Here is a 72089-nt window from a genome sequence, read left to right as displayed (position 1 = left end):
TCGGCTTCGGAACCAGTTTCCTTTTTTTTGGGATTTGAGATTCCACAGCAGTAAAAAAATCAGGTAGTTATCTATGTCTATCCCTCCTTGGATACCATTGATTACTTTATCTTTTGGATAACAATATATCTTTTGTATGTCTTTCCAATTCAGATTGGATCTTTTTTGGGATAATATGAGATATTCCCGCCCATCAATCTGTTAGGCCGCGTACACACGATAGGTTAACCAGAGGACAACAGTGTGAAAAAAACGAAGTGCAATGCTTTCAAGCATGCGTCGACTTGATTCTGAGAATGGGTGGATTTTTAACCGATGGTTGTGCGTACTAACGATCCGTTTTGACCTATCGGTTAGCAATCTATCAGTCACGATAAAAATCGTTCATCGCAGCCATTACTAATAAAAACAAAATTAATAATAAATATGCCATAAAACTATCCCATATTTTGCAGACACTATAACTTTGGCGCAAAACAAAAATATGTAGAAGAATACGTATCGGCCCAAACTAAGAAAGACATTTTTTTTTTATATATATATTTTTTGGGGATATTTATTATAGCAACAAGTAAAAAATATTGCTTTTTTTTCAAAATGGTAGCTCTGTTTTTTGTTTATAGCGCAAAAAATAAAAATCGCAGAGGTGATCAAATACCACCAAAAGAAAGCTCTATTTGTGGGAAAAAATGGATGTCAATTTTGTTTGGATACCACGTCGCACGACCATGCAATTGTCAGTTAAAGCGACGCAGTGCCGAATCGCAAAAAGTGCTCTGGTCAGGAAGGTGGTAAATTCTTCTGGGGCTGAAGTGGTTAATAATTAGAAACTGGGACATTCTTTTTATTTTCAGGTAACGCATTACACTTATGCATCATACAAAAATAACATTCCAGTATATTATGACAGTGTAATAAATATAAAATAAAAAACTCTGAGCTATAGTGTACTAGAAATTCAAATTTCCTGACGCATTCATGGCAGCACACACTGGTTGTGACTCCGCCCCCACAACCTGACAGGATTGGTTAGCTATAAATTTGAAGGGGAGACGCTCCGCACCATTCTCTTTTTTTATCCTCACCTGACAGATTGGACGGACATGCAGCAAATGCCTCTACCGCACATCGCCCCAGCAGGTTCAAGCCTCTCCTGTTTGCAAGTCCCTCCTGTACAGTCTCTAAATGAGCTTTTACGGAGGGAACCCCTGTTCTGGTGATCTCAGGGGCACATGGAAGTATACTGGCACTACTTTAGTAAGCTTTAAAGAAGCTTAAATTTTCGCAGTGGCCTCCACTTTTTTTCCTTTCCTCTCCGTTTATGTAATTTACATTGGCCATCCAGTGTTTTTATGCATGTTTGGTACCTTTTGTATATTGTGTCAGCTCTTGCTGAGCTTTGTGGTCCTTCTGGCACCCCCATATCACCACCGCGTCCTTCTCACCACTCTGCGCATGTGCGCAACACAACAATGACACCGCCTGTCCCTTCTGCCCTCTTCCAAGATGGCGCCGGGCGAGCAGGACGCTTCCGCGAGTTTAAAAACACAGCCCTATGGCTGTGTACTAGAGTCTGCTGCTCTGCATTAGTCAGAGTAAGGATCTTCACAGGTACGTACCATGGATGTCCTCAGTGGCCAGACTTTTATTAACAGCCAAAAAGGGAAAATATATATAATTAAATAAATAAATAAATTCCCAAAATAAAAGTGAAAATATTTTTAATTAACCACTTGACCACTGGGCACTTAAACCCCCTTCCTGACCAGACCAATTTTCAGCTTTCGGTGCTCTCACAATTTTAATGACAATTACTCAGTCATACAACATTGTACCCATTTGAAATTTTTGTCCTTTTTTTCACACAAATATAGCTTTCTTTTGGTGGTATTTGATCACCTCTGGGTTTTTTATTTTTTGCGCTATAAAAGAAAAACGACTAAAAATTCTGTAAAAAAAAAAAAAAAAAAACTTGTTTCTGTCATATTAGCAGGTTATTTCTCACACACAGCATATGCATACCACAAATTACACCCCAAAACACATTCTGCTATTCCTCCCGAGTATGGCGATACCACACATGTGAGACTTTTACACAGCGTGGCCACATACAGAGGCCCAACATGCAGGGAGCACCATCGGGCGTACTGGAACACCCAAACCATTTCTGACATTCCTCTCCTACATGGAAAAATCATCATTTATTTGCTAGAAAATTACATAGAACCCCAAAACATTATATATGCTTTTTTAGCAAAGACCCTAGAGAATACAATGGCGGCCGTTACAACTTTTTATCTCGCATGGTATTTTCGCCGAAATTTTTTGAACGCATGTTTTTTAAAAAAAAAACTGTTTTGTGCTTAAAAAAAAAAAAAAACAGTAAAGCTTGCCCAATTTTTTTCATAATGTGAAAGATGAAGTTACGCCGAGTAAATAGATACCCAACATGTCACACTTCAAAATTGCGCACACTCATGGAATGGCGCCAAACTTCGCTACTTAAAAATCCCCATAGGCGACGATTTTATTACTTTTATTGGTTACATGTTTTTAGTTACAGAGGAGGGCCAAAAGTATTGCTCTCGCTCTAACGCTCGCAGAGATACCTCACATGTGTAGCTTGAACACCTTTTTCATATGTGGGCGGTACTTACGTATGCGTTCGCTTCTGCATGCGAGCACACGGGGACAGGGGCACTTTAAAAAAATAAATAAAAATTATTGTTCATTTTACTTTATTTACTTGATTTTGACACTTTTTCCCCCAAAAATACATTTTTTTATCACTTTTATTCCTATTATAAGGAATGTAAACATCCCTTGTAATAGGAATATAGCATGACAGGTCCTCTTTACAGTGAGATACGGGGTCAATAAGACCCCACATCTCACCTCTAGGCTGGGAAGACTGAAAAAAATATATCCTGGCTTCGATCGTAGCGGTGAGTCTGTAAAAGCACCGGAGGGTGGCAGGAGGGGGGGACGTATTGCAGAGTATTGGGGTATTGCAGAGTTTTGGGGTATTGCAGAGTATTGGGGTATTGCAGAGTATTGGGGTATTGCAGAGTATTGGGGTAATGCAGAGTATCGCGCAGGGTATTGCAGAGTATTGTGGTATTGCAGAGTATCGCGCAGGATATTGGGGTATTGCATAGTATCGTGCAGGGTATTGTGGTATTGCAGAGTATCGAGCAGGGTATTGCAGAGTATTGGGGTATTGCAGATTATCGCGCAGGGTATTGCAGAGTATCGCTCGGGGTATTGCAGAGTATTGGGGTATTGCAGAGTATCACGCAGGGCATTGCAGAGTATTGGGGTATTGCAGAGTATCGCGCAGGGTATTGCAGAGTATTGGGGTATTGCAGAGTATCGCGCAGGGTATTGCAGAGTATTGGGGTATTGCAGAGTATTGGGGTATTGAAGAGTATTGCGCAGGGATAGCTGAGCTGGGATGGATGGATGGCTGGATCTGTGACTGCAGTTGTCACAGATCCAGCCCTCAGTGCTGCTGCCACCCGCTCCCCCCCCCCCTTCCCTCTCCTCTCGCATTGTACCGATCGGTACAGAGAGGAGAAGGAGGTTTGTTTACAAGTGATCGCTCCGTCATTTGACGGAGCGATCACGTGGTAAACGGCCGCTATCAGCGGCAATTTACCGCGATCCGTGATGCGCCGGGTCTTCTAGACCCGGCGCTCACGAATGATTCCAGGGGGCGCACGAGTGGAGGATTCTGGGAGGACGTCCCAGGGACGTCCTGTCACAGTAACTCGACCGTGCTGTAGCAGTAAAATGTCTATGGCGCGGTCGGCAAGCGGTTAAATAAATTAAAAAAAAAAAAAGGGGGGGGGGGGAAATATATATAATTAATTAAATAATTTTAAATTTATAAAAAAAAAATATATATATAATATAGGGGGGGGGGGGTGGGGGGGCGGGGGATATATATATTTAAACGTCTTCCTTCCCCTCTTCTTTCCTCATTTTTCCAGGCTGTCTCTCTGCTATCTTCTCATGGAGGCCACTGCCCTCGCAGACCACCACCAGCAAACTAGGTAAGAGGACGTCCAGATGGTGGTAAGTAGAGAAGAGACAAAAAAGAGAGCCTGACCACTAACGCTGCATTTTTTGGTAGCCCTATCAGGTCAAGAGATGCAAGTTCGCGGCACAGAGGGAGATCAAGCCATGCTTCCAGCAGAAGGTCACGCAGAAGTCGCTCAAGGTCACCCTCTCGCTATCATCGCTCAAGACATAGCCGCTCGCGTCACAGCCGCTCTCGTCATAGTCGGTCTCAGGTCAATTTTGGGAACTACGGCTCCTCTAGTGGATGATCCTTCCGCCAGCACCTGGCCGTTACGCACAGGTTTCAGAAACTCTCTCTGAGAATGAGGATCATGAGACAGCGTCAGGCTTCCACTTCTGTCTAGTCGAACCATTTGCCCGCTCAGTCAAGGAAGCGATCGGCTGGGAAGAGGATAAGGCAGAACCTCAGAAGGTTCGGAAATATTTCCCGGAAATAAAGCGGGATCCTGAATCGTTTCCCTTCATCGAGGAGCTGGAGGACCTCATAAAGGATGAATGGGAGAGATCGGATAAGCGGCCTAGTCTTAGCAACAAGTTTGCAAAATTGTATCCCAAAGGAGTCAAAAATCAACTCCTTGATCAATGCACCTACGGTCGACTCATCTTTAATGCGTCTTGCTAGACACATTACCCTGCTGATTGAAGATGGTAAAATCGATCTAGAACCGAAAAAGACAGGAGGTGCTTGTAGGCCGGCTATCACCATGGCTGCAGTAGCAAAAGCCATCTCTGCATAGATGGCTAATGTTGAGAAGTCCATTCTAGAAGGTGCTGACCAGGAGAAAGTAATTTTCTCCCTACAGGAAATTCAGTTGGCGGGCGACTTCATGGCAGGAGCCTCAGTCGACATTATCAGATCTTCAGCAAGGGCAATGCTAGCCTCAGTTATGGCAAGAAGAGCCTTGTGGCTGAAGCCCTGGATAGCGGACGCAGCATCAAAATCAAACTGGTGCAAGATTCCATATGACGGCTCAAATTTATTTGGCGCAAAGCTGGATTCAGCCATCTCCAAAGTTACGGGAGGAAAATCGGGGCTGATCCCCTCCGATAGGAAACCTAAATCCCAGAAAGGTCCCGCTTTCAGGCGTAATTTCCCTGACAAGTACAGGGATGTTAGATCCTACCGTCCCGGCAGGGAATTCAGGAGGGACTGGAGAAATACTCGACGCTCCTTCACGAGGGTACAGAAGGCCAAGGCTATCACAGCTGGGGAACAGAAGTCGTTTTGAGGGTTCGCCCACCCAGCTCAGGTGGGCGCCAGGCTCAAGAGATTCGCTCAAATAAGGGCAAGTCACATATCAGATCCATGAACACTATCCACTATCAAGACCGGTCACAAATGGAAATTCATGGGCACATTGCCGGAGAACACATTCCAGCCTACCAAAGTACCATCTTCCCCAGACAAAAGAAGGTTACTTCTACAATATGTAACAGAGCTGTTACAAAAGGGGGCAATAATGGAAGTACCACTGCATCAAAAAGGGAGGGGGTTTTATTCCCCTTTATTTTTGGTACGAAAAAGATCAAAATGTAGGCCTTCAAAATGGAAAGCCTTCAGTCCATTTTGTTGGCAGTGAACGTGGGAGACTGGATGTTATTGGTAGATTTATCAGGCGCTTACCTTCACGTCCCGATTCATCCCACCTTCCAAAAGTTCCTTCGGTTCTCAATCAATCAGTGTAATTTCCAATTTCGATGCCTCCTATTCGGCATCTCCTCAGCATCCAGAACATTCACCAAAGTTCTCTTACCCCTGATCGCACTTCTCAAGACGAAGGCGTTGCGAGTGCATCATTATTTGGACGACATCCTGCTCCTGGCAGAAAATCAGGAGACCTTGACTCATCACTAGGGATGAGCTTCGTGTTCGAGTCGAACCCTCTATAGTTTGCACCTAAAGCTACTTGGTGTGTACTGGCCGTGTCCTCTGTAGTTTGCACCTAAAGCTACTTGGTGTGTACTGCCCGTGTGCTCTGTAGTTTGCACCTTAAGCTACTTGGTGTGTACTGCATGTGTGCTCTGTAGTTTGCACCTAAAGCTACTTGGTGTGTACTGCACGTGTGCTCTGTAGTTTGCACCTAAAGCTACTTGGTGTGTACTGCACGTGTGCTCTGTAGCTTGCACCTAAAGCTACTTGGTGTATACTGCACGTGTGCTCTGTAGTTTGCACCTAAAGCTACTTGGTGTGTACTGGCCGTGTCCTCTGTAGTTTGCACCTAAAGCTACTTGGTGTGTGCTACACGTGTGCTCTCTAGTTTGCACCTAAAGCTACTTGATGTGTACTGCACGTGTGCTCTGTAGTTTTCACCTAAAGCTACTTGGTGTGTACTGGCCGTGTCCTCTGTAGTTTGCACCTAAAGCTACTTGGTGTGTACTGCACGTGTGCTCTGTAGTTTGCACCTAAAGCTACTTGGTGTGTCCTTTGTAGTTTTGAAGGCTCCGATGATGGTACACAGATAGAGGAAGGCAGTAGCGTGAGCCCAGAGAGAGGGGGTGCCCAAGAAGGACAGCAATCTGGCAGTCATGTTCCCCCAGCTGCAGCATACTGCCATGTTTTCTACAGTGATGAGGAGGGAGGGGATGATGAGGTCACTGACTCTACGTGGGTGCCTGATAGGAGAGAGGAGGAGGAGGCATAGGCACATCTCCAACGAGGCAGGATGCCCTCCAGGGGCCAGCTTAAGGGCAGCACACCAACTGCATCACAACGCAGAGCTACGCATGTGCAGGGCGCTGCTGTGTCTCAGCGTTATTCCAAAAGTTCTTTGGTGTGGGCCTTTTTTGAGACGAGTGCATGAGATCGCACCGCTGCGATTTGCAACATATGTCTCAAGCGTATCTCGTGTGGCCAAAACATCACCCGCTTGGGCACCACATGCTTTACCAGACATATGTCGACCTGCCATGCAGTTCGTTGGCAAGCGTACCTCAAAGACCCACACCAAAGAACAAAGCGGACCTCCCCTTGCCCCTCATCAGAAGGCTTACAGTGTTGTGGCAACACCAACACCTAGGGCCCAAATTTATGAGTATATACGGCAGGCCCCTACTTTCAAACATCCAACTTACAAACGACTCCTACTTGCAAACGGAAGGAGACAACAGGAAGTGAGAGGAAATCTACCTCTAGGAAGGGAAATTCTGTTCTATAAGAGTTGTCTCCTCCACTGATGCATTATCACAATCCTTGTTTCACAAAAAAAAAAAAAAATCATTTGTCATTGGGACAGAAAGTGAGGTGCAATCTTCTGAACAGATGCACACAGACAGCAAAACAAATGTTACAGGGGTGATAACCCTTCTCTATGTTTTCAGAAAAGCTTAAAGTGGAGGTTCACCCAAAAACGCAATTTTTAACATTAGATTGAGGCTCGTTTTGTGAAGGGGAATCGGGTGTTTTTTTTTAAATCGAAGCAGTACTTACCGTTTTAGAGATAGATCTTCTCCGCCGCTTCCGGGTATGGGCTGCGGGACTGAGCATTCCTATTTGATTGACAGGCTTCCGATGGTCGCATACAGCGCGTCACGATTTTCCGAAAGTAGTCGATTTTGCGGCGCCGCACCGATTTGCAAAAGTAGTTCCTGCACTACTTTTGCCGATTTCAGGTGCGATTTCTATAGACATCTCTGTATGAAGCCACACAAATGTCTATCAAGTAGCACCTGAAATCGCGCTGACCTTGCTACTTTGAAATCGTGCTACTTCAAGTAAAGTAGCACGATTTCAAAGTAGCATCAGTGTGAACCAGGGCTTAAAGGGGTAAAACAGGCAGTGAGGAGACTTGAGGTTGAGCTTTGGGGTGCACACCATAATGCAATAGGCTGCCCACACCTATGGCAAATGCACATACATGAATAACGATGATAGGAGCTACATGAGGGCATAGATTAGTTAAATGCTCAGGGGTTTCTATAATCACTGACCACTTCACCAGTAATTAGTATTAGGTGAAGTTAATTGTGTTTCCTGGCAGTGGAAGCGAGCAGCACCTATCTGTTGTATGTAATTCAACAGAACAAGCTTGCTTTTGATTTTAATATAACTTCAAGGCTTTAGTGACATCTAGTGGTATACAAGCCAATTGCATGGTTGATTGTCTAGTATTTTCCTAATTTAAGAAGACTATTCATAAAGAAGCATAGTGTTTTATTGATAATTTATCATTAGAGATACTTGACTGTTTCCTTTGCTGGCTAAATACCACTTATACAGTTAGTTGTTTGTCATGCTGATCCTTTGGCTTCCATACTCTGTCCCTAACTCAGCAGAGGAATGTTGATTAGAGTCTCTGCCTTTTTTCTCTGGCTTTTTCGATATACATACATGTCGCAAATCAATGACCAAGAACATATTGAAATTAGTGGAGCGGCATAACTGCCAGCCAACATGTATTTTCAGATGGAGGTCCGCAATGGCAGCCCTCTGTATTTCTATTATGACAGGTTTACTTGTTTAAAGTGTATGGAAGTTTTGTTTTTTGTTTCCTGCAGAGAGATTTCTCTTTAAAGAATTAAAGTATAATGGAATTAAACATATACAGTATTAGTACTTTAAAATTGATTTAAACAGTAAGAAAACATGCAGTAAATCAAAGACTTGTAAACAAAAAGGGCACAGAAAGGAGGGTGCAGAAGGGCAGAGTACAAGGGGAGTCAGGAGGGCGCAATACTGAGATTCGGTATTCGAGTAGGGTTGCCACCCCATCCCTGTAAAAGCAAACACATATGAATTACACAGGTTCTGTGGCTGATTAAGGTGGTAATTAAACACACTTGGTGCTTTTCCTGCATTCAATTAGCCTCAGAACATGTGTAATTCATATGTGGTCGTGTTTAAAGGGATGAGGTGGCAACCCTACTTAGCAGGGCACAATACGGGTTCTGGGACGCTGCCTGGGATAGCTTAGTAAAAAAATGTGACTGTCCTGGCAAATCCGGGACAGTTGGTAAGTATGAGGTAATGCAAGATTATCATGGGGGCCCCCATGCACCTGGGGCCCCTGCTTATGCATTAGGACAGCCCTGAGACCCCATGCTGGGTGGAGGAGAGGGGGAACATATGTTTACTGCTCTCCCCTAGCTAGAATGAACGTGCTCCATAAACCTCAGTGGAGTGTAGGGGAGACATCTGGGGTCTAACAGTTCCCTTATGTCTTATTAAATAGAAATGCAATCACATGGGGGCCTTTTGTTTCCCCAGGTGATAATGTTTATGAAAATAAAATGAAAGTTACACCCAAGGACTTGAACCCCCCACCACAAAATTTTTTGAACCCCTTGTGTGCATGTACAAATGTAAAGACACTCTTCACGTTGATTGCTCTACACATACCCCTATATAATATGGTGACCAGTAGGGTTGCCACCTCATCCCTTTGAAACAGAACACATATGAATTACACAGGTTCTGTGGCTGATTTAATTTAGATAAGGCTCCACTTGAGTTCAATTACCACCTTAACCACTTACCCCCCGGACCATATTGCTGCCCAAAGACCAGAGTACTTTTTGCGATTCGGGACTGCGTCGCTTTAACAGACAATTGCGCGGTCGTGCGACGTGGCTCCCAAACAAAATTGGCGTCCTTTTTTTCCCACAAATAGAGCTTTCTTTTGGTGGTATTTGATCACCTCTGCGTTTTTTATTTTTTGCGCTATAAACAAAAATAGAACGACAATTTTGAAAAAAAATGAATATTTTTTACTTTTTGCTGTAATAAATATCCCCCAAAAATATATAAAAAAACATATTTTTTCCTCAGTTTAGGCCGATACGTATTCTTCTACATATTTTTCGTAAAAAAAAATCGCAATAAGCGTTTATTGATTGGTTTGCGCAAAAGTTATAGCATTTACAAAATAGGGGGTATTTTTATGGCATTTTTATTAATATTTTTTTTTACTAGTAATGGCGGCGATCAGCGATTTTTTTTCGGTATTGCGACATTATGGCGGACACTTCGGACATTTTTGACACATTTTTGGGACCATTGCCATTTTTATAGTGATCAGTGCTATAAAAATGCATTGGATTACTATAAAAATGCCACTGGCAGTGAAGGGGTTAACACTAGGGGGCGGGGAAGGGGTTAAGTAGGCCTGGGTGTGTTCTTACTGTGGGGGGGGGGGGGGGGGGTTGCCTCACTAGGGGAAACACTGATCTTCTGTTCATACATTGTATGAACCGAAGATCAGCATTTCCCCTGCTGACAGGAACGAGAGCTGTGTGTTTACACACACAGCTCCCGTTCCCCGCTCTGTACCGAGCGATCGCGTGTGCCCGGCGGCGATCGCGCCCGCCGGGCACACGCACGGGAGTCGGGGGCGAGCGGGACGCGCGCGCGCCCCTAGTGGCGGCTAATAGACAGGACGTCATATTACGTGCTCTCGCCTAGGAGAGCCACCTTGTGGACGTATTTCGGCGGTGCGCGGTCGGCAAGTGGTTAATCAGCCACAGAACCTGTGTAATTCTTATGTGTTCTGTTTTAAAGGGATGAGGTGGCAACCCTAGTGACCAGATGTCTCCAGTTTCAGGGGAAAGTCCCCTATTTTACGTGGCTGTCCCCGGGAAAAAAAGTCCCTGATTTCATACCCAGGTAAAATAATGTGTCCCCCATTTCTTCCAGCTTTAACCAGTTTAGGACAGCCCACCACACTTTAAAGCAAGACCAGCTACTTGCACCCCTCTCCCCCCCAAGAAAAACAAAAACCATCACAATTCATTCAATAATTCTAGCATCAGAACGCCTAAATAATGCTAAACGGATGACCTGTAGAGTTTTTTTTTTAAGTGTTGCCTATGAAAAAATATAGGGCACTGAAGTTTTTTGTCATTTCATGGGCGCACATATGCAAAGCCCCCTACAGCTCATCAGTTTAGTGCAAAAGTTCTGGTAATAGAATTATTGAATTCATTTTGAAGTAGCTGGTCTTGCCTAGGGCCACAACATGGTCTAGCACCGGCCCTGCTTCCTCCCAGAATTACCAAATAACTTACACGTACGTGATTTGGCGCATCGTGCCCTCTCTGCCACCGTATAAGTGCGCTGGGCGATCCTGAACTGGTTACAGCTGGAAGAAATAGAGAACACATTCTTTTATCCGGGGATGAAATCAGGGACCCCAAATACTGCAGCTGCTGACTTTTAAAATAAGGATACTTACCTGTCCAGGGCACCTGCGATGTCGGCACCACCAAGAACAATCTGAGAGCTGGTTCTCAAATTTTCAGACGGAAAAAGTTCTTGTCGGAATTTCCGATTGTCTGTATGCAATCCTGACAGAGAAAAATCCTACGCATGCTCGGAATCAAGTCGACGCATGCTCAGAAGCTTTGAACTTCATTTTTCTTAGCTTGTTGTAGTGTTGTAAGTCACTGCGTTCTTGACGGTTGGAATTTGGTGTGACCGTGTGTATGCAAGACAAGTTTGAGCCAAAATTCAGTCGGAAAAAAATCCACGATTTTCTTGTCGGAATTTCCGATCGTGTGTACGCGCCATTAGACTTCTTTTGTCACACCATGATCTCTGTCAGAGATGGGTTTCTCCAACTTAAATGTTTGCAAAGGGCCTATTATATGCTGCAGCTGTTGGCGGCCATCTACCCCTCTATACTCTCTTCTTGCCCCCGATGTGGTATACCGGAGGCATCTTTTTTGCATATGACGTGGTCCTCCTGTCCTTCTCTTCAGTCCTTCTGGATGGCAGTATTGGCTGATATTAACCAGGTTTCTAATCTAACCCTTGAGCTGGACCCCAATTTTTTTTTATTGAATATTTTGATCACCAGGCTTTGGGCATTACATGAGTTGTTTATCTGTTATGCTACCTTTTATGCACGCAGGGAGATACTTCTTCATTGGAATTCTACTGTATCACCCATGGTCGCCGCATGGCGTTCCACCCTCATATCTGTATATGTATAAGATTAGTTATAGTAACAGAAACTGCCTGAAAAAGTTTGACAAAATATGATGCGATTGGATTGATTCATGTGGCTCTATGTTACGTTTCTACACCTAGGTTAGATGATGAGCCCAAACTCGAGATTCTCATTCTTTTCAGAGCTGCTCCCTGCCAACCCCCCTTTGGAGTTCGATTGGATGTCTGTTCTTTTGTAATGTCTTTACACTATATACAGTATCCCACAAAAGTGAGTACACCCCTCACATTTTTGTAAATATTTTATTATATCTTTTCATGTGACAACACTGAAGAAATGACACTTTGCTACAATGTAAAGTAGTGAGTGTACAGCTTGTATAACAGTGTAAATTTGCTGTCCCCTCAAAATAACTCAACACACGGCCATTAATGTCTAAACTACTGACAACAAAAGTGAGTGCACTCCTAAGTGAAAATATCCAAATTGGGCCCAAAGTGTCAATATTTTGTGTGGCAACCATTATTTTCCAGCACTGCTTTAACCTTTTTGGGCATGGAGTTCACCAGAGCTTCACAGGTTGCCACTTGAGTCTCTCCCACTCCTCCATGACGACATCACAAAGCTGGTGAATGTTAGAGACTGTAAGGCTGCATTCACACCTGAGCATCGGTCGTTCGGCGTTTTTTTCTGCGTTTTTTTCCGGCGTTTTGTCGCGCGTATTCATGCTTATTTGCGCGTTTGCATACAGCGTTGTCCGACGTTTTTGTACTATCATCTTTTCATCACTTGTTGCTATGTTGGTAGATTTTTTTAATCTTCTGCATGGGCGACAAGTTCTATTGATAAAAGCGACAAAACGCCCGTAGCAAACGCCCGTTGTCGCGCAAGTCGCTTGAATCGAGCGTTTCCATTACTTTCTATGGGAAATGGAAACGCTCAAATACGCCCAAACCGCCCGATACGCGCGACAAAAAAGGGTCTGGAATTTTTTTTGGCTACAGGCGATGGGCGTCAGGCGCATCAGCGTTCAGATGTGAACCATCCCCATAGACTTTAATGTATTTTGGTCCCTCTGGCGTTTGTGAGCGTCGCGCTACAGGCGACAAAACGCCTAGGTGTGAATGGGCTCTTACGGTCAGGGGTTAACACCATTTACGATTTCCCATTCCACCAACCCAAGACAGCTTATCCGACACTCCAACAATCCAGCAGGCACGATCCATAAGAATTCCCCCCAGAAAGACGAGACACAAGCTCTGTTCTCTTTAATGGTAACTCAGCCTTGTTATATACAGTTTAGAAACCAAGTGAACAATGAATCAACTCCACCCACCACTTTACACAAGGAACTTCAATACACATTCTTTTAGATAATGACATTCAGATGAGTTAATTATTAGTCATTACCCAGACATTCTGCCTCCTTGACAAGCTATTCACCTGATACACAATACACACTCCTATGCATTACAGAGACCTTGCACTTCTCCACCTTCCATTTGAGGATGCCCCACTGATGCTCAATAGGGTTTAGGTCTGGAGACATGCTTGGCCAGTCCATCACCTTTACCCTCAGCTTCTTTAGCAAGACTGTGGTCATCTTGGAGGTGTGTTTGGGGTCGTTATCATGTTGGAATACTGCCCTGCGGCCCAGTCTCCGATGGGATCATGCTCTGCTTCAGTATGTCACAGTACATGTTGGCATTCAAGGTTCTCTCAATGAACTGTAGCTCCCCAGTGCCGGTGCATTGCCATGAAATGAGATTTGCCATGGAATGAGATGGTCCGCCTCCATCTCATCCTATTGGCTCACTCATGTCACGTGACAAAACATCAGTCACAGCTAGGCTATCATAGGGAGAGGATCTCCTCTCCCTGTGATAGCCCGATAGCACTGTCAGCAGCGTGCCTCCCGCCAGCGCTAAGTACACCCCGCGCCCGCAGCTCTACTCCCCGATTAAGTACACCCCGCGCCCCCCGCGCCCGCAGCTCTACTCCCCGATTAAGTACACCCCGCGCCCGCAGCTCTACTCCCCGTCCCCCGCGCCCGCAGCTCTACTCCCCGATTAAGTACACCCCGCGCCCGCAGCTCTACTCCCCGTCCCCCGCAGCTCTACTCCCCGTCCCCCGTTAAGGCTCAGGGAACGGGGCGAGTCTACGCTATTAGCGTAGACCTAGCGTTGGCTACGTTAGTAGCGTAACGTAGCCAACGCTAGGTCTACGCTAATAGCATAGACTCGCCCCGTTCCCTGAGCCTTAACGGGGGACGTGGAGTAGAGCTGCGGGTGCGGGGGACGGGGAGTAGAGCTGCGGGCGCGGGGTGTACTTAATCAGGGAGTAGAGCTGCGGGCGCGGGGTGTACTTAGCGCTGGCGGGAGGCACGCTGCTGACAGTGCTATCGGGCTATCACAGGGAGAGGAGATCCTCTCCCTATGATAGCCTAGCTGTGACTGATGTTTTGTCACGTGACATGAGTGAGCCAATAGGATGAGATGGAGGCGGACCATCTCATTCCATGGCAAATCTCATTTCATGGCAATGCACCGGCATAACTCATGCAGCCCCAAACTATTACACTCCCACCACCATGCTTGACTGTAGGCAAGACACACTTGTCTTTGTCCTCCTCACCTGGTTGCCGCCACACATGCTTGACAACATCTGAACCAAATACGTTTATCTTGGAATCTTCAGACCACAGGACATGGTTCCAGTAATCCATGTCCTTAGTCTGCTTGTCTTCAGCAAACTGTTTGCAGGCTTTCTTGTGCACTATCTTTAGAAGAGGCTTCCTTCTGGGATGACAGCCATGAAGGCCAATTTGATGCAGTGTGCGGCATTTTGTGTGAGCACTGACAGGCTGACCCCTTCAACCTCTGCAGCAATGCTGGCAGCACTCATACGTCTATTTCCCCAAACAACCTCTGGATATGATGCTGAGCAACTGTGCGCAACTGCTTTGGCCAACCATGGCGATGTCTCTTCTGTCTTGGCCATCGTGCTGCAGCTCAGTTTCAGGGTCCTGGCAATGTTCTTATAGCCTAGGCCATCTTTATGTAGAGTAACAATTCTTTTTTTTAGATCCCCAGAGTTATTTGCCACGGGTGCCCTGTTGAACTTTCAGTGACCAGTATGAGAGATTATGAGCGATAACACCAAAATTAACACACCTGCTCCCCATTCATACCTGAGACCTTGTAACCCCTAATGAATCACATAACACCGGGGAGGGAAATAGCTCATTTGGCCCAATTTGGACATTTTCACTTAGGGGTGTACTCATTTTTGTTGCCAGCGGTTTAGACATTAATGGCTGTGTGTTGAGTTATTTTGAAGGGACAGCAAATTTACACTGTTATACAAGCTGTACACTCACTACTTTACATTGTATCAAAGTGTCATTTCTTCAGTGTTGTCACGTGAAAAGATAGAATAAAATATTTACAAAAATGTGAGGGGTGTTCTCAGTTTTGTGAGATACTGTATATGGTACCCATACTGTAGCTTGTCATGATGTTTGTAAAGTTTGTTTTCTGTAAGTACATTCATTCTTATTGGTTCTGGATATGATTTGTATTCTGCTTGTAACTATACTTGTATTCAATAAAAAGCTTGATTTGTAGAATAAATAAAAAAAAATATGTTCGGCTAGGTTCCCAGTTGTGTATCTGAAAAACAATAATCGGTCGGTCAATTTCAGAGCATGGCTAAGCAGCCTAAGTCAAGTGTTATAAAGGAGGTGATCCTGCCATCTTCTGCATGCTTGTTTTTTACACTTTTTATTGTATCAAATGCACCACAAGTCCCTTTTGGCTTGCATTTATGGCTTGGTCCCACTAACTTGAATGGGTAAGTTTGGCAGGTAGTGCAGCCTGGCAACTTGACTTGCAATGTTATATTTGGTGGGACCACAAAGCAGCATTTGAGGACTCCCCTCTCACTGTATGTTAGGCATTAGGTGAGCGGTCAGAGGTGGGGGGGACACGATAAAACCGTGGCTTAGCTGACTGTTTTTCCATGTGAAAGGAGCCTTAGTATGGCAACTTTTGGAGATCACATTTAAATAAAATTATGTAATATTATTTATATACCTGATGATTTTTGCTTTAACCACTTGAGACCCGCGCTATAGACAAAAGACGTCAACAGCGTGGCTCTCAAGTGCCAAGTGGACGTCTTTGGACGTCATTTAAAGTGCATTACCCGCGCGCGCCTCTGGGGGGTGCGCAGCGGGTAAACACTGTCCCGGCGCATCGCTGAAGAGCCGATGCGTGTACCTGGCGGCCGCGATGTCCGCCGGGTACACGCGATCCTTGGTAACACAGCAGGGACGTGGAGCTCTGTGTGTAAACACAGAGCTCCACGTGCTGTCAGAGGAGAGGAGACCGATCTGTGTCTCTTGTACATAGGGACACAGCATCGGTCACCTCCCCCAGTCACCCCCCTCCCCCCACACAGTTAGAACACACACAGGATACACATTTAACCCCTTCCTCACCCCCTAGTGTTAACCCCTTCCCTGCCAGTCACATTTATACAGTAATTAGTGCATTTTTATAGCACTGATCGCTGTATAAATGTGAATGGTCCCAAATTTGTGTCAAAAGTGTCCGATACGTCCGCCGCAATATCGCAGTCCCAATAAAAATCGCAGATCGCCGCCATTACTAGTAAAAAAAAAAAATAATACAAAAAATACGTCGAAAAATACGTATCGGCCTTAACTGAGAATTTTTTTAAATTGTCGCTCTTTTTTTGTTTATAGCGCAAAAAATAAAAACCGCAGAGGTGATCAAATACCACCAAAATAAAGCTCTATTTGTGGGGAAGAAAGGACGTAAATTTTGTTTGGGAGCCACGTCGCACGACCGCGCAAATGTCAGTTAAAGCGACGCAGTGCCAGAAGCTGAAATTTCGCCTGGGCACGAAGGGGGTTTATGTGCCCAGTAAGCAAGTGGTTAAATTGAGATTTTCTTCAAGGGCTCTTCCAGCTTCCCTAGCCTAGTTTGGTTTTAAAATATTCTACCTGTTTATGTATACAATAGACTAGCCGATTATCGATTGACATGTTTAATGATCAATATAATATGCACCATTAGGGGGCACTATTGTCCTGCAGTTGCAGTGATGGTGACACAGCACCGCAGTAACACAGAATGAATTTGCTAACTGGCAATACTTTTCCGATGCGTACAAAGCCGCCGTGTCCCAATATCACCTCTGCGTGGATGTGGGTATACAGTTATGTCCATATATATTTGGACATGGGCACAATTTTCATGCTTTTGACTCTGTATGCCACCAGAATAAAATGAAAATGAAACAATTCAAATGAATTTGAAGTGCCGACGTTCAGCTTTTATTCAAGGGGTTGAACGTAAATATCAAGTACAAATTTTAGGAACTGCAACCACTTTTATACACAGTCCCCTCCATTTTCAGGGGCTCAAATGTAATTGGACAAATTAATATAATTGAATAAAAAAATGTTTTTTTATATTTTGTTGAAAATCCTTTACTGGCAATGACTGCCTGAAGTCTGGAACCCATGGACATTACCAAAGACTGGGTGTTCCTCATTTCTGATGCTTTGCCAGGCTGTAACTGCAGCTGTCTTCAGTTGTTCCTTGTTTGTGGGTCTTTCCGCCTTTAGTTTTGCCTTCAGCACGTGAAATACTTAATTGGGGTTGAGATCAGGCGATTGACTCGGCCATTGCAGAATATTCCACTTAATTTCCTTCAAAAGCTCCTGGGTTGCTTTTGCAGTGTGTTTTTGGATCATTGTCCATCTGTACTGTGAAGCGCCGTCCAATCAACTTTGCTGCATTTGGCTGAATCTGGGCTGACAGTATTTCTTCAGGCTTATGATTGGTTTACACCTGGTGAACCCTCTGTATTTGCTCTCATGATGTCTTCTCTTGACTGTAAAGTTTGACAATAATACGCCCACCTCCTGGAGAATGTCCTTCACTTGTCTGGATGTTGTGAATGGGTTTTTCTTTACCATAGAGAGGATCCTGCGATCTTCAACCACTTTTGTCTTCCGTGGACGTCCAGGTCTTTTTATGTTGCTGAGCTCACCAGTGTGTTCTTTTTTTCTCAGAATGTACCAAACTGTTGATTTGGCCACTCCTAATGTTGCTGCTATCTCTCTGGTGGATTTGTTTAGTTCTTGAAGCCTTACAATGGCCTGTTTCACTTGCATGGACAGCTCCTTTAAACGCATGATGTAGGTTCACAGCAGTAGATTCCAAATGCAAATACCACACTTGGAATCAACTCCGGACATTTTGCCTGCTTAAAGGAGTTGTAAAGGAAACATTTTTTTTTGCTGAAATGACTGTTTACAGGGTATAGAGACATAATAGTTAACTGATTCCTTTTAAAAATAGATAAAAATCAATCATATAATGTACTTTCAGTTTTGTTTTTGCATGCTGTTTCATGCTCTGTGATGTACAGAGACACAGAGCCAATACAGGGCAGTGATGGTTTGTAAAAACTAAACTGATTGGTGTTGAGGGGTTTTAGACACACAGTAATCACACCTCCTTGATTAGTGACCACAGAGAGAAAGCTCCCATGACTTTTTTCATCAGGAAACAGACAACCAGGAAGTGTGCAGAACAGAGAAGGATTAGAGCAAAAATGAACAATGAGGACATGAAACCAGGACTGCAGTAAGGTAAAGGAAGCTATTTAGATAAAAAAAATCCTTTAGTGACTCTTTAAGGCTTTGTTTCCACTTGTGCAACTTGTCCTGCGTCTTGGGACTACAAAGTCACATGACAAGTCGTACCCCATGATTTCCAGTAAGTATCATTCATATCTGTGTGACTTCAAAGTAGTCCCTGCGCTGCTTTGGTTTGACTTTGATGCGACTTGAGGTCCACAGACCTCAAGAATACACAGGCATTGCTTTAAGTAGCATCGAAATTACAGGCAAAATCGTGCGACTTTCAGGTCGCAATAGTAGAAACCTAGGGTTATTAAAGAGGAGTTCCACCCAAATTTGCAACTTCCTCTTAACCCACTCCTCTCCCCCTTACATGCCACATTTGGCATGTAATTTTTTTTGGGGGGGAGTGGGGGCTTCAGGAAGAGTGGGACTTCCTGTCCCACTTCCTCCTTCCTGTAGGCGACTAAGCTTAATCGCCTACAGGAAGGGGCTGCTGTAGGCGATCGCCTAGGACACGTCACAGGTCCTAGGCGATCTCCTGGCCAATTACACGGCGCAGCGCCGGGCCGCGCCGCTCGCGCATGCGCAGTGCCGCTTGCGCATGCGCAGTGGGTGCCCGGCCGTGAAGCCGAAAGCTGTCACGGCCGGGTGCCCACACTGCGAATGAAGACGCCGGCCGGGGAGGGGGGGGGAGAGGAGCGGAGCCCCGGCCGGCGCGTCGCTGGAGCGCTGGAGAAGGTAAGTGTCTGTTTATTAAAAGCCAGCAGCTACACTTTTTGTAGCTGCTGACTTTTAATAAACATACAAATTGGCTGGAACTCCCCTTTAATGAAGAAATAACGAAGGAGTAGACCACACCTGACCATGAAACAGCTTTTGATTCAATTGTCCAATTACTTTTGGTATCTTGAAAAAGGGATGATGGCTATTCCTAAAAGCTGTAATTCCTAAAACCTTCCTCCGATTTGGATGTACAGACCCTGGCACTTTCAGTCCATATCCATTAAATAACCATAGCTTGAATATGTTTTGGTAAATACCTGAAAAAAATCGGAAATTGTGTCTGTGTCCAACAATACAGTAAAACCTTGGATTGTGAGCATAATTCGTTCCAGAAACCTGCTTGTAATCCAAAGCACTTGTATATCAAAGATTTTTTTTTACAGGGTATAAAAGAGAAGAGAGGCGCCTTTAATTGTAGCAATAAGTTGCTAAATGTTGTACCTTCATTAAATGTAACCATATTGCTACACTTAGAGGCTCCTCTCTTTTTTTTTATACTCATTTGTGACAAGACATTACTCTTATATCAAGACATTGCTTGTATATCAAGGCAAAATGTATTAAAACATTTTGCTTGTCTTGCAAAACGCTCTCAAACCAAGGTTTTACTGTATATGGACCTAACTGTATGTGGTTCTGTTCGGGGTCATGCACCTGCAATTGTGTTTTCATTTTAGGGAACATCCTTTGAACAAAATCCACGTTCGGATAATCACTAGTTCTGAAAAAGTAATTGTCAGTACAAGTAGAAAGAGGTTTACGGACAGTACTTAAAGCGATAATAAACCCAAAATTGTAATTGATTGCAGTTTACCAATCATAGGTGGTGACTGTATCAATTAGATTTTTTTAAGCTTTTTTCTGTTTTCACCTGTTGATCAGTACATCACTGGCGACTGGTGCTTCATTTCTTTTGGGGGGGGGGGGGGGCAGCAAACAAACCACCCTCCACCCCACAACCCCGTTTAGTCGGTGGGTCCATTCCCCAAAAAAACACCTAATTAAAATCCATGCGTCATTGCACCCTGCATTTAGATTAGGGGCTGGGTGCATGGATTGGGGGGGGGGGCATGGCACCCTACATTTAGATTAGGGGCTGGGTGCATGGATTGGGGGGGCATGGCACCCTACATTTAGATTAGGGGCTGGGTGCATGGATTGGGGGGGCATGGCACCCTACATTTACATTAGGGGCTGGGTGCATGGATTGGGGGGGGGGATGGCACCCTACATTTAGATTAGGGGCTGGGTGCATGGATTGGGGGGGCATGGCACCCTACATTTAGATTAGGGGCTGGGTGCATTGATTGGGGGGGGCATGGCACCCTACATTTAGATTAGGGGCTGGGTGCATGGATTGGGGGGGCATGGCACCCTACATTTAGATTAGGGGCTGGGTGCATGGATTGGGGGGGGCATGGCACCCTACATTTAGATTAGGGGCTGGGTACATGGATTGGAGGAGGGGTGGCGCCCCTGAGCCCCTAATGGAGCAGCCGCCACTGCTGGCCAGTAACACACCTCCTGTATTAGGAGTGCCTCCACTCTGGATGAAGGAGCACAGGGGGCACCTTTGGACATTAGTATTGTCAGTCTGGGATTTAAATACACTAACAAATTGAAGTTTAACTAATACTTTATAATCAATTATTCTTTTGGGATAAAGGATAATAATTTTAATTTTGAAGCACCCCTGTCAGGGTTATATGGGTTGTCTCATCCCTGTAACTGCAAGAGAGCTTTTCTGTTGAAAAACATCAAACTTAACTTGCTGGATCACCAGATGAAAATAGAAGAAGAAAAAAATAAAAATAATGCAGCCACCACATCTAAGAATTGGTAAGCTACAGTATAATAATTATTTGCGTTTGGGTTTAAGCTCTGGTTCACACTGACATGTGGGAAGAAAATCTTACTAGCTGAACGCGCACAATTTCATTCCCACATGTCAGTCCCGACTTTGTGGCGATATCAGAGACTTCTGTGCGGGTTTCTGCACAGATGTCAACGGAAATCACACCCCAAAATCACCAAAAGTAGTACAGAAACTACTTTTGGGAATCGGTTCCGCAAATGCGGCGTTGCACTGATTCAGACGCTGCCATTGTCAGCAATAGCAGCTGATTTGGCATGCAATTTGACATGCCAGATCGCATGCCAAATGCATCAATGTGATCCAGGTCTAATACTGCTATAACTGTGTTTAACTGCTTGCCGACCAGCCGCTACAGTTCTACGGCGGCAGGTCGGCTCCCCTGTGCGAGAGCCCGTAGCTCTACGTCTGCTCTCGACGCCGCCACTAGGGGCGTGTGCGCGCGCCCCCCGCTCGCCCCCGAGTCCCGTGGGCACGATCGACCGCTGGGCACACGCGATCGCTCGTTACAGAACGAGGACCGGGAGCTGTGTGTGTCAGGGAGAGAAATGCTGATTTTCTGTTCATACAATGTATGAACAGAAGATCAGTCATTTCCCCATGTCAGTCCACCCCCCCTACAGTTAGAACACACCCAGGGAACATACTTAACCCCTTCCCCGCCCCCTAGTGTTAACCCCTTTACTGCCAGTGGCATTTTTATAGTAATCCAATGCATTTTTATAGCACTGATCGCTATAAAAATGCCAATGGTCCCAAAAATGTGTCCGAAGTGTCCGCCATAATGTGGGCAGTACCGAAAAAAATCGCTGATCGCCGCCATTACTAGTAAAAAATGTTTTTTTAATAAAAATGCCATAAAAATACCCCCTATTTTGTAAACGCTCTAACTTTTACGCAAACCAATCAATAAACGCTTATTGCGATTTTTTTTTTAAAGAAAAATATGTAGAAGAATACGTATCGGCCTAAACTGAGGAAAAAAAATGTTTTTTATATATTTTTGGGGGATATTTATTATAGCAAAAAGTAAAAAATATTTGTTTTTTTTCAAAATTGTCGCTCTATTTTTGTTTATAGCGCAAAAACTAAAAACCGCAGCGGTGATCAAATACCACAAAAAGAAAGCTCTATTTGTGGGGAAAAAAGGACGCCAATTTTGTTTGGGAGCCACGTCACAGGGCCGCGCAATTGTCAGTTAAAGCGACGCAGTGCCGAATCGCAAAACTGGTGCTTTGACCAGCAATATGGTCCGGGGGTTAAGTGGTTAAAGATCGCTACGATCTTTGCCTGCTATTCTAGACAACATAAGCTTTTGAAGATGATTCTGCCTACAGCTGCTGCACATTTGCTTTTATCACTAATAACCAGGTGCCATAAATCCATCAATCTGGACATTTTATCAGGTGACAGAGGGAATGTCTAGAATTCTGGGGACTGATATAATCCTCTCTAATTGTACCCAGCTGATTCGTTTGGCAGACTCCTGTGAGTACTTCTGATATGTGTGTATTAGGCCCCTTAACACAGGCTTTTCTGATCAGGTCCGCCTGTCAGTTTTTCAGGTGGACCTGATTGGAGCCTCCATTCCCTCCTATAGAGCGGCGGATGTCAGTGGTGACATGTCTGCTGATACCCGCTGCTATCCAATCTAATTCGATCCTGTCCATTATTCCATTTTACATTCGTCCAGTGGATTGGATGAAAATGGACTTAGCGCAATCAGCAGACGGACCCGTCACCCGCCTGCTCAGCGGATTGATCCCCCCGCTGAGCAAAGCGGAGTCCGCCAATTGGACAAGCACCTGTGAAAGGACCTTTAGGCCCCTTTCACACTGGGGCGGGAGGCGCGGTGGTGGTATAGCCCTGCTAAAAATACCGGCGCTATGCCGTCGGATTTGCTGCGGGATTCGGCCGCTATCGGTGCGGTATTAACCCCGCTAGCGGCTGATAAAGGGTTAATACCGCCCGCAATGCGCCTCTGCATTGGTTTCCGTGGTTTCCCATTGTTTTAAATAGGAAGGAGCGGTATACACGCCGCTCCTCTCACCGCTCCAAAGATGTTGCTGGCAGGAAAAAATATTCTCTCCCGTCAGCGCATCGCCTCCTCGGGCTTTCACATTGAGTATGCAGTGCAGGAGTTTTTCAGGCGGTATAGCAGCGCTATTTTTAGCGCTGTACCGCCTGAAAAACTCCTCAGTGTGAAAGGGGTGTAAGGCTGCTTTCATACTACTCCGCTGAAAGAAATGCATCAAAAAAATATATACATTTTTGATGCGTTTCCAGTGCATTTTTTGGGTGCCTATTACCTAGCATGCACCTGTGAAACTTTTTGACATGTGATTCAAAAAAATGCACCAAAAACATAACACAAGTGTGATTTTTGCCATGTTTTCTATTCATTTCGGTGGGAACTGGTGTTTTTGGAGCAGTTTTCAAAATGCACCGGACATGCAGAGCAGTGGTGTGAAGAGTCACACAGAATTTAAAGGGAAACCTTTTTCCTGCGCTTGTGGCAAGGTAACACACATCAGGGTGAAAAGACCCTCAGGCTGCATTCCCATGGCAGCACAAGGGAGGTCAGGCGCAGATGCCGACAGTACTACCCACTGCGCATGCGACCAGCAACAGCTGTCAGTCACGTTACTGTACAAATCAATTGCCAGCTCCGACGTTGTTCACATGTAACTGCTCATTTGAGTGGTTGCATGCGAATAGAGCTTCCAACCAATCCTGGACCCAGACAGTGTGCATCTAGGGTCAGCATTTTTGCAGCTAATCAACCAGTTTGCATGCGACAGAGTGTTGCTGCATTCACAGGCAGTGTTTAGCCACATCTGAGCATAGCAGACTATCCGCACCAATGCCGCTGTGTGAATGCAGTCTTAGGATGCATTTTGCGGTAAAACGCCCATGGCACGATGTCCCTACCGCTCTGGGCACATACTGCCCTGAACATTTGGACTGCTCAATGCTCCATTCATCCCCATCAGCCATAGCAACTTTCAGTCGCTCATAGAGTTGCACAGGCTGCTGGCAGTATGGCCTGTCAGTGCGTCTTCCACCCGCACCAAAATGTTGAGATCTCATGAACCGAGCTAAATGCCCAGTGTGCATGAGGCCTTAAAGGGGTTGTAAACAAAAATGTTTTTTTTTTAAAAATAATAAACGTGTTATACTTACCTCCACTGTGCAGCTCGTTTTGCACAGTGGCCCCGATCCACCTCTTCTGGGGTCCCTCAGTGGCTGTCTCTGGTCCTCCCCGCAAGAACTCCACACAGTCATGCAAGCTCCCTCGTATTGTGTGGAGTCCTTGCGGGCGCGCTCCCCGCGTCATTGGATGTTATTGACAGCAGCGCCAGCCAATGGCTGCGCTGCTTTCAATCGATCCGCTCTAGCCAATCAACAGCCAGGCTGAGCGGCGAAGAGCATGTCGGGGCCGAGCGCGGGACTTTCGAGGGGTCAGGTAAGTATAACGGGGGGGCGGTATTGTCGGAAGTTTTTTCACCGTAATGCATAGAATGCATTAAGGTGAAAAAACGTTTACCTTTACAACCCTTTTAAAATAAAAGCAAGGCAGATATTATGTTTAAAAAACAAACAAACATATGCACCATACACCATATGCAGTGGAATGCATTTTTAAACGCGGTATAAATGCATGTGCAAGAATAATGTATATTTTCCAATGAGACCCGTTTACACTATTGCAGTGATTTCACATGCATTTAAAAAAAAAAAAGTAACGCATGCTGCGATTAAAAACACTTCAAGCTCTCAAAAATACATGATTTTTTTCATGCATTTTTTATTTCCATGTAAGGTAGCCTACAGGGGTGGACTGACAACTCATGGGGCCCCCGGGCAATAGCAGATTATGGGGCCCGCTGGCAATAGGAGATTATGGGGCCCCTGGGCAATAGGAGATTATGGGACCCCCAGGCAATATTAGATTATGGGGCCCCCGGCCAATAGGAGATTATGGGGCCCACTGGCAATAGGAGATTATGGGGCCCCCAGACAATAGATTATGGGGCCACACAGTATACATACGCAATACACACACACACACAGAATACACATACACACACTGAAAAGGTACTGGAGAGGCAGGGCAGCTATAATCTTGGGACTTTTAGACCAAAAGGATGTCGGTAAGGGACATTTCAGGAACAGATGTAAAAAAAAAAAAACACAGATTTTTACATACTGTCCCTGGTTTTAGTAAGGCTGGCAACCCTGATGGGGCCCCCTAGTGGCATGGAGCCCTCAGGCAGTGCCCGAATGGTCAGTCCGCCCCTGGTAGCCTATTAAAATGAATGGGCATGAAGTTCGTCAACTCCAGAAAATTGGCCTGGGGTCGCTCTATAGTAGTATGAATGGTGGGATCTGCTCCTATAGCCATGTCATTCATTCACAGAGAGTTGTGAATGATCTTTTGTGATCTGCCATCATGAAAGAGGGACTTGTAGTTCTCAATCGACCTCATGCATGGTGATGTTGCTGCACTTGTAGTCCATTGACAATTGCTCCAGCTTCATAACTGAAAAAAAAAAACAATAAATGCATTTTTGCTTTTTGCAATATGGGTGTGTGTATATATATATATATATATATATATATATATATATTACTGCAAAAATGTGCATTTCTTGATTTAATGTTTTTTTTTTTTTTTTGTTATATATTTGTTTTTTTTACAAAAGATGTAATTCACCTTTAAATTTCGTCTGAAGTTCACGACGTTCACCTGTTTGAACTGTGGTCAGATGCAATACTTGGGCCAATAGTGTGTTGTGATCAATGTGCCCGCCCCTCACTATAAAAGTCAGCTCTCCCATCAGCCCTTTGGAGTTGGAGTTTGGAGTTAGTGAGGGGTAGCTGGCTGTAAATTCAGGGACAAGTTTTTTTTTGCTATTGAACGATGCTAGTGGAAGGTACTGCTGTGTATTGCCACTGATATATAACAGAGAGTTGCAGTCAGTGGAGTGTGGCCACCTGTATTGAATAGACATAACGGTTCTTTTTAGTCCTACTTTTTTTTTTGGTTCTTTTGTTGCTGTATTATTTAAAAAAAAAATTGTGTTTGATTGATTTGGTTATACTGTAGGTTTTGGTTATCGAATTTATTTATTTTTCCCTAAGAAGTACATTATTTTTATATAATTTTGGCAGGCACTTTTTTATTTTATTGGGTCAGTAGCAGCGTGAATTTGTTGATACAGCTAAGGCCGCTCCTTGTTAGCAGCAGAGCACCACATACTATCGTACTGTTTAGGCCACAAGATCACCACTGTGTTAAGTGCAGCAAAGCACCACCCCTCCTCCCCCAGCTATTGCGATAACTGTTAATAAAATGGCATTATCGCTCATTTTCCATCATGTCTGGGAGGCCTATGGAAAAAAGAAATGTTCCTGGACTGATGCACTTTGATAGACGATTTATTGAAACAAAATAAACAGATAAAATCCAAAGCTGTGTAACATCCAAAAAAATCATGCAACACTGCAATCAATGGTAAAAAGTGGACATAGGGGACAAAAAAGCTAACATGTTTCACATCATGGATAGATGCTTAGTCATAGCTGGGTTGTGTGAGGATCTGAAAGGATTTAAATAGAAAACTTTGAATGCATCCAAACCAATTAAAGCTGGTCTGCACAACATTAGAAAATTAGATACCTGATTGAAACTGACACAACCCATGAACAGAACAGCATCTGCACAATCAAAATCAAAAACACACATGTGTATGTGACATTCTAACCTAAAACACATTTTATGATATAGACTTTATAAGTGTATGTGGAAACATACAAATAAATGAATATATATATATATATATATATATATATATAAATATACTGCAAAGGTAAAGTGCTATTAAATAAACATAAATGAAAACCGATATGAATGATATTGTGGTAATAAAACGTGGAGACTATGTGTGAATGTGGAGTTGTTCATAAATACGGTGCTTATCTGTGTTGGAAATAAAACATAACAACAATGAATTGTTGATATGCAAGTGCGCAAAAACTGCAATAAAGATATGAATATAAACGTGTATTTATATGGTTATAAAAACATGGTCCAACATTAAGTGAAATAAATTAAATGGAATTAGATTAAATCAAATTAAATACAATTTAAAATTAAGATCGGACCCATGTAGTGCAATAAATTTAATATTTGTTTATTTATGTGCAGACAAATATGTTCAATGTTTGTATAATATAGTCATGCCCATGATGTAATGTGGGCAAACCCCGACAAGCATGACGAGTATGCATTAAGAGAAATTATTTATAAACAAACTTAAAAACATAATATAAAAGGTTGCTAAAATTTGTATAAATGAATATACTAAAGTTGGTATAATTACCACCAACAACACTTGTCATGTAAACTAATCCATTGCATCTAAAAGAAATATAAAGAAAAATATCATTAACATAAATCTATGGACAGCAAAGGAATATATGGAATAAAATGACAAGTTTGATGTGGGTCGAGCCCTAAACACTGAACGTTACATATTAACCACTTCCTTACTGGGCACTTAAACCCCCTTCCTGCCCAGAGGACTTTTTGTGATTCGGCACTGCGTCGCTTTAACTGACAATTGCGCGATCATGTGATGTGGCTCCCAAACAAAATTGACGTCCTTTTTTCCCCACAAATAGAGCTTTCTTTTGGTGGTATTTGATCACCTCTGCGGTTTTTATTTTTTATCGCTATAAACAAAAATAGAGCGACAATTTTGAAAAAAAAATAAAAATTGTTTACTTGTTGCTGTAATAAATGGCTCAATTTAAAAAAAAAATACATTTTTTATCCTCAGTCTAGGCCGATACGCATTCTACATATTTTTAGTAAAAAAAAATCGCAATAAGCGACTGGTTTGCGCAAAAGTTATAGCGCCTACAAAATAAGGGACAGAATTATTATTTTTTTTTTTTTTACTAGAAATGGCGGTGATCTGCGATTTTTATTGTGACTGCGACGTTATGGCGGACACATCGGACACTTTTGACACATTTTTGGCGCCATTCACATTTATACTGCAATCAGTATTATAAATATGCACTAATTACTGTATAAATGTGACTGACAGGGAAGGGGTTAACACTAGGGGGTGAGGAAGGGGTTAAATGTATACCCTAATTAGTGTTCTAACTGTGGGTGACTGGGGGGTGACCGATCTATGTCTCTATGTACAAGAGACACAGATCCGTCTCCTCTCTCCCTGACAGCACCGCTGTCTGCGAGAGCCGGCAATGAGAGATGATCTCATATGTAAACATATGAGATCATCTCTCATTGGCCGCACAGATCGCCTAGGAAACGGCCGCTCCGATTGGCCGTATCTTTGAACAAGAAAACTTGTGTGCATTCAAAGAAAAGTATAATGTAAACAATATATAATCAATATATGAATGAGGATGGTGGAAATTACTAATAAAAATGTGATACATCCCACTCAAAATTTTATCCTGAGGGGCGTCTAGTATTAAAGAGAAATATCCACCGAACCTCTTGCTTACACAATATATTGAACTTATCACCACCTCTCGGTGGTTTTACAATTTTTTTTCTAGTCCCTGAATAACCAAACTGGAGGTGTCCTTGTGATGGACCTCATTCCAATGCCGTGCCACGTTAGTCATATGATCATTTTCGATGTCATAAAGATGATCATATAGACGATCCCTAAGACGTCTTGTAGTTCTACCTACATACTGAACTGAACACAACCTGCATGTAATGGCATATACAACGTAACGTGTGTTACAATTGATAAAAGAATGCAGCTTGTGTGTCTTTTTCGTGGACATAGAGACATAAGCACAATTGCGGCCCCCACATTTGAAGGTGCCCTTGAAAGATAACCAATTGCCATTGGCAGGGCCGTCTTTAATATGGTTTGGGCCCTGGGCCCCCCTCCAGCTTATTTTGGGCCTGGCTGGTTCACATGCATGTGTTTTGGTGGCCCTCATTTGTGCAGGGACAGCAGCCCATTGATTTGAATGGGCTGCCATGCCTTCCTATACATAAAAAAGAAAAGAAAAAAATAAATATATAAAAAAAGTTTTTTTTATATAAAAAAAGGGGGGGGTTGTCATCCAGGGCCCTGGGGACCTCCAGACCTCTAAAAAAAAATTGTCCCTTTAATAAAAAATAAAATAAAAATATATTAAAAAAATATATATATATTTTTAAAAATAAATAAAAAAAGGGGGGTTGCCATCCGGGGCCTCCGGGCCCCTGGGCACCCCTAAAAAAAAAAATTGCGACTTTTAATAAAAAATAAAAATATATTAAAAAAATATATTTTTTTTATTTTAAAAATAAATAAAAAAAAAGGGGGGGGGGGGGTTGCCATCTGGGGCCCTGGGGACCTACGGACCCCTAAAAAAAAAATATATATTTTTTTTTCAAAGGGGGTTGCTTTGGGCCCCCAACAGTGACAGGGCCCTGGGCAGCTGCCCCTGTTTGTCCTATGGTAAAGACGGCCCTGGCCATTGGTGTCCTTACTTGAAAAGAAACTGGGTGACAAAAGTGCACCCAGAAACGGTGCTCTTCTAGACACAGTACGTATGCCTCCTTTGAGGATTTCGGCATACGTTGGATCATGAGATAGGATGGGAAGGTGTTTGGTGACAATGCGTTTTATTTTCTGAAATTCCTTGCTGTATGCAGTGGAAAAAGTGGAAGGAGGGTTGATAACCCCATTATCCCCGTCTTTGTTTCTATGTTGTTTATTAGTATTGCCACCAAAACCCCATCTGCGTTTACTTTTATTTTTGCTATTGGATTTCTTCATCAAAAGCATATCATGAGAAGAACCCTTAGCTATGCATAAGCCTCTATCAATGACAGGTTTAGGGTAACCCCTCTCCTGAAATCGAATGGACATGGCTGCTGCTTCTTGCGTGAAATCACACTCCTTGCTACACAGTCTTCTAAGTCTGAGAAACTGACCTGCTGGTATATTGTCAACAGTATGCTTAGGATGACTGGAGTCTGCTCTGCACCCAGTGCTGGGTGTTGCCAGCACTGGGTTTTCTGTAGAGATTAGAAGTAATGATCTTCCCCTCACCTGAGAGTCTCACATCTAAAAATTCTATAGTTTTGACAATGAATGTGCCTGTGAATTTGAAAATTGAGTGAGTTGTCATTCATATAGAACAGCCAAGATTGCAGATCACAACAAGGGTCCTTGACAATGAACAACAGATCATCTATGTATCTACAAAACAGCACAGTATCCTGTCGACGGGGACTATCAGGTCCAAAGATGCGGAGCCTTTCCCACCATCCCATGTAGAGATTGGCTAGGGACGGCGAAAATCTAGCTCCCATGGAGGCTCCGCATTTTTGGAGATAATAGTCCCCGTCGAACATGAAAAAATTGTGGGTGAGAAGATATTCCAAGCACATGATGATGAACTCTTGCACCATGGGAGAAAAACTACCCGATCTATCTAAAAAGAATGACACGGCTTGTAAACCTAAAGCATGAGGTACAGAGGAATAAAGGTTAGAAACATCACAAGAAACATGTCTGGGAGGCCTAATTGGAGAGGCAGTTGTTCACATGTAATGGTCATGATGGTTGGGGGCGCACCTTCAAAAGTCACACCTGCCTTTAAATTTCTAGTAGTTGGTTTGCTATACAGCCAGAGCATGCGGGGAATGTGGCGGATAACCAATACGTTGAGATAGGATATACTGCACTACTAAACACGTGTTCATAAACAATACAAATGAATGCAGCAGCTCATATTGTGAGACCACACATTCAAACAATTGGAAAAGAAAAGGAAGGAGCTGCGAAAAAAAACTTGATAAAAGAGCAACATTGACAAAACTAACAGATCTAAACACAGCCATCTGTATTAACCATTCGAGAGCCGCGCTATATACGTCCACAGCCCGGCTCTCAAGTGCCGGGTGGACGTCCTGCTATTTACATTCCCCACGCGCGCAGCGGGGAAACACTGTGCCCGGCGCATCGCTGAGAAGCTGATGCACGTGCCTGGCGGCCGCGATGTCCGCCAGGTTCCCGCGATCGGCGGTGACAGCAGGGACGTGGAGCTCTGTGTGTAAAACAGAGCTCCACATCCTGTCAGGGAGAGAGGAGAACGATGCTGTGTCCCTTGTACATAGGGACACAGCATCGGTCACCTCCCCCAGTCAGTCCCCCTCCACACACAGTTAGAATAACTCCCAGTTTACACATTTAACCCCTTCCTCGCCCCCTAGATTTAACCCCTTCCCTGCCAGTCACATATATACTGTAATCAATGCATTTTTTAGCACTCTTCGCTGTGTAAATGTGAATGGTCCCAAAATAGTGTCAAAAGTGTCCGATATGTCCGCCGCAATATCGCAGGCCTGACAAAAAAAAAATGCAGATCGCCGCCATTACTAGTAGAAAAAAAAAAATAAAAAAAAATTCATAAATCTACCCCCTATTTTGTAGGCGCTAGAACTTTTGCGCAAACCAATCAATATACGCTTATTGCGATTTTTTTTTTTTTTTTTTTTTTATACAAAAAATATGTAGAAGAATACGTATCGGCCTAAACTGAGGAAAAAAATGGTTTTAAAAAAAAAAAATGGGTTATTATTATAACAAAAAGTTAAAAATTGTGTGTTTTTCCCCAAATTTTCTGTCTCTTTTTGTATATAGCGCAAAAAATAAAAACCGCTGAGATGATCAAATACCACCAAAAGAAAGCTCTATTTGTGGGAAAAAAATGATAAAAATATAATTTGGGTACAGCATTGTATGACCGCGCAATTGTCATTCAAAATGCGTCAGAGCTGAAAGCTGAAAATTGGTCTGGGCAGGAAGGGGGTTTAAAGGGTCACTAAAGGTTTTTTTAGCTAAATAGCTTCCTTTACCTTACTGCAGTCCTGGTTTCATGTCCTCATTGTTCGTTTTTGCTCTGATGTTGCTCTAATCCTTCTCTGTTCTGAACACTTCCTGGTTGTCTGTTTCCTGATGACAAAAAGTCATGGGAGCTTTCTCTCTGTGGTCAGTAATCAAGGAGGTGTGATTACTGTGTGTCTAAAACCCCTCAACACCAATCAGTTTCGTTTTTAAAAACCATCACTGCCCTGTATTGGCTCTATGTCTCTGTTCATCACAGAAGCAGGAAACGGCATGCCAAAACGAAACTCAAACTGTAGGTACATTATATGATTGATTTTTATCTATTTTTAATAATTTTTAAAAGGAATCAGTTAACTATTATGTCTCTATACCCTGTAAACAGTAATTTCAGCAACAAAAATGTTTCCTTTACAACTCCTTTAAGTGCCCAGTAATGAAGTGGTTAATCACAAATGAATAGTGAAAAATATAAAGACGTGCATAGACAGTCCAAAATTAAAGTCATGAAAAACTATAGGAATCGTAAAAAGTCCAATCGTTGGTGAATCGATTTGGCAAACCAATGCAAAAACTTGCACCGTGTGGAAACCAGTGAAGAAAAACTTGAGTGAATGAGAAACCACAGTGTGTCAGCAATAACACAAGTGCACCACCACCTATAGGGGTTATGTGCTTACCAGAGGTAATCTGTACCAGGCCGAAAATATGGATCGTAATCCTGATGACAGCAATCTCCAATCTCAGGGACTCAAAGCTTCAGGGGTTATGAACTCAATAGCCACAATGGCAACGAAACTCAGCATCAATGACCCAAAATGGAAAGAGACTCGCATGGTCTCGTTCCATTCCCCAGACGACGAGCAGAGGAGGTGCTAGATGTGGCGTAGATAGCCGTGGGTGGCTTGGCTAGCTTGGCTATCTAGCATCAAAAGTGTCCGCCATAAAGTCACGATAAAATCGCAGATCGCCGCCATTACTAATACATTTTTTAAAAAGGCCATAAATTATCCCTTATCTTGTAGACGCCATAGCTTTTGCGCAGACCAATCAATATACGCTTATTGCGATTATTTTTTACCAAAAATATGTAGAAGAATACAGACTGAGATATTAAGTGATTCAGCATCTACCAATAACTGAAATAATTAAATAGTGATAGAACTGTGGGGGAGTGACGTCATTGTTATTATCTTGTAGGAGGAGCTAGAGACCTTCATTAAAATGGGGCAATCTTATGCTCCGTACACACAATCCAAATATCGTACGACAGATCGTACAACTTTTTTCGCTTAATAGTTGCAAGTAGAAATTAACCCCTTCCTTAACGGACCATTATAAAATTACGCCGGCAGGAACCCTCCTTACCTCCGGGTGGACATCGAATGATGTCCTTTCTTCCCGGCAATCTAGGGTACGCGCACGGCACCGCTCGTGCCCAGCTACCGCGATATCCGCTGCGCACCCACGATTGCCGGCTATCTCCTGTCAGAGGTGAGGAGACCGATGTTTGTTCCCAGTACAGAGGAACACACATCGGTCTCCTCCCCTTGTGAGTCCCCTCCCCCTACAGTAAGAATCACTCCCAGGGAACATATTAACCCCTTCAGCGACCCCTAGTGTTAACCCCTTCCCTGCCAGTCACATTTATACAGTAATCAGTGCAGTTTTATAGCACTAATCGCTGTATAAATGTGAATGGTCCCAAAAATGTGTCAAAAGTGTCCCGATATGTCTGTTGCAATGTCACGGTCACAATAAAAATCGCAGATTGCCGCAATTGCTAGTAAAAAAAACAAAAATCCATAAATCTATTCTCTATTTTGTAGACGCTATAATTCGTGCGCAAACCAATCAATATACGCTTATTGCGATTTTTTTATTTTTACCAAAAATATGTAGAAGAATACGTATCGGTCTAAACTGAGGAAATATATATATACATATATATATCTATATATATAAAACTCAACGTGTGTGTGTGTGTGTGTGTGTATGTATGTATGTATGTATGTATGTTCCAGCATCACGTCCAAACGGCTAAAGATATTAACATGAAACTTGGCACACATGTTACTTATATGTGGTTTAACCCTTACCCACCCCCATTTGCCATGGTTGGGGTTTTCCTTTAAAGTCCCATTCAACTCTATGGGAAATACATGTTACTTCATAACTTCCAAACGGCTGTAGATATTTCGATAACACTTGGTCACATGTTACTTATATGTCCACTTAAACTATAGGATAGTTAATTTATCCCTTAACTACCCCCAAAGTCCCATGCAAATCAATAGGAAATGTATGTTCCCACATAACTTCTGTATGCCTGGAGATATTTCAATAATACCTGGTACACATATTACTTATATGCCAAATAAAAATATATGACAGTTAAAGTAACCCTTACCTACACCCTTATATAAAAGATGGGTATATTTATATTACTATGATTTTCCTCCCCAAAAGGTTAAGATAGGAAGACCGGGCAACGCCGGGTATTCAGCTAGTATATATATATATATATTTTTTTGATATTTATTAAATCAAAAAGTAAAAAATATTGTGTTTTTTGTTTTAAAATTGTCGCTCTTCTTTTGTTTTATAGCGCAAAAAATAAAAACCGCAGAGATGATCAAATACCACCAAACGAAATCTCTATTTGTGGGGACAAAACATAAAGATTTCATTTGGGTACAGTGTTGCATGACCGCGCAATTGTCATTCAAAGTGCAACATCGCTAAAAATTGGTCTGGGCAAGAAGAGGGTGAAAATGCCCTGTATGGAAGTGGTTAAAATATGTTATTAAAGTCACGAAAATTCTCGTACGACAGAGAAAAAAAAAATCGGAAGTGATGTCATGCTTTGTAGTGTATTTGTATTGTATTTTCGGACGACAACTGTACTCACTAAACGAAAATCGTACGATCTGGTATCGTACGAGGAAAATTTTCATTCTTGTCCGATAAAATAATATCGGATGAACTGTCATGATCGGCTCTCAAACTCTGTACTAACGATCTGATTATCGTATGATTTTTCCTCGGACGACATTTTTTGTACGATATTTGGATTGTGTGTACGCACCATTACTCGTAGAGTCTCTGAGAATTTCAGGGTGTAAAAACCACATGCACCTACCTGAAATTACAATTGCCATATTCCGGCAGTCCTTTAATTAGTTGCATTTAATTATTTTCAATTGCTCCTCAATTTTAAACATTGGTCCAGATTTCTTTGACGGTAAATGAACACTCAAACCTCCAAATTGTAAACCTACAAAATCCTAGCAAGCTCGGCTACTGCAATGTTCGAGTTAAGCGTGATGTAAGAACATGAAAATTGCTGTAGGCTACAAAGCCTTTTATAAATTGCAACTTCTCCTGAAATTGTGAACCAAAGAAAGCAAAACTGTGTGTGACAGCGAGGGGACCGAGCTTTTGTGCCTCAGTGCTCCACATATTTTGCCCTTTTTGGACCGCTGGAGATGGAAGTGACACCCATTCCATTCCGGGGGATGAATTTTCTGATAGGTTGTGAAATTCTGCCGTCTCTTGTTGGTCTGTGCATATAGAAGCACTCATGAGTAGCATATCGTAATTGATTTGTGGGATTCTTAATTTCACAGCATATTTTCTGTTGCAATTAGAAGAGAGAGGGAGACAGAGGAGAGGGATAAGGGCAGGCAAAGCACAGTGGGAGCTGCAAAAGTCTATATATTGGACCTGGTATACATAAATACGGACATCTGTGTTAGTGGTTCCATGTCAATAACATATTTAGAGGTTTACTATATTGTGTAGCATAATCATTGGGAAACATGGCTATACCCTATATTGTCAAAAGTATTGTGACACCTGCCTTTTCACACATGACTTTTAATGGCATCCCAGTCTTAGTCTGTAGGGTTCAATATTGAGTTGGCCCACACTTTGCAGCTATAACAGGTTTAACTCTTCTGGGAAGGCTGTCCACAAGTTTTAGGAGTGTCTATGGGAATGTTTGACAATAATTCCAGAAGCACATTTGTGAGGTCAGGCAATGACTTTGGATGAGAAGGCCTGGCTTGCAGTCTCTGCTCTAATTAATCCCAAAGGTGTTGAGGTCAGGACTCTGTACTGGCCAGTCAAGTTCCTCCACCCCAAACTCTCTCATTCACGTCTTTATGGACTTTGTTTTCTGCACTGGTGCGCCGTTATGTTGGAACAGGAAGAGGCCATCCACAAACCGTTCTCACAAATTTGAGAGCATGAAAATGTCTTGGTATGCTGACGCCTTAAGACTTCCCTTCACTGGAACTAAGAGGCCAAGTCCAACCCCACACCATAATCCCCCCCCCCCCCACCACCAAATTACTTGGACCAGTGCACAAAACAAGGTTCTTAATGACGTGGATGAGCGAGTTTGGGGTGGAGGAACTTGACTGAGTTGGAGTGGAGACTGTGAGCCAGGCCTTCTTGTCCAACATCCGTGCATGACCTCACAAATGTGCTTCCGGAAAATTGCTCAAACTTCTAAACCTTGTGGACAACCTTCCAAGAAAAGTTGAAGCTGTTATAGCTACAAAGAATTGGAATACTCAATATTGAACCCTACAGACTAAGACTGGGATGCCATTAAAGTTCATGTGCGTGTAAAGGCAACTGTCTTTTGACAATATAGTGTACCTTTCAAGCTTTAATAGAAGCTCTAGTGGTTTTGCATATATAGTGCTTATCCCATAGGGGCTACTGTTTGAGTCTACTGTTTCCAGTGCTCAGGACTCTCCATGCTCTCTGACACACCAGGACTAGTGTAGGGTAGATTTTTATTAAAGCAATAAACTATAATTCAACAACCAAACAATGGAAAATGGCACTAAATGCTTCAAGTATGTGAGACAGCTGGCAAATAACAACATATACACCTGGTAAAAAAACTAGAAAATCAGTGACTGACCCCTTATCCCTATGCTACAGGAGGTCCTATCTAAGGGGCAATGCAATGCAAGGTCCAACAGTCTCTGGTAAACCCTCCCCTATTGACCAGGGCATTAGGACCCAAATCCAGGAGTGCCACCTAAAAGTGGAACTTCCACTCGTTGTACTCTCCCCCCCGTCTGGTGCAACATTTGGCACCTTTCGGGGGGAGGGGGGACAAGGTACCTGTCTAATACAGGTATCCTGTTCCCATGTCCGGGAGCCTCAGCCGCGGGTATTGACGTCACCGCCCGGGGCTCCCTCCACCTTCTCCGGCCGCTGGGCCAGTAGGAGAGAGGAGCGGTGCCAACATCCCTGGACTCCAGGACAATTAAGTGTCTGATTATTAAAAGTCTTTTAATGTTTGCAGCAGTGGGCGGACCTCTGCTTTAAGTCCCTCCCAAATCCAGGTGCCGGGAAATGTGTCCTAAGTGGGCTATGCTGTTCCTTTTTAAATAGGATGCAGTAGGATATGGCCAGTGGCCAGACTGACTCCGAGGATGAAGATTTGTCTCCTCCCGCTCTCCATTCAGGGCTTAGACATTCCAGCTGCAGTGTGTCCTCTTTCCTCAAACAGATGCCGACACCAGGCTCAACAGTGGCCTTCCTTACAAAGCAGGACTCCCTCCCCACGTCCCTGACACTGTTGCAAAATCATCCTGTCAGTAACCTGCTATCCTGTGTTCCATAATGTCCTCCGAAGGACTGCCTCAAGCCCAAGAACAATCATTCCTTCTCTTCTGCAGAACTCTGGGATCTGTAGTCAAAGAGGCAATCTGCAGCAAAGGCTCCGCCTCTCTGGGGACTATATCCCCCACAATGCATAGCTCCTCCTGGCAGGCTTTTTCCTACCTAGGAAGCACAGCAGTCTACTTCCTCCGTGTTCCTGGGTGGTGGGTGGGGCTTCCTCAGGCTACACACAAACAGCCCTACAGTAACAATAGTGTCCTCCCCAGTGGTGGCTGGTGCTCCATTTATTTATTTTTTGGGGGAGGGGGCGGCAAAACCGCCGGTGGGAATTGAGGAGGAGAGTGAGTCACTTTATATTCCCAGGTAAGCTGTGTGGGTAGTGCAGGGACAGGTCACCCATTTTTCAGGGACAGTATTAGCGGTAGGGGGAGGTTCCAGACAAGTAGGGAAAGAGCAGAGACAGGCTATCCTTCCTGGAAGCCTCCCCGTTGGGCACAGACCAGCCAGGCCGCATTCTATCACTCGGGACAGATGCTGTTGGTGCATCCGAGACCTACACAGTTCACTGCAACATTCTGTGAGTGCACCCAGTACGGTTGACTTCACATCGGGCAGTTACAGTATGCGTGTTTGAACTACAATACAGTTCTGTTACTGCATCTGGACTCAGAGTGTTTACTGCTGCCGCACCACGCTGCACCTCCCGAGTCCCCACACATATGTGTGGTATCAAAGCAAGTAGGCTTTAATGCACACATGCTGCACCTATGCATCCATGTGTAGCGCCCTGCTCCTGGAGATCAGTGGGCTATGCTGTAAATTTAGTGGGTTGTCTGAATTGTACATAGTTCAGAATTTTATATTTCAAAGCTAAATTAGCTTCTGTTCCAGTTTGGCTGTGTTGTGTTTATTTCTCACTGTTGCCAGTAGGTGTCGCTGTCACCACAGGCCAGTGTAAGAAATACAGCAAGCTAAGTGTATTGGCTATTCTTTCCCTGGAAACAGCCCAACCAGGAGCTTCTTTGTAGCTGGGCATTCTGGGAGAGGATATTTAAGGGACAGACGTCATGATTACTCTCTCTCTGACCTCATGGCCCTCCTAGCCTAAGGTATGTGACAACTGCTCTCCTCTTCTACCTTGGGCCCTGCTGGCTCTAGGTTGGGTTACTACACGTAGGCCCAGAAGTATGGCTGTGGGCCTACTAATCCAGAGGTGGTCCTGTGCTGTCTTGCCTGCGGGAAGAAGCTGAGCAATTGAGAAGATCCAGGGGAAGACTTTTTCTTGGAGAGAACCGAGCAGAAGGCTGGTTTCTCAGGAAGAGCCTGGTGACTTATTTGGAGGGCGCACCTAAACCAATTTACCCTCACAGTACTGTCGGATGGCTTAAAGGCTCTGGTATTGTGTAGCTATGCTTCAATCTACCAACTACTGGTCACACAATCCTGTGGCAAAGGATTATCCAGCAGTTTCATTATATTTCTAATGCCCTGTACACACGATCGGTTTGTCTGATGAAAACGGACCGATGGACCGTTTTTATTGGACGAACCGATCGTGTGTGGGCCCCATCAGTTTTTTTTCCATATGTGAAAAAAAATAGAACCTGTTTTAAAATTTTCGTATGGTTAAAAAACCGATAGATTTCCCCACAGACGATCGTTTTTTTCTATCAGTCAAAGATCCACGCATGCTCAGAATCAAGTCGATGCATGCCCCGAAGCATTGAACTTAATTTTTCTCAGCACGTTGTAATGTTTTACGTCACCGCGTTCTGACACGATTGGATTTTTAACCGATGGTGTGTAGGCAAGACTGTTGAAAGTCAGCTCCTTCATTGGATATCTGATGAAAAAATCCATCGGTCCGTTTTCATCGGATGAACCAATCGTGTGAACAGGGCATAAGTCTGTGGCAGAGACTCTGTTTGTGCATCATACCAGCTGCTAGGTCGGTGAGAGAGGCCTGTCTGTCTGACATTTTCCTAACATAGACTTTTTAGTTCTGGGACGGTGAACAGTGGGGTAATGGCAGAACCCAAAATCATTCTCAGCAGCTTCTGTGGGGGTAGTGCTACAATTGTGTAGCAGGTACTTCTCCAGGCTGATCTAATCTATGATGGGAGAACCGTCTGCTGCAGCAGTGTGGGCTTTTTCACCCCCCTTTCTCTCATCATACAGACATTCAGAACTGCTTGTTTGTATACTTCCTATGGGAGGTTGTCTGTAAACTCCCTATTGGAAGAGCCTTAGCCAATCATGAGACAGCAGGCCTACCAAGGGACACAGAGCCTGCAACTCCATCCCAGAGGAACAGATTGTTCATGCAGCTCCAGCCCAGAGGAACAGTATTCTGACTCCGATTGTTGTGATAGCGATATATCCCTTGCTGAGACCTCTATGCCTGGCCTGTATAAGCAGATATACTCACTGCGGACAATCCTTGTCAGACAGCTGAACTCGTCAATACCGATTCATTCAAAAGAGGTGTTTATTCTTTAAACTTCAGGGGTTACAGCAGATAACAGGAACAGCAGATGAATGGTGATAGTATTGTGCGGTCAAAAGATGATGCCTTTCCTACGTACTGAGCAGAGTACATAAGTGACCTTCTACATGTGGCTTGCTGGCTGAAGAGATGACACAGGAAGTACTCCACACAGGAAGCAGGGAGGGGCATACATACAGTGAAAATATGTGGTAACTCAAAGAATCACATAAACATGTGCATTGCAACAAAGGCCACTAGATGGCAGCATAGGATAACACATAGATTTAGCTATGAGAAAATAGTAGGCAAACCACACTATATAAACTCTAATCTATATAACAATGCTAGTATTAACTGAGGCTATGCATCTCATATTCTATGCCCCTATTGGGGCAGCACACTCCCCGTCTGGCATGATAATGCCACTATTTACATAATACAACGGTAGTTATGCAAATAAACAACAGCGCAATTTGCTTGATGTCTTGAAAACCTGAAAGACATAATGGAGAACATGCATATAATGCAACAACATCTATAATATAAGGCTTCAAGTTGTGACAACTAAAGTTCCAGATACTTCCTTCTCGAAGTCGCAGGTAGGATCCAACAGCATACCCAAGTAAGTTCAGCCTCCAAACGGCAAGAGCAAAATGAGTTCCGTGATAGGTCTGATGAAAGTCTTTACAGTCCCTATAATCCAAAGGCCTGCGACTCTTATGGCTCCCTCTGTGAAGTGTCTACCTTGGTGTTTCACCATTTCATGGTAGTGCCGTATGAGCAAAGTGGTGATGTGATGGCGAGCAGGTATAATGAGAGGATTCTGTTCTTGCTCACTGAACTTAGCCTTGTTTAGGCGTCCACCAACCCTTAACGTGCCATCATTGTCAATGAATGGGTTCAGGTTAGCAATTGGACTGTTTTTTGGAATGTCCCCCTTGTCACGGATACGTCTGATTTCTGAGCCAAAGACATCCTGTTGTACACTGCGTATTACGATCAGTTCAGCTTCAGCAATGTCTTTTGCAGAAAGAAGCTTTTGGCACATGTGCCAACCTTGACAGTGAGCATCTGTGAGCTTCGTGTGAAAGCAGTGTGCAATATGAACTAACCTTGCGGTGGTGCGTACCAGCCTTGTCCACTTGGAGAAACGTTCAAAGCGTTGACAGCCCAAGGCACGTCTTTGTTCAGTTCTGGTGACAAGGGTTTTAACTTCAGGACGAACCTCTGGATCTTTGTCGGGTTCTAGAAGACTGAAGACGTCAGCCGTGGTTTCTTCTGGATCAGCCAACAAGAATTCAGGACCTGTTAACCAAGAAGAATTTACGAAGGCACTCGCAGACACTGGCCTGGTGCCATGATCTGCAGGATTCATTTCAGATGGAACATAATGCCATTGTTCAGGTTTAGATGATTTTCTTATTCTTTCTACACGGTTGCTGACATAGACATAGAAACGTTTAGTCTGGTTGTATATGTAGCCCAGAACAACCTTGCTGTCTGTGTAGAATTTGATGTCATCTATCTGAATGTCTAGCTCACGCAGTATGAAATCTGCAATCTCTACAGCTAGCACAGTCCCACAAAGTTCAAGCCTAGGAATTGTGTGTTCAGGCTTGGGCGCTAACTTAGCTTTCCCAAACAGAAACCCTACATGGGTCAGATTAGCTGAATCTCTTACCTTGAGGTAGGCAACAGCTGCTATGGCCTCAGTAGATGCATCTGAGAAGATGTGCAGCTCTTTCCTCCGACTGGTAGCAAGGGAAGTCGGAGTGTAGCAGCGTGGTATACGGATTCCATCTAAGGCATGTAACGACTGTTTCCAGGACTCCCACCTTGAAAGTTTGTCTATTGGTAGTGGGGCATCCCAATCTTTGATAGTCTCTGAGAGCTGTCTAAGTATGGATTTACCTTGTATGGTGATGGGAGCCACAAATCCCACTGGATCGTATAGGCTGTTCACCACTGACAGAACTCCACGCCTGGTAAGTGGCTTGTCTGCAGAGCTGACTTGAAAGCCGAAGCTGTCTTTTAATAAGTCCCACCGTAGGCCCAGACTTCTCTGCACAGGTGGCATGTCCATCCCCAGATTTAAGTCTTTAAACCCTGTAGCATGATCGCCAGGTTGAAAGGCTTTCATAACAGCAACACTGTTTGAGGCAATCTTGTGTAGTCTGAGGTTAGCCTCAGAAAGCATAACTTGTGTCCTTTGGAGCAGGTCTATGGCTTCTTCCGCTGTAGGTAAAGATTTAAGTCCATCGTCCACATAGAAATCTCTCTCGACGAAATGTCGAGCATCTGCGCCATACTCCTGTTCTCCATCAAGAGCAGTCCTTCGTAAACCGTATGTTGCGACGGCAGGTGACGGGCTATTTCCGAAAACATGAACCTTCATGCGGTATTCAATCATCTCATTGTTCATGTTGTTGTCACGGTGCCACAGAAACCTTAGGAAGTTCCTATGGTCTTCTCGTACAATAAAGCAATGAAACATTTGTTCAATGTCCGCAGTTATGGCAACTGGCTCTCTTCTGAACCTCATGAGTACACCTACAAGGTTGTTGGTAAGGTTAGGACCAGTGAGAAGAATATCATTCAGGGATACGCCCTGATGCTTGGCACTGGAGTCGAACACTACCCTAATTTGTTTTGGCTTACGTGGATGGTACACTCCGAAGAAGGGTAGGTACCAGCACTCATCGTGTATTTGAAGAGGTGGAGCTGGCTCAGCGTGCTCATTGTCAAAGATCCTCTTCATAAAGGTAATGAAATGGTCCTTCATTTCAGGCCTGTTCTTTAGTGTTCGTTGAAGTGAGTTGAATCTGGATAAAGCCTGTTCACGATTGTTTGGCAGTTTGACCTTTGCAGCACGAAGAGGCAATGGTGCAACCCAGCTGTTAGACTCATCCTTGAAGAATTCTTTGTCCATTATTTTGATGAACTCTCTGTCTTCAACTGACAAGGCTATTTTGTTGTCGTCACTTGTGGTACAAAACACTGTGGTACCTAGGTTGTCATCACAAAGGATAGGAGTGACATCAAGTACTTGGATGATGTCAAGAGGCTTCTCCTTTATTTCATAATGGTGAGGGCACTCTTTGAAGTGGGATGCACGTCCATTTCCTAACATGTAAGTTTTGAAGGAGTGGATCTCAGATGGCGTACACATTCTATCCAAGCATACATCGCCCACTATTACCCAGCCTAGATCAAGTCTTTGTGCATAAGGGGCATCCTCAGGTCCATCACACTGCTCACGTACCCTATGTACTCTAAGAATGTCTCTTCCTAGCAAGACTAAGATTTCAGCATTCATGTCCATTGCGGGAATCTCATCAGCAAGGTGCCTTAAGTGAGGATGGTGATATGCAACCTCTGGAGTAGGAATCTCTTCTCTTTCATCTGGTATCTGGTCACACTCGACTAATGTTGGTAGGAGTATGCCCTCTTTCCCTTCGATATGAGACACCATGAACCCATCGACCCTTCTGCCGAAAGTCTCTACGCGACCAGAACAGGTTCTGAGAGTATACGGTGTGGCATGACCCTCAATGCCAAAGATCTCAAAGAATTTAGGCTTGACCAGGGATCTGTTGCTCTGTTCATCTATTATGGCATACATCCTGGCAGCTTTTTCAGGTTGACCCTCTGGGTATACCTTAACAAGGCATATCTTGGCACAGCACTTGTGATCTAAACCTTCTCCACAGACTTCTGTGCATGAAGAAGAAACATTCTCCTGGGCTAGAGCGTGGCTTCGTTGCTCCCCGCCATGATTTGAGAGAGGGGTGGAGGTAGGTAGCTGCTGTGGGCTGTCTGTAAGTGGGGTAGGATGCATAGCTGTCACGTGTCTTTCGCTGCTGCATTCTGTGCACTTGATGACAACTTTACAATCCTTGGCAAAATGACTATAAGAAGCACAGCACCTGTAGCATACTCCAAGTTTCTGGAGAATCTCCCTGCGCTCTTGTAAAGTCTTTGCTCTCAGCTCTCGGCATTTCTTAAGAGGGTGAGGCTTCTTGTGAATAGGGCACTGACGATTAGGATCTTTATCACCCGAATCACTCTGGTATGCATGAGAGGATACGGGTGGTGAGATGTCTGTCCTTTTAACAGATATTGCTCTATGAAAGTCTCTGTGTTTAGCTGCTGTGTTGTCATACCTTGGAGATGGTGATGAAGCAGGCAGATTGGGTTCAATGAAGCTGAAGCTGGGATCATTTCTCATCCAGGCTTGTTCACTGTTGAACCTGCAAAAATATGAGAATGGAGGAAAGGATACGTTATAGTCTCTTTTGTACCTTGAGCCCTGCTGCGCCCATCTCTCCTGCAGGCCGTATGGCAGTTTAGACACCACTGGATTGACACCATGAGCAGTGTCCAGGAAGCTTAGTCCAGGTAGACGTGGGTCTGTCTTTGCCAACTCTAACTCCATGAGGAGGTCACTTAGATCTTGGAGCTTGCGATAGTCTTTGTTCCCTATTTTTGGGAAGTTTTGCAGTCTCTTGAATAGAGCGCTTTCTATGGCTTCTGAGCTACCATAGGCTTGCTCAAGTCTTGCCCATGTGGCAACAAGACCTGCATCTGGGTGGTCAACATGTACTGTCCTCAGTCTTTTAACACGATTTGCAGATTCTGGCCCCAGCCACCTTATGAGCAAATCAAGTTCGTCCTTGCTAGTAAGGTTGAAATTAGCAATAGCAGCCTTGAAGGTTGATCTCCAGGCCCTGTAGCTCTCTGGACAGTCATCAAACCTTGAGAGGCTGGTGATAATGAGCTCACGGCGTGCCATATAGCTGGCTAAGTCATTCAAGTCTGATCTCTCACTCTTTGGTGCCAAAGTAATCTGTGGAACCCCTTGGGTGTGAAAGTTCTCTGGTGAAGAAGGGTGAGGTTTACCAGGATGAAATGATGTTGCATGAGCGCTTAACTTTGGTGTAGTCTTTAAGGCTTCTGCTGGCTGTGGCTGGAGCTGCGGCTTGTAGCTGGAAGTCACCTTGTTGATGGCAGGAGTTGATGTGGTTTGCTGCGTAGATGCTCTTGCGTTGTGGACTTGAGGAGACTCAGGCATTTGGAGCTGGGAGGTCCCTGAGTTGAGAGTCAGAACAGTGTTGTTAGTAGGAGGTACAGGAGATGACTCTGTATCTTTGTAAACATTATGCTTTAGCACATAATCACTGGTGCGATCAATTGGGTCTTCCAGTTCTGCTGGGATAAGACAGTCTGAATTAGTACTTTGACCCATTGCTTGTTCAAGGACTTTCAGCTTTGCTAGCGCACCTGCTTCCTCTTTCTCTATTTGCAGAATCTTTATTTGGGCTTCCATCTCTGCTTGGCGAGTTTTGCTCTGGGCTTCCATCTCTGCTTCAAGAGCTTTGCTTTGGGCCTTCATCTCTGCTTCTTTCTTAGCAAGGGAGCTTTGCGCTTTTTTGGATTCAGCCTCAGCGCGGGCCTCTATTAGCTTGTCGCTTAATGTTGAACTTCTGGAGCGAGAGGATCTAGAAGAACGTGCAGTGTGCTTGGTTGATGTTGATCTGTGAGATCTGGTCTCTTGCAGTTGAGCAATGCGGAGTTCTGCCTTACACTGAGCATTTTGCACTAAGAGATCCCTTTGTTGGTTCAGTGCATCAGTCTTGGTCAGTTCTGCTGAAGAGTCCTCTATATTACAGTCTTGCAAGAAAGCAGTGTATTTTGCAGACAGCCGTTGGTAGTGTTCATACGCAGCAGATAGGCGAACTATAGAATCTCCTAGTTCAGCCGGTTGATCATTAAAGTGTGGCAAAACTGACATGCAGTGTGAAGTTCTGTCCCAGAAGTCCGATAGCTTACTGGAGAACTTATCTCTAGTGTATTCATAGTTTTCTCTGAGTTTCTGTATTGGTTTTATTGTACGCTTGGGTCTTACACTCTGTTCAGCAATATCTGCAGAGTCTGCTCCCTGTACGTCTGCGGGTTCAGAGGCATGATGAATCTGCGTTGGTTCAGCCGTAAAAGAGTGTTCAGAGCCTTGTCTAGACATTTCTCACTGTTTTTTGTAAAAAATGGTACTGTCTCTTTAAGAAGACGAACAGCAGCTTAGACAGGTGGGGTAACACAGTTCAATTAGAGAAACCGCTTTCAACATTCACATGAAGCGCAGTAAGCTTGTGCGACCATGTGCTTTCCACAAGATGGCGGCTGGCACTGAGCTTGATTGCAGATTAGGCACACACATATACCCAGCATGCTGTAAGAATTCTATGCATCTTTTGACTATTCTGACTCCGATTGTTGTGATAGCGATATATCCCTTGCTGAGACCTCTATGCCTGGCCTGTATAAGCAGATATACTCACTGCGGACAATCCTTGTCAGACAGCTGAACTCGTCAATACCGATTCATTCAAAAGAGGTGTTTATTCTTTAAACTTCAGGGGTTACAGCAGATAACAGGAACAGCAGATGAATGGTGATAGTATTGTGCGGTCAAAAGATGATGCCTTTCCTACGTACTGAGCAGAGTACATAAGTGACCTTCTACATGTGGCTTGCTGGCTGAAGAGATGACACAGGAAGTACTCCACACAGGAAGCAGGGAGGGGCATACATACAGTGAAAATATGTGGTAACTCAAAGAATCACATAAACATGTGCATTGCAACAAAGGCCACTAGATGGCAGCATAGGATAACACATAGATTTAGCTATGAGAAAATAGTAGGCAAACCACACTATATAAACTCTAATCTATATAACAATGCTAGTATTAACTGAGGCTATGCATCTCATATTCTATGCCCCTATTGGGGCAGCACAAACAGACTGTCCATGCTAAATAAGGACACCCTGCAACAGCTCAAGGACTGAATGTCACTGCGACACACCTGCATCTAAGATTGATCGAGCGCTCAGGGGAGGACCGCTGACCGTGTACAGGATTTGGTGAGGAACCTGTAATGCTTTTCATAGAATACCACATCCAAATATTGTCCACAGAGCTCCTACATGGTAAAGATAATAAAACGCAAAGCTTTGCCTCCAGGACATTACCACGGTTGCTCTTAAAGGGGACACACCACGGGTATTGATATCATTTCACTGGGTGTGTACTAGAGGTATCATAGGCCTGCCTGGGGTTCCCCTTAAGCCAGAGCATCCCACACACACTAAAACCATTGTGGAGTCTATTTAATCTGCACATATTGTTACCTATTGCTTTTGTTGTTTGCATAGTGTTCCTGACTGTTTTTTCTTTAAACTTTTTCAACCAAGTCCTGGGTACTTACACAGTTCCTGGCTGACTAATGTTACCCTGAATTTTACTTTTCTAAAAGTAAACTACAAGAAGAACTGTGTTGTGTATTCCTGCTGAATTATTCCATTAATCAATGAACCAAAAATGTAGCGCTAAAATTACAATGTACAATACCAGGTGAGGCACCAACATTAAATGGTGCAAGTGCACATGTCCGACTGAGATTAAATTAGTCAGAAATAAAGATCCATAAACAAGGAAAAAAACATATAACCAAGTCTCCGATAAGAACTTGAAGTGGGTAATCAATTAGACAATTAGTAAAGAGTGTGGGGTGGACTAATGTCCAATGATTGAAGAAACAAACAGGTGATCAAGTTGTCTGCAGTAATCTGTGAAAATCGCAATAACATCAGATATATGGTAGGTATAAATACGCTTACCAGATGAGTTGGACTCTGTTACTGTACAGCAAAAAGAGTCAAACGGCATAGTGGTCATAAGGAAACTGGGACCACTGCAACTGGGTATAGGATGGAAGTTGTAGATGAAACTCCAACTGGCATGGACACCAGGAACCAGCGATGTTCAAATGGCGTGATGTAAAGCTGCAACAAATTCTGGATGGAATCGAGTGCAAGCAATGGACTTAGCTGAAGCTCCGGTCAGACCATGAGATGAAATAAAAGGAAAGGGGGCTCCAATAGAGCAGGTCAATAAAACCAATGTAGGTTTATTCAGTAAAAAAGTCATACATTAAAATAATGACATAAAAGTGATCACATAGTAAAGCAATATGGGGTGCTCAATGGCATAATCCGACGCGTTTCGGCCACAGAAGCCTTCAACAGGGGCATTCCCTTAATCACATTGCTAGATGTGCCAAAGGGGCCGGGACAGTTCATTGGGGTTGAAAGGCAGAGTAACGGACTGAACAAACAAAAGCAGCTCCCTCAGGGGTTTTCTACAGATGGCTGAGGTTTCTGAGGCTGGAAATGTGCTCACAGACAGCGTACTCTCAGCATAGTGACCAAGCTCTCATAGACAGCTCTCGGTCTTTGAGAGCTTGGTCACTATGCAAGTCTATATGCTGATGGAAAGTCCCTCCTTCCCCCTGGAGCACTTAAAGGGTCACTAAAGGAAACATTTTTTTTAAGCTTAAATGACTGTTTACAGGGTATTAGAAACATAATAGTTAACTGATTCCTTTTAAAAATGATTAAAAATAGATAAAAAACAATCATATAATGTGCCTGCAGTTTAGTTTCGTTTTTGCTGTTGTTTCCTGGTTCTCTGATGTACAGAGAGCCAATAGAGGGCAGTGAGCCAATAGAGGGCAGTGATACTTTGTCTAAAACTCCTCAGGACCAATCCAGTTTCGTTTTACACACAGTAATCACACCTCCTTGATTAGTCACCACAGTGAGAAATCTCCCAGTACTGTGGTGATCAGGAAACAGACAACCAGGAAGTGTCCAGAACAGAGAGGAATTACAGCAACATCAAAGCAAAAACAAACAATGAGGACATGAAACCAGGACTGCAGTAAGGTAAAGGAAGCTATTTAGCTAAAAAAAAAATTCCTTTAGTGACCCTTTAACCACTTTGCACCCAGGCCACTTCTGACACTTTGCTCCTACATGTAAAAATCATAATTTTTTTGCTAGAAAATTACATAGAACCACCAAACACTATATATGTTTTGACCCTAGAGAATACAATGGCGGTCATTGCAACTTTTTATCTCGCACGGTATTTGCGCAGCAATTTTTCAAACGCGTTTCATGCTTTTAAAAAAAAAACAGTAAAGTTAGCCCAATTTTTTTCCATAATGTGAAAGATGAAGTTATGCTAAACAAATGGATACCTAACATGTCACGCTTCAAAATGCACACGCTCATGGAATGGTGCCAAACTTCGGTACTTAAAAATCCCCAATTTTTTTTTTACTGGTTACATGTTTTGAGTTAGAGGAGGTCTAGGGCTAGAATTATTTGCCGACACCTCACGTGTGGTTTGAACACCGTTTTCCTATGTGGGCGGGACTTACGTAAGCGCTCGCTTCTGCGCAAACACACGGGGACAAGGGCACTTACATTTTTTTTTTATTGTTAATTCTACTTATTTTTTTTATTTTTTTTATTTTGATACTTTAACCACTTCAGCCCCGGACCATTTTGCTGGTCAATGACCGGGCCACTTTTTGCGATTCAAGAACTGCATCGCTTTAACTGACAATTGCACGGTCCTGCGACGTGGCTCCCAAACATAATTGGAATCCTTTTTTTCCCCACAAATAGAGCTTTCTTTTGGTGGTATTTGATCACCTCTGTGGTTTTTATTTTTTGCGCTATAAACAAAAATAGAGCGAAATTTGGAAAAAAATTTAATATTTTTTCCTTTTTGCAGTAATAACTATCCCCCCAAAAATATATAAAAAAACGATTTTTTTTCCTTTAGTTTTTTTCCTTATGTATTTTTCTACATATTTTTCGTAAAAAAATAATAGCAATAAGCGTTTATTGATTGGTTTGCGCAAAAGTTATAGCGTCTACAAAATAGGGGGTAGTTTTATGGCATTTTTATTAATATTTTTTTTTACTAGTAATGGTGGCGATCTGCGATTATCGGTACTGCGACCTTATGGCGTACACTTAGGACACCTTTTGACACATTTTTGGGACCATTGTCATTTTTATAGCGATCAGTGCTATAAAAATGCATTGATTACTGTAAAAATGTCACTGGCAGGGGAGGGGTTAACACTAGGGGGCGAGGAAGGGGTTAATTATGTTCCCTAGGTGTGTTCTAACTGAAGGGGGGGTGGGACTGACCAGGGGAAACGACAGATCGCTGTTCATACATTGTTTACACACACAGCTTCCAGTTCTCGCTCTTTAACGAGCGATCGCGGGTGCCCGGCGGGGGTTCGCGCCCGCCGGGCACGCGCGTCGGCACCAGGGGCCGCGCGCGTCCCTAGTGGCTGAAATGCAAAATCACATAATATTACGTGATTTTGCGCAGCCGAGCCGACCTGCCGCCGTAAAACGGCGGTTGCCGGTCGGCAACTGGTTAAAAAAAAAGAAATTTGATCACTTTTATTCCTGTTATGTAAACATCACTTGTAATAGGAATATGACATGACAGGACCTCTTTACAGTGAGACATGGGGTCAATAAGACCCCACATCTCACCACTGGGCCGGGAAGCCTAAAATAAAAATAAAAAGATCACCGCTTTCCAGCCGAGGCGCCACCGTTGTTTCGAAAACGGGGCCGGGCGTGACGTCATAACATCGCACCCGGCCTCCGACAATCATAGAGACTCAGGCGACCATCCTATGATCAGCATCCGGGGCCGGCAGATCCGTTCTCCTACTCAGCGATCGCAGCAGTGCTTTGGTAGAAGCACCGGAGGGCGGCGGGAGGGGGGACATCCCCTTTCGCCGCCCGTAACAGCCACTATGATCATTCTTATGGTGTAGGGAATCGCGGGCTGTAAATGCCGATATCTGAATGATGCCTTTAGCTGCAGGCATCATTCAGATATAGCCCCACAAAGCTATAGGATCTCCAGAGGAAAGCGTGATAAGTAAGTTTACCCTATTTTAAATATGATCAGTATTGGTAGGAGAATCTACTACAGATACAATACATATAAAATAATGTTAGTGTCAGGGTACCAGTTTTATCTCGAACAGATTCACGCACATGCGTGGTATAACTGCACTACTGGGCATGCCTGTGTGCGAGTTGCGAGTTGCGGGCGCGCACGCGGCATCCCTGGGAACAATCAGAGGCCTGACGCCCCTATTTAAACCAGCAGCTTCCCCTGGACAAGTTGCTGGTTTGTCATCAGCTCTAGTGTGTTTACCTGTTGCCACATCACCTTGCTTTGACCCGGACTTCCTGACGACTCTCCTCTCACCCGGAACTTCTGACCCTTTGGCTTACGTACCTTGGATTGCTGCTGTCTCCTGCCCTTTGACCCTGGCCTGTATCTTCGGACTCTCCCTGCCTTCTCCAGCCCTTGATCCACGGCTTGTGCCCCGGACTTGTCTTCAGTTCCTGTTCTTGTTTACAAACCCTAGTAGTAGTTGCCTGACCCTCAGCTGTCATCAGTGTACCACGTCTGCTCAGCTACTACCAACGCAAGTCTACTACCCTGCTTCCGGTACCGGTGCCTCCTTGTGCTTTCCCCCCTCTGTCGCAACTCCAGAGGGAGGACTGCACTGGGTCGAAAAGGTGAGCCGTCCTCAGCATCTCGGCCTCAGTAAGTACAGTCCCTGATAGTTAGAAATTCTGTATATAGCCCTACAGAACAGACAGTCCACATGGGCTTTGCTGCTTAACTGCAGACACAAAACAACTTTATTATTAAAAAAAGACAAAGTTTACTATAGAGCAGCTACAAACTTGTAAACACTGGCATCTACTGGTTAATGTAGACAAACCACATGAACACCACAAAACACATGAACAATGTATTACAACACCCCCACTCAACAACTACTCCTTATTTTAGTCCCATTTTGTATCTTGGTTCTATAAATCTGTTTCTTGTGAATGGTTTTGTCAAAGAATCGGATCCCCTTTTGTTTCTTATGAGTTGTCTCATAAGTCTTTGCATCTCATCCCATGAATTTGGCTCTGGTTTTAATGCTAGGCGATCAACATAGGACAAGTGTTTGGATGGGATGCCTTTATTGCTTCTGGTGGATTTTCTGATTTGAAGCCTCTTGTGGCCTGGTTTCTTCTTTTACAGAATTTATGTGTCACTTTTGTTGCTTATCTTTTATGTGATGTAAAATTCCCCTCAGTTTGAAGTGCTTGTGTTGATGAAATTTTGAGAACACTGAAGTTTCATTAACAATACACTTCTACTGATGGTTACCTTGTTTGTGTCCTGGTGTAGAATTCTGTATCCCTTTTGAGATCTATTGAACCCCTGATTTTCCTGGTCGATTTTGGAGATAGCATGCGGTCAAATTTGCCCCCCCCCCCCGTATGTGGTTGGCATATTTGCATTAAACAGCACGGTTCATCCACTTTCATAGAGCCACCATGCTGCAGCTCAGTTTATTTTAATGAGGAAGTAATACCTTGGACAGATAGGTGACACTGGGTGTGGTATACTTGGATTTTGCAAAAGCGTTTGACACCATTCCCCACACGGCTCATGTGTGAGGTAAAGTCTACAGGCATGGAAAGATCAGTTTGTAAATGGCTAGAAAGCTGGCTTGAAAACTGAATTTAGAGAGTACAGTGATTAATGATTTTTGCTCTGAATGGTCTAAGGCAGGGGTGTCCAACTCAATTTCATCGTGGGCCGCATCAGCATTATGCTTGGGCCGGTAAGATTAGATGTTCAGCGCATCCCCCTCCCCTTACATTAGATGTCAAGAGCCACCCCACCATCAGAAGTTGAGTCCCCCACTCTCCCTTACATCACAGTGTACCCCCTTTCCTTATGCTGCTGCTGGAAAGAAGTTGGATGCATTGCTTGAAAGCAGAAAATAAGGGTATGGAGGAGGACCAGAGGAGGGCTGGAGCTCTCCTGCAGCTGCAGGAGAGGTGTGAGGGCCACATGAAATGGCCTGGAGGGCCGAAATTCGGCCCGCGGGCCTTGTGTTTGACACCTGTGGTCTAAGGTTATCAGTGGTGTTACCTAAGGTTCAGTGTTGGGACCCTTACAATTTAAAATATCTTTATAATTGATATACGGTCTGGGATTAAAAGTACAATTTCTGACACCAAGCTATGCAGTGGATTAACGTCCGTACAGGATGTCTCTAATTTACAAGCCAACCTCGGCGCACTGTCTAATTGGGCAACTAAGTGGCAAATGAGGTTGAATGTTTATAAATGTTAATTTATGCACTTGGGGGCTAAGAATAAGCATGCATCATCATACTAGGGGAAGTACATCTGAGGGAATCTGTAGAGAAGGATCTGGGGGTTTTGGTAGATCATAAGCTCAATAATGGCATGCAATGCCAAGCTGTGGTTTCCAAAGCGAGCAAAGTCCTTTCTTGTATTAAGAGAGGTATGGACTCCAGAGAGAGAGATATCATTTTGCCCCTGTACAAATCATTAGTAAGACCTCATCTGGAATATGCAGTTCCGTTTTGAGCACCAGTTCTCAAAAAAGGATATCGGGAAACTGGAGAAAGTGCAGAGAAGGGCAACCAAACTGATAAGAGGCATGGAGGAGCTCAGCTATAAGGTTAAGATTAAAGTAGATTTAAGGGGGGATATGATCAACATGTACAAATACATAAGTGGTCCATACAGTGAACTTGGTGCTTAGTTATTCACTTGAGGGTCATCAGAGGACAAGGAGGCTTGTAGAGGGGGAAAAAAGATTTAATTCCAAATACAAAAAGGTTTCTTCACGGTAAGAGCTGTGAAAATGTGGAATAGACTCCCTTCAGAGGTGGTTCTGGTCAACTCAGTAGATTGCTTAAAAAAAGAGCCTGGATTCTTTCCTAAACATACAGAATATAACTGGGTACTCCACATTTATAGGTAAAGTTGATCCAGGGAAGATCCGATTGCCTCTCAGGGGATCAGGAAGGAATTTTTTCCCCCTGCTGTAACACATTGGATCTTGCTTTGCTGGGGTTTTTCACCTTCCTGTGGATCAACTGGGGGTATAGGATTGTGTGTATGTGATTGTATAGTTTATTTTTTTATGGTTGAACTAGATGGACTTGTGTCTTTTTTCAACCTAACTATGCAACTATAGAATGCCTAGACCTCACATGCACCCCTGAATAACTTCAGATCAGGCTTGAAGCAGTTAAATTAATGATTACTGTAAACATGGCAACATGTATAAAATGTATTAACATTCTTTTCCTAATTGAACCTAACTGTGGCTGCCCCAGGCAGTGTTCATTTTGGCAGCAAATTTTGATTTAGTTTTAGTCTTAGAGCCTGTTCACACTGGGGCGACACGTCAGGCAGCTCATCCGCCTGACGAGTCGCGTCCCATTCAATGCAATGGAACCGTTCTAATAGGAGCAACGCAAGTCGCTCCGACTTAGATAAAGGTTCTTGTACGACTTCGGGGGCGGCTCGGGGCGACCTGCATTGACTTCTATACAGAAGTCGTTTGGCAAATCGCCTCTGAAGTCGTCGTCAGGACAATTTGCAGAGTCGCCCCCGAAGTCGTGCCGCTGCAGTGTGAACCGACTCTTAGGACTAAAATGGCATATTAGATTTAGTAACATTTTAGTCTTCTGCAATTGTTTTAGTTTTAGTCATATTTAGTCGACCAAAACAAATTTTAGTTGTCTAAAATCTAATGGGTGTAATTAAATTATATTGCATTAGTGAACATTTCTCTACAATTTCCAAACTCTTTATATACTGCTGGAGTGAAAAATCAAATATGTTATTATTTATGGTATTGAGGTATGAACATGCATTATAGACCAGTGTTAATTTTGAAGTCAAATTTCAATTTAGTTTTATTCTTAGTCGTTTGACTAAAATGCCATTTTAATTTTAGTCGTATTCTAGTCATCTCAATTGTTTTCGTTTTAGTCGTATTTTAGTTGACTAAAATAGTATTCATTTAGTCGACTAAAATATTTAAGTAATTTTATTTGACTAAATTAACACTGACCCCAGGTTACCTGCACCGTTGAAGTCCATGACGCTGGGTTCTTCAAGCGATTTGGCATTCCAGGCAAACCATAGATTTGTATGTTTTAGTGTAGATTCCCCCTGCGTTTCCCAAGTGTTCTCAGGAGCCCCTTCTTGGATCTGGACCTCTTCCCTTTTAGATAACAGGCTGACTCAAGCAAAAGCCCACTAACTTCCCCAAAAGAGGCAGCAAAAACTTTAACCCCTTCCCCCTGACCAGGGCAGCCAGGTGCGGACTATACATACTGTGTAGGCAACTGGCCAACAGGTGTATTAAAAATGGAGGCACAATTTAGTAGGTTTGACCACAAATGGGTGTGTCATTTTGTGGGGGGGGTTTATAAGTGGGCATGGTCGGTAGGGTGTCACTGGATTGCATTTTGAAAATCTGGCCTTTTTACACTAACCCTTCCTACAACCCTAACTTCGATGTTAACTATTCCAGTATTTTTAACAATAACCATCCCTGTAACCCTAATACTCACATGAACACTTCCTGTAACCCTAGCCTTCACACAAATCCTAACACTATCCTTCCCTGTAACTCAAACCCTCACAATAACCCTACCTGAAACCCTAACTTTTACACAATCTCTCCCCAGATCCATAACCATCACATTAAAGGAGTTGTAAAGGAACAATTTTTTTTTTTTTGCTGAAATGACTGTTTACAGGGTATGGAGACATAATAGTTAACTGATTCCTTTTAAAATTGATTAAAACTAGATAAAAATCAATCATATAATGTACCTCTAGTTTTCGTTTTTGCATCTATTTTCATTTTTGCATGTTATCCTGCCTCTGTGCTAGACAGAGCCATAGAGCAGTGATGGTTTGGAAAATGAAACTAGAATCTCCCAGTACTGTGGTCATCAGGAAACAGACAACCAGGAAGTGTCCAGAACAGAGAAGGATTACAGCAACATCAGAGCAAAAACGAACAATGAGGACATGAAACCAGGACTGCAGTAAGGTAAAGGAAGCTATTTAGCTAAAAAAAAAAATCCTTTAGTGACCCTTTAAGCCTTTCCATAACCCTAGTCTTCACACTAACCCTAACACTAACACTAGCTCTTCCTGTAACCCGAACTCTAAAACTAATGCTTTATGAAACCTAAATCCTCACACTAACGCTCTCTAAAACCCAAATGTCCCTTTACTACTAGCCCTCACACTTGACCCTCCCTGGAACCAAAATTCTCACACTAACCCTCCCTGAAATCCAAATCTCCCTTTTACTTCTAATCCTCACACTAACCTTCACTGGAACCTAAGCCTTCACACTGGGTCCCCACCAACCTTTCTCATAACCTTCGCAACAACTCTAACACTAGCCCCCCTAGTAACCCAAATCTCTCTTTACCTCTAACTTTCAACCAACCCTAGTCTTCAATGTAATACTAACCATCACCCTAACCCTCCTAGTAACCATAGGTCTTGCACAACCCTCTCCATGACACTAACTCTCTGTGTAAGCCTAATTTTAACCTTTCCTGTATAACACTAATGCCGCGTACACACAACCGTTTTTCGGGATGTAAAAAAATAAAATTTTTAATGGTTTAGAAAAAACAGTTTTTTTCAACCAGATTATTGTTAAACCGGCCTTGCCTACACACGATCGTGAAAAAAAAAATGCTCTAGCAAAGCGCGGTGATGTACAACACGTATGACGGCACTATAAAGCGGATGGCGCCACCCTTGGGGCTGCTTTTGCTGATTTCGTGTTAGTAAAAGACGATTCATGCTTTTCAGTCTATTACAGCGTGATGAATGTGCTATCTCCATTACGAACGCTAGTTTTACCAGAACGAGCGCTTCTGTCTCATAACTTCTGAGCATGCACGTTTTTTTCACGTCGTTAAAGCCCACACACGACCATTTTTTACCATGTTAAAAACAACGTGAAAAATTAGAGCATGTTCTAAATTTTTAATGGCCATTTTTTACGTCGTGAAAAATGCTCTGGAGCCCACACATGATAGTTTTTAATGACATTAAAAAAATGTAATTTTTTACAACCCGACGCGGCATAATTCTCCAACTAATCTTCCCCCTTTTTTTATGCAACTTCTCCTGTGATGGGGTCCTCTGTTTTAGGATGCCATCTACTGGTTTGCGGGCACCCTGTTGGCCTCAGTAAACAAGCAGAACAGTGTCCATTTTTTTATTTGACTGAAGCAGGGATTGGGAGAGAGGGGGTATCTTGTACTGATTCTGGGTGTCAGGCAGATGCACTCACTTGGAAAGCTCAATTAGCCAAATGAAGAACTTGTCACCGTTGTAATCTAATAGAAGCTGATAGTGCTGGTGTGAGGAAACTTATTTCAAGAACAAAGAAAATGATGTGCAGTATTGGATTAAAGTTATATGTATCCCAAGGCTACACAGATCATGGAACACATTACAGCCTGTCTTGCATAAATGCATAAACACAATAGCTAACTAGCTTTTTTCTTTCCTTTTTTTTTTTTGGATCTGCTCCAGCATAGTTTGTACAGGTGACAGAGGAATTGAACCCCCAGAGCAGAAGGGAAAAGGTGAAAGGAAGTTTTCAGAACAGCAGTCAAGCCAACTGCCGCAAACTGGACCACAAAGTCTGCCGGTTTAAGGATCAGACCTATCATAATTGCGGTAAGGCAGGCCATCTAAAATGAGTTTGCTGTAGCAAGAAGGTGCAAGATAAACAACCTCTGAACCCCAAGACAAAGACATATGTAGCACTACCCCCCGAGGAGATGCTGGATTTTTGGGCGGCACATTACCTCATGGCTCCTTTGAATTCCTAGGGGTGAATGATGCGTATTGCATATAGTAGAAGTAAAGGAATGTCCTCGACAGGTGCTCTTTGCTGTGCTCTTTATTACCTAGCCGGGTAAAAACAGTAAACTTATGGTGAGGAAAGTAAAGTTGTAGAAGAAGGGAGAATAGCAGATTCAAGCGTGAGGATAGGAACAGTCCTGCTCCCAAGCCTAACACTTCTATGCGCCACTCCTGCCGGATTGGGTTTAGCGTACCCGGACAGGCCTCTCTCACTGACCTGGCAGCCGGAGTATCACTCGGACAATTTGTAGGATAAAGTCTCTGCCACAGACCCTCCTTGGTGAACTTGAATTTGAGGAAAAGTCTCTGCCACAGACCCTCCTCAGTGAGCCTCAGAAAGATACCTCTGCCACAGGCCCTCTCTGGATTGAATTCTCGGAGGTATCCCTCCTTAGATGAGTTATGCCTGGATCTCCTTCAACTTGTCGCCCAGGTACCGACTGATAGGTGATCAATCCCTCAGTGTCTGGCTACCTCGATCCCCGGAGGTTTGTCCAGGCCCTTTTGGACTGCCAGCCTCTCAATGGCGCTCCTCAGACTGACTCCCCACCGAACAGCAGTACAGGTTGGGATCCTCAAAGGTGGGAACCCAGTCTCTCACTGGGTCCCCGTCGCTGTTCAGATGCTCCGGGCTAGCATTGCTCCAGAACCATGAAACACCGCATGGCACGCATGCCCCGGTCAGGTAGGCCATAACACCGGGGCGCCCTGATGTGGCCACCCTAAAGGTGGGTGCCACACTGGACGAAAAAGACCCAGAACCAATGGCGTCTGCCCCATAAATACCCCTCCCAAGCATGCGCAGCGAGGTCAAACCCTCCTGATTGGCTGCTGGGGAAGAGCACCCAAACTTTGACTCCACTGCTGCCACCTGCAGTACCGAGGCTGGAAGAACACCCCAGCACAACAGAATAAGTCCACAGCACAGCCAAGCTGAGACAGAGACCCTGTTTTGCACTTAACATCCTGGATCAGAGTCTAACTACACTCTGATCTTACCCTTAAATTTGACTAGCACCAGTACCATAAAGTACACAGGCGCTACACATATATGGTGGGAAGATATACATCATCATCTGAGTCAGAGGATGAGGAAGTGCTCCACAGATTAGACATACATCATATGCATTCAGCACCCTCCGCAATGACTGTAGAGGTAACCATTAAGGGAAAGAAACTAAAGATGGATGTAGACACAGGAGCAGCAGTTTCAGTTATCACCCAGAAACAATGGAGACAACTTCAGACCCGAACAACCGTCCGCCCAAAGGGTCAGACAAAGAGACTGCCAATATATATCCTAGAAAATGGGGGACCCCTCTCTTTGAAGATTTTCTGAGAAGATATGTTATATCCTCTGGTCTGGAACAATGGATGTTTATTTCAGGTCCTGTACACTGCAGCATGCATCTCAGAACAGTACATCTTATTATGCTTCCTTGTGTAGCGCCCTGCTCCCATTGAGTGGGCTCTATGTGTTAAATTATAGTTGTCTGAGCAGTAGTTTTGGCTCACAATGATTATTCTAAATTGTTGGCTCTGTTCAGTTCAGCTGGGTTGCACAGGTTTCCCCCTGACGGTGGGTGTTGCTGTCACCACAGGTACCGAAAGGCAACAGGCTGGATTTATTGGGATTCTCTCTCTCAGAAGAGACTCAGGGGGCGTGGTCAACCCGCTGTGCATTCTGGGGAGGGGTACTTAAGGGACAGATGCCGTTTGGCGGGGTTTGTCTTCTGATTCCAACCTGAGGCCCTCCTGGCCTCAGGGATGTTGAGCTGTTTTGTAGCCCGAGGCCTAGCAACTGAGAGTAGGCCCAGGAGTTTCTGGGGCCTACTGATCCAGGGATGGTTCTTTGCTACATTATCTATGGAAGGAAGCTGAACCAGTGGGATTCAATTGATGGATGTACCCTGGCAGATTTACCTCACTGTGCTGCCAGTCCGGCTGAAAGATTCTTGGCACCGTAAGTGTAACTTTTGTTGGAACCATATCAAGTGTGCAGTCGGTTACATGATCTTGTGGCAGAAGATCGTAGGACGGCCTGACGACACTCATCAAGTCTGTGGCAGAGACTTTGTCGAGCTTCGCACCAGCTGCTAGGCCGGTGAGAGTAGGCCTATCTGGTGGTTGCTAAAATCCAGTGTGGAGCTGAGTTAATCCTTTTGATCTAAGTGGTACCCGTGATCCGTAAAGTGAAAGTGCCTGAGTCTTTCCCTGTCCCTCTACCCCTCTGTTGGAGAACTTTGTTAATAAAACCCTTGAAAAGAGACTTTGCGTTGGTGCGTACATTCTTCTGGACAACTCTTCAAGGACAACCCCTGAAGCGAGCGTATGGAACAGTAAGGTAACGGCAGGACCAAATCTAAACCAGCAGCTCCTTCGGGGGTAGTGCTACACTTACATGTGCTCCAAGATAGCTATTATGCTCCTTGACCCTTGTAATCCCTCCTGGGTGGAGCCAGCCTTAAAGTGACAGTACATGTGGAACCCTTAACCTCCCTGGCGGTATGATTCTTTCAGAAAAAACATGCTGAAAGCGGTACCATTATTTGCAAGGAAATTTGGCATTTTATACTGTAGGTCTGTAATTTTTAGAAATAACTCACTTAAATCTGACCAAACAAGATTCTAATAGGCATCCCGGGTATGACATTTTTTTAAAAACAAAATTATAAATTATAATATAATAAATAATTATAAATAATTATAACAAATAATAATCTAATTATAATAAAAATTATTCAATAATGTAATCAAATCAAAATCACTGAAATTTGCTCAGTTGCAGAATTGTTGCTGTCATTATTTATTTTTTTTATGACGAATTTCCCCACAAATCGCTATCGCACAATTCTGCAAGTGATTATAATTTATTATCGCTGTTTTTTAGCTGATCTAAAACTATTTTTGACATAAAGGGACACTTTTGGTTGCTATGGACAATCTACAGTTTGCAGGGAGAAAGAAACGTTTTTATTATATAAAATGACATGCATGACACAGGACAGACCACTAGGGACAAGGAGGGTGTGTTTTTTTTTACATACAGTACTGTAATCTATAAGATTACAGTATACTGTATGTAAAGTGTTTGTTTACTTTTTTGAATTTGGCGCCGTTCTCCGTCCCCGTGCGTCGTAACGTTGCAGGGAACGGAGATAGGCGTCACACAGAGGCACTGTGTGAATCGAGCGAGGTCCCGCTCGCTCACACAGCGCGGTGGCATCGCTGGATCCAGGGACAAGGTAAGTAAACCATGCCTGTGGATCTAGCGAGGCAAGCCCGAGTCTGACTCGGGGTTACGGCTCGCAGCAGGAAAATCTAACCCTGAGTCAGACTCGGGAATACCGCCAGGCAGGTTAAGGTATAACACCTTCCATCCATCCATAAAAAATAAAAAAAATCACAACAAAATGAGAAAAGGCACAAAACATTAACTAATAATTGTCCAATAATAGTCCTCCAAACACAGGAGATTCACAGGACTTCTCCTGCATCCAGATGGGAGACCAAGCATCCATGGACAGCTGCAGGGATAAAATGGCATTGGATCACTTCCATTGGCCCCGTCGAAAGTCTCGTAAACTTTCTTGCAACTGAGGCCGGTCAGGAGGGCTACAGTGTCATTGAGGCCGGGCACCCAGCGACTTGGGACCGGAGGAAACAGGGCCAGGGCCGGACTGGCCTACCGGGATACCGGGAAAATTCCCGGTAGGCCGCCTGCTGTCAGTGAAATAAAAAGCCGCAGCCACGGCAGCCACGGCACTTTCCAATTATGCAGGGGTGGATGCCTGCACCCAGTGCCCTGGGGCCACTTTTTTGCCTAGCTGCAGTGTCTGTCAAAAGCAGCAGCGGGTTGCGCGGCCGCCATGTTCACCGCCGCACTTTCCTTCTCATCGGCGCCTGTTGTGGACTGTGCTGTGGAGTGATCATGTGTCTGCCCTGAGGGGAGGAGCCGAGGCCGAGCAGGAGAATGTCAGAACTAGTTCCATCGGCCCCTGCGGCTCCAGCAACGCCCACAATACCTCAGGCTGCCAGGGTCACAAGTGAGGACAGAGAAGTGAACAGCGTCGGCGGCCACCCTTGGTTGGAGCACAAGGTGAACACATAAATGCAAATGCAATTGAAATCTGTATAATGAATCTCTCTCACCATTGCATGGCCCCCCTCCTCTTTCTGCCACCTACCTTTGCTTTGCTGCCCCTGCAAATTATAATCTCAGAGAGAGAGAGAGAGAGAGAGGGGGGTGCACCATGCAATGGTGAGAGAAAGAGATTATTATGTGAGAGTCTCTCACCATTGCATCGTGCACCCCCCCTCCCTCTGTCACCTTTGCTACCCCTCTCTCTCGGCGTTGCACTCTCTCTTTCGGCGTTGCACCCTCTCTCTCTCTCGCAGTTGCACCCTCTCTCTCTCTCGGTTGCACCCTCTCTCTCTCTCGCAGATGCACCCTCTCTCTTGCAGTTGCACCCTCCCTCTCTCTTGCAGTTGCACCCTCCCTCTCTCTTGCAGTTGTACCCTCTCTCTCTCTCGCAGTTGCACCCTCTCTCTCTCTCGCAGTTGCACCCTCTCTCTCTCGCTGTTGCACCCCCTCTCTCTCATCATTGCACTTCTCTCTCTCGCCGTTGCACCCCCTCTCTCTCACCATTGCACCCTCTCTCTCTCTCTCTCGCAGTTGCACCCTCTCTCTCTCGCAGATGCACCCTCTCTCTCTCTCTCTTGCAGTTGCACCCTCTCTCTCTCGCAGTTGTATCCTCTCTCTCGCAGTTGCACCCTCTCTCTCTCTCGCAGTTGCACCCTCTCTCTCTCTACATTTTAAAGCACATTTGAAGAGTGTATTATGTATAGATACAACACATATGAAAGCACATAGGATATATATATATATATATATATATATATATATATCTATATATATATATATATATATATCTATATATATATCTATATATATATTTATATTTATATATCTATATCTATATCTATATATATATATATATATATATATATATTTATATATATATATATATATATTTATATATATATATCCTATGTGCTTTCATATGTGTTGTATCTATACATAATACACTCTTCAAATGTGCTTTAAAATGTATGTTTTTTATGAACAAGAAAATGACGTTATGCTATTGGGCTCGTATAATAATGCTATGGGGCTGGTATGAAATTATTTCCAGGGCTGGTTTTCATTCCCAGTCCGGCCCTGAACAGGGCTGGCCAGAATGGGCACCCGCGGGGGCCAAGAAGGGATCCATTAGCTCAGAGGGTAAACAGACCTCCAGACCAGGGCTGGAGGGCTCTGTTGGAGCTGAGTGCAAAAGTTCAGAGTCCCCCAATCATCAGTGCTCGTGCATCCTGATCCGCTGGGAGCAGATCCTTGAGACACTGGTGGTTTAAACGGCATCAGGGATTCGGGCAGTTGACTTAGTTCTGCTTCCACTCCTGCTCAGAGAGCGAAAGGTACTGTCCGAGCTTTGAAGAACCTAGGCTGAGCTTGGGTTTCAGCTTGAGTCTTACACAGTAATGCTTTATTTTCCTCAACTGGTCATCAAAGATCTTTGGGAACCGCTGCTTCAGGGACACTACCCATCCCTCATTATCTCCTAATGGAATTGTAACGGTGTTACAGGGGTTTATGGTGATGTCTGGCATACCAAAGTGAGCAATCCAGTCTGGTGGTGGCTGTCCCATCAGCACCATGGCAAATCAAGTTGCTTATCTAGGGCAAACTGGCTCCAGTGTTTGCGACAGCCCAGGGGCACCCAAATGGCACTTCAGGGTACCAAAGCACCGCAGCTGAGAAACACTGCTCTAACCTATCCCTAACACATCAACTGACCGTAACGTCAGTAACGTTTCATTTGTTTAGATGTGGCATTCTTTATTTTGGATAATTCGTAACTTCAGATAAATTTTGTATTTGTTGCGTTCAATGCCAAATTTGAAAGGAAATTCCAATACCTATAATTTAATAGTTAGGTATTATTAGTTATTTCAAATTTTTAGATTTTTTTGATTTTCGTTCTAATTTTCAAATTTGTCTTTCTTATTTTCGGATTTTCCGAATTTTAGAAATTACAAATTTTCGAATTTTAGAATGTTCGAAAAAAACTATAAAACTAAAACAAGTGTAAGGCTGACAGCAGGTCAACTTGTTTGTAGGAGTCAGGCTGCATAAAGCCTGCCCTCCGTTCCTCCTCCCCTGTCGACGATTGCTCACGTGTGGGTGTCATTTCCGGGCGACTTTGACATCACTTCTGGTTTTGGATCTTCAGGGAGATCGTGCGGTCAGTTCTCCCCGATCTACTCTCCCATATAGGGCAACGGCATCCTCACTATTCGTACGGAGGCTTTGTACATTATGGAGCTGGTAGGGGGGGGACGGGACGTTTCATGTGCATTTAGCAGGTAAGGGGGTCCATCGGGGAGCACTTCTCTCAGCAGGCTCAGTATTGGACCACGCCATTGGTTGTCTTGGCGATTGATGGCACTGTTCTCCCAGGGGGTCCTATTCGCTTCCAGACACTCCCAGTTAAGATGTCAGTAGGGACACTTCACCAGGAGTGGATATCCTTCCTTATCCGACCTAAGGCCTCAGCTCCTATCGTTTTGGGTCTTCCTTGGTTAAGGCTCCGATCTCCTCACATTGACTGGACTGCCGGACAGATCCTGGCTTGGGGTCCCTCCTGTTCCACGTCCTGCCTACCCAAGGTTGCCCCAAAAGAGAAACTTCCTTTTGCCACCATTCCAGTACCTTTTGCTCTTCCTACCGCATGTAGTGGTGTCCGAAATGTGTCCTGCAATAGTCAGAGAAATGCACTTTCTAGCCAATGTGGCACTCTGGATGAGGAGTCCGCCTGTGAACCTGAGCCTATCATTCACTCCAGGTTACCGTTGTCTGTCCCTAAAACGCACAGCCAGGCTAACTTGTCTTCAAGTTCTGCAGTCGCTACGCCTTGTGATACGATTCGGGTAGTCTATGCTATTCAATCGGCCTCTGCATCAGCTATGCCAGGCCAGCCCATGCCCAGTGAGCCTCCTACCTTTTCTTGTTCAGGACCTTCTGCAACCTGTCTAAGGGGCTCAATCCATCCTTTGGATAGATTGCCTCATTCGGCCAAGTGGGGTTTTCTACCTTGTTTTCAGGGCTCTCTGCATTCTGCTGGTTTTTCTGCTATCCAGCTTGACTCCTGTGTCATGTCACCTTCTAACCAACCTGACCTCAGGGTTCCTCTGACCTCTGCCCAGTCTGATGGTCCTTTGCTAGATGCCCAGTTCATCTTTAAGGGTCTGCATGATCCTCCTTAGATTCCCGTTGATCCTCTCATGCCCTTACTTATTCCTAAAAGGCCTTTGGTCCTCAATAAATCCTCTCATCCTCTCCCTACTTCGGTTCTGGTCAATGAGGATAATCTAAAGTATGAGGTTACTCAAGTTCTGGATTCTCATCTCTACAGAGGCATTCTTCAGTACCTTGTGCTTTGGAGAGGGTTTGGTCCTGAGGAGGCGTCTTGGATTTCTGCATCTGAGGTCTTTGCGCCCCATTTGTTGAGGAGGTTTCATCTGGGATTTCCCTTTAAGCCTGGGCCCAGGCTGGGGAGGGGGAGGGTCCATAAGAGGGAGGGTACTGTCATGGCTGTCTTTTATCACCTTCCTCCCTGTATGGCTCCACCCCAGGCCATCCCAGGAAGCCTATATTAACCACTGCACTGCTAGTCTGCTTTGCTGTTCAACCTTTGTTTGTAGCTTGCTTCTGTCTTCAGTGTGTTACGTTTACCTTCCTGTGTACCAACCTTGGCTCATCTCTGACTTCTCCTGTTTGCCTGTTTCCCTGACCCTTGGCCTGTTTCTTGTTTACCCTTGTCTGCCTGTTGCCCCGACCTCGGCTTAACCATCACTATCGCTTGTCCTGGTTGCTGCTTCCACTCTCTCCCTGCGGAGCGTGACCTTGGGGACCCCAGGGGTCGCGACCTGGATCCAGCTGCGGTGAAGGCCATCCTCACCACCAGAGGCTCTGGTGAACACAAAGCCGGGCCTTAGACTCGGCGCTCTTTGGAATCTTGGGCTCACGCTTCCTCTCTGATCGCAGCAGTCGGCCATAGGGTTCACTACCCTGTGGTGCATCCCTGACCCCAACGGGTGCACTTGTCACCTGGCCACAGGTGACCTGACAGGTCATTATTATAACTTCAAAGGGGGTGTCTTCACCCTGAAGTTTGGCTCAATTTAGAGTCCTTTTTGTCAGTTTTCTAGAGTATCTATAGGCTCACCCTTACACCATCCAAGTTCTCCCCCAAAATATGACAAAAAAAAACACAAGAAAGAGCTGCAAGGCCTGTTTACTGACTCAATGCTGTGTACCTTTTAGGGAATGGAACCAGACCAATCCCATCTGTGCGTTACATAAACTAAAGGAATAAGTTCTGTCAAGTGTATCATATAGGAAATGTCCAGATGTTCACCCATTCAGCTACTAGGTTGGGTGACAGAAAAGCCTAACTTTAATTAATTGAGAGCAATGTTAATTTTCTAAGAGAACACATTTCCCCCCCAGGGTTACCTCTCACTAAAACAAACTCCATATGGCTTCTTCATTAATCTTACATCTGAAAGTAAGTGCATTTGAAAAATTGAGCTTGTGTTAGTGAGCCCTGTAAACATCAGAGTTTGGAACTTCAAACTCCACCAGCTGGCTAAAATAATAAACCGGTAAATATTCATATGCAATAACAAATTATAATTACCTAATTAAAATATTTTTTTATGTATATTTTAGTTCTGACAAAAATAATTAAAAGAATATGTCTATATATACACCATGTTCCAGTAAGTAATTACTATGTTAGTATGTATCTAATTCCCCATACACATGAGCGGAATTTCCACCAGCAAAAGTCTGATCTGAGCATTTCATTGGAAATTCCGACCGTGTGTTTGCTCCATCAGACTTTTGCTGTTGGAATTTCCGCCAGTAAAAGTTTGAAAACAGGGGCCATATTCTCAAAGAATTACGCCGGCGGATCTGCAGATCCGCCGACGTAAGTCCGATTCTAAGGCCGTCCTATGTTTAAGTGTATTCTCAAACTGAGATACACTTAAACATGCCTAAGATACGACGGCCATCGCCGTTGTATCTTAGGCTGCAATATCTACGCTGACCGCTAGGTGGCGTTTCCTTTGCGGTCAGCGTAGAATATGCAAATGACTAGTCACGCCGATTCACGAACGTACGCTTGCCCGTCGTAGTGTTTTTACGTCGTTTCCGTAAGCGATACGCGGCGTAAAGATAAACATGCCCCCTAGGTGGCGTACTCAATGTTAAGTATGGCCGCCGTTCCCGCGTCGCAATTTGAAAATTTAACGTCGTTTGCGTAAGTCGTCTGTGAATGGCGCTGGACGCCATTTACGTTACCATCAAAACAAATGACGTCTGTGCGACATCATTTAGCGCAATGCACGTCGGGTAATTTACCCGACGGAGCATGCACAGTACGATTGGCGCGGGAGCGCGCCTAATTTAAATGATCCACGCCCCCTACCAGGATCATTTGAATTAGGAGTGCTTCCGCGGGTGGACTTTACGCTACGCCGCCGCAAGTTTACAGGTAAGTGGTTTGGGAATCAGGCCCTTGCCCGTTAAACTTGCGGCGGAGTAACGTAAAGGAGATACGTTACCCCGCCGGAGATGTACCAGAATATGGCCCAGGTTCTCAATTTTTCAGATGGAAAAAATTCCTATCGTAAAATCTGTTCATCTGTATGGAATTCCGATGGGAAAAAAAACACGCATGCTCGGACTTCTTTTTCTCGTAGTGTTTTACGTCACCGCATTCTTAACGCTCGAAAGTCCAGAGAACTTTTGTGTGACCGTGTGTATGCAAGCCAAGCTTGAGCGGAATTCCGTCGGAAAAACCATCCAACTTTTTTCAGATGGAAATTCCGCTCGTGTGTACAGGGCATTAAGGCAAAACATTTTTTTTCTGTTTTAATGAGGGAATAGAACCCCTGTCAGTCTTTTATTATTGTCTTTTTTTCCCCCGAGAGGGAGACGCACCTTCTATAATTGTCCTTGTGACCACTGCCACCAGAACTGAAATTAATGGAAAGTCCAACAATTTGAGTTGTCACTAGGATAGAAATAGAGGACACATCTTTCAATATTGATACTTGTTCCGGTGAAGAAATCGATTTGGGGATTTTCCACTTCCTGTTGTGTCTACAGGACAGGAAGTAAACATAAATCTCCCCAATGAGACTCAGAGATTAGAGAAAGCATAGTAGGTTTTAACCATTATTTATTCTATCCAGACTTGGCTATACTTTAAGAACTTGTATAACAATACAGTAATACTGCAAATATATGGTAGTGTATTGGAACATTATACTGGCCCACAAGGCTGGCAGTTAAATTTACTTTACGGATTCAGGTTCAGAATCAAAGTATGCTGGATAGTTAGCCTCCCCAGCAATATGACAATAGGCTTCAGGGGCCATAGAGTGCCAAGAAAGGAGGCTGCGAGTAGCCATAACTCGAAGGGACACAATGAGAGTAAGGAGATGAGGAGGGGGGGTGGCGTTGTCTATGCTGTCACCCTGGCTCACCACGGCCGCATGCTCATGGGGGCGTACGGAGATAAGTAGATTCCTTTGTACCGTAGACGGCGTCAATTAAAAATGCAAAGCAGATTGACTCATGTGTGAAGGGGTCCTGGGGGGATCAGGACACTCTGTCACGCTTAATACATCTGCCAGCCTCATGTCAGGGTATATAGAAGGAGGGCGAGCAATTGTGATTCGCTGGGCCTACGAGGGCTGAAGATCTGGCAGTCATTTCTATTCAGTATTCTGTGCCCTGGAGGGAAACAATGTCGAGCTTGCAGAGATGCCACAGAAACTTCCCTGTGCAGCAAACTTCTTTCTGGGCCAGAGACTTCAAGTTTACTTTGAGTGAAACCAAGCTTGGAAGGAAATAAATTGATTCATACATAAAAGCAAAGAAAAAAAAAAATTCTGTTTAAGCAGCATTGGGATGTAGGATGTGTACCACTGGTGGTGCCATAGCTCTCAACAGTCCTCAGCCTTCCTACATTTGCTTCAGAACGTAAATTATTATATCAAAATACACAGATATTATTAGGTTCATTAGTTCATGATATATTTATTCAAAAGTCATGATTATTTATTCAGAAGCCTGAACTTCTGCTGCAGGGGTTAATAGCCTTCTGGGTCTTCTGTGAGGCTCTCCCCCATTCACTGATGCCCCCCAGCACACCTCTTCCACTGATGGCCCCCACCTGACCTCTGTACCCCTCCAGCACTACTCTGCAGCCAATATGCCCCCATCAGGCCCCTTCAATCCAAACCCCCCCCCCCAGGACACCTCTGCCTTCAATGCCCCCTCTCTGTCAGGCCACCCCTTCTCTCTCACCTCCTTTCTCTCTCAGCCCTCTTCTCTCTCCCCCCTTTCTCAGCCCCCTTTCACCCCTTCTCTCTCACACCTCCCTCCAACCCTCTCTCTCACCCCCTCTCTCTCTTCTATCACATCCATTCTCTGACCTCATTTCTCTCTCACCCCCTCCCTCTCAGCCCCCTTCTCTCTCTACTCCTTTCCCTCTCAGCCCTTTTCCTTTTCCATCCTCTTTCAGCCCCCTCTCACTCCCTCACACCTCCCCCACCCCCTCTCTCTAACTCCTACTCTCTCACCCTCTCTCTCTCACTTCCTCCTCTCACACCTCCCCCACCCCTCTCTCTCTGCCCACCCCCTCTATCTGCTGCCTCCTCCCCCGCCCTTATCTCCTCATATCTCTCACCTCCCTCTCCCCACCTCTTTTCCCCCTCAGGGGTTAGGGGCCTCATGATTACCAACAGCGGCCCTGTGAGTGAGTGCACCAGTTTGGATCTGTCTTGAATCCTTTGTCTTACCGAAATACTGGCCACACCGATGCAGCATCTGCCTCTACTTTGCCTTTTCCCAAAGCCCCTCTACACAATGAAAGGAAGGAAAATAGCACTACAGTATAACGGCTTTGCTCAGCCCCCATACTCCAGCTTTCACACTTCCTGGCTTAAAATGGCTCTCGGTAAGACAGTCTAATGGGGGTCTTTAGGGGCAGGGGACACTGATGGGGGGTTCCCTGATCTAATATAGGTCTCTAAGGGGGGGCTGATATAAGGGGACTCTGAGCTAATAGGGGGGTCTGTGGGGAGGGGGGGTTGTTGACTGCTAATGCCCCCCAATATTGACCAGCATCCCTATTAGAGACCCCTATCAGATAAGGGGAACTCTTCTTATATCAGCGCCCACATTAGAACACAGTCCCCTTATATCAGCACCTCCCTTAGAGACTGACGGTTGATCTCTAAAGAGTATCAGATACAGGGTACTCTGATCTAAAAAAAAAAAACAACATCTCAAAAAAAGATTAAAAAAAAACCATACACATATTATACTGTATGAATTGTGGTGTAAATCCGTTCGAAATGTGATGTGCAAATATCCAACATATCTAACTCAAAAGGAGTTTATAAATTGAATATTAGCACATTTTTAAATGGATTGGAAGTTTACACCACTATTCATACAGTATTATATGTGTATGGAGATTGTACAGTATTAGCCAGATTTAGGTAGAGCGGCGTATGTTTAAGCGGGCGTAGCGCAGCTCATATGCGCTACGCCAACGTAAAATAGAGAGGCAAGGCCAGTATTCACAAAGCACTTGCTCCCTAAGTTACGTCAGCGTAGCGTAAATGGGCCGGCGTAAGCCCGCCTAATTCAAATTAGGAAGGTAGTGGGTGTGTTGTATTAAAATTAGCCATGACCCCATGTAAATGACTTTACGAACGAACGGCGCATGCGCGAGCATGCTCAGAATCACGTCGAATTTATGCCCTAAGATACGAAGGCTCAATGGCAACGATGTGAACGTAACCTACGCCTAGCCCCATTCACGTACGACTTACGCAAACGGCGTAAAATCCGACGGCAGTTCCGACATCCATACCCTCAATTTCAAAGTTTTTTTATTGTTGTTTGCGTATAAAAAGATACAAAAAGTGCCACATCATCGCACGTATTATAAACAATACACAACCATACGTTTTTCCCCATTTTCCCCTCACCTTCTCCCACCCTCGTTCCTTATGACATTGTGAATAAATGAAAAAACCCTTGTTTCTGAACTGTCATACCTCGCCTCCCCTCCCCCTCCCCCACCCCGCAAACCCTCACCCGCCCTCCCACCCTCCCATCACACCGTGAGCCGGTTTTTGAAGTTAATGTACTTCGTCAAATACGTCTTCCCCATAAAGGAATGCCCGATAGCGGGTTAAGATATTTATTGAATTTGAATGGCGATTTCTATATAGAACATCCTGTTTCGTCTAGCCAGGGTTTCCACATCCTCACAAACTTACTATAATTCCCCTGTCGGGTAAGTGTCACTCTCTCACTCCAAATCATTGTGTTAATAGTTTCAACCCAATATTTGACAGTGGGTGGTATCTTGGCCTGCCACCTCAACGCAATTAACTTCCTTGCCTGAAAAAGGCATCTCAGTACCACTTCAAGGGAGCTGGCTGGCACTCTATTTTCCTCTATGCTGCCTAACATGCATGTCTTAGACTCAGCTTCTAACTTAATTTTAAAAGTTTTATTTATTATGGTGACCACCTCCTCCCAGTATCTAAATAACTTTGGGCATTTCCACATCATGTGGATAAGATTGCCTGTCGCTCTGCACCTTGGGCATTCGTCAGTACTTCTCCACCCGAGATTGAACATTCTCCTGGGGGTATAATATACTCTATGCAATAGGAATAAGTGTGATACTTTCTGAGATGGGGAGATCGAGACCAATACCCCCCTCCTCAAGATCGCACTCCACTGTTCCGTGGTCATTTGACCTAAGTCTTTCTCCCATCCTGTCCTGCTCTTAATGGGGCCTGCCCTACTTATTGTTTTAGCTCCTAATCTAGAGTACAACTCAGATATCAGGCCTTTGGTTGTTTTTGGAGA

The sequence above is a fragment of the Rana temporaria genome, chromosome 10 (assembly GCF_905171775.1).
Source record: "Rana temporaria chromosome 10, aRanTem1.1, whole genome shotgun sequence".
NCBI classification, from domain to species: Eukaryota; Metazoa; Chordata; class Amphibia; order Anura; family Ranidae; genus Rana; species Rana temporaria.
Note: the sequence above shows the minus strand (reverse complement) of the source record.